Source organism: Adiantum capillus-veneris, chromosome 18 (assembly GCF_014529385.1).
Source record: "Adiantum capillus-veneris isolate H3 chromosome 18, ASM1452938v2, whole genome shotgun sequence".
Taxonomy (NCBI): Eukaryota; Viridiplantae; Streptophyta; class Polypodiopsida; order Polypodiales; family Pteridaceae; genus Adiantum; species Adiantum capillus-veneris.
In genome coordinates, this window is record NC_140948.1 from 142,258,605 (window position 1) to 142,330,693 (window position 72,089).

The following is a 72,089-nucleotide window of genomic DNA, read 5'->3' on the forward strand; positions in this document are numbered from 1 at the left end:
ACCATTGAGTGGTGACGCAGGTAGACCTTCAAACATGTCTGACGATCAGTGGCACGAGCTAGAGGAGATGGCACTATCTACGCTCTCTTTGCACCTTGCGGAATCTGTATATGCTCTTGTTATGTGTGAGACTACTTCGAGCGCACTTTGGCGCAGATTACATGATATGTATGATAGATCTGAGTCATCACGGACTCGTGTGAGACATGTACATTCACGAGCACGCCGACAGGTGACATGTTGGTATTGTGGTCATTTTGGACACGTTAGACGGCGTTGTTTTCGTCGTATGCGACATCGTAGGAGACATGGCAGTCTCAGAGATGTATGTAGTGATGCCATGGACTCAGTTGCTTTGACAGTTAAGGCACATGTAGTGTCGGAGTATACTAGTGACGGGGATGTCACTTTTACCTCGAGCTATGCACGAGATGCTAGACATGTGGATAGTGCACTCCCTTCGCAGTGGTTGCTAGACGCAGATGCTATGTTTCATGTCACGCCACATCGTGAATGGTTTTGTAGCTATTCTAGCGGGATGCTTGGCAGTGTACGTTTGACCGATGGATCGGTGTATGTGATAGCAGGTGCAGGAGATGTGAGACTGTCATTACCGAGTGGTGCATCTTACTTGTTACGACATGTGCGCTATGTACCAGATTTGACAGTGAGTTTGATCTCGATTGGTCAGCTTAGAGATTGTGGATGTCAGATTTCGCTACGAGAGCGAGATTTTGTGATGCATTTGGGTTCGCTAGTGATTGCGAGAGGTGCCAGGAGTGGTACAGGTTACCCATTGCATGTGGATCACGCGAGAGACGGTGTTGTCTCTGTGATCATGCAGCCAGGTAGAGAGCGAGAGAGCAGGAGAGTCTCTTTTGCTTGTGGGTTGCAGGATGCTTTGCATAGAGTGCAGAGCAGTGACCTTGTTATACAGGTTGCGTCTACGGATGCACAGGTAGAGCGGGACAGCTCTAGTGAGTCACAGCAGGATGAGTCATCATAGGTGATGACAGAGATGACTCGCATGGATGCTAAGATGTCGACTATTGTGGAGTCATTTCTTGATATGCTTATGCCAGAGCTTGATGCAGATTCAGGACAGATGGATACTCTTGGTACACATGTGATATGTGGTGGGCACGAGGAGTCACTCCAGAGCTCGGAGTCAGAGTGCCATGGTCTCTATGATAGGGGACAAGATTGCCATGAGTTGAATTCTGAGTTGGAGGTGGCAGAGGTTGCCAGGGTTGCATCAACGCTCGGTGTCCTCATGTACGAGATGCTGATCTCGAGGCCCGACATAGCAGCTGCAGTGGGAGCATTTTCAGTAGGGTTGATTAGTTGTTCGATGACTGATCTCGGCATAGAGCATAGGGGAGGTTTGCAGGTATTGGACCGATACTTGCAGGAGTGTATGAGCTCTTGTAGACTACTTGCAGAGCTTGGAGCTAGCTCTGTGTAGCTTCCGCAGCGGGATGTTTGTCTATCAGTAGAGCCGGATGCACTAGCTCATCGAGAGTCAGTGGGCATAGGTTGAGAGAATATCTCACCTTCTATTAGTTGTACACTAGTAGATCTTGCTTAAAGGCACATTGGCCTTTAAGTGGGAGGTTGTTGGGGTTAAGGCCTATGTGCCTTGACCGGTCGCCCAGGTCATGGGCGCCCACCCACTGTTACCCTATACTTATAGTGAGTATACTGTATAGGGGGAGCTGCCACTTCACAGTCTCCCCACCCACATCGTGTGTGTGTCTCCTTCTCTCTCTCACACTCTCCGTATGTGGTGCTCCCCGATCCCCTTCAAACTCAATAGCTTCCGAGGACGGAATCTACATCAGGAAGGGGGGCATGTTAACCCTCACGGCTCACGGACACCCCATCACCTACGACGGACGTGTATTATGTATTTGGTTGAGTCAGGTACCGGGCTTGTCGGACCAATAGGAAAAGGGTAAGAGTGATCGCCGATGAGAGGCGCACTCTAACTGGGACATTCAAGGGATTAGTTGGCTAAGCATGGGCGCCCAAGTGTGAATGGGGTGAACTCATATAAAAGCCAACTAAACCTAAAATTCACTCATTCTCTGATTTGTGCAATAGAAGAGTGCTCTTGCTCCATCTCCATCTCCATCTTCTTCTTCTTCACCTCCTCGTGTGTGTGTGTATGTGTGTGAGAGAGAGAGGGAGAGTGTCTGTGCGATCGAGCATTACGAAGGCACGACGGCGGCGAAGCGGTTGAGCGCGGCACGACTGCAGCTTTTTCTTCATCGCGGCGAGGAATCCTCCACGGCAGGAGCATAGAGCGGTGAGTGACACACCATTGCCCTCTTTTGAGCTTGCTAGATTAGTCTTCTTGTGTGCTTGGAGCCATTTGTGGCTCGCACACGGTGTATCGGCAAGTCCCTTGCTTCGACAGTGCGGCAAGGAGCGCACAGGCACAAAAGCCCAGATGCAACAATTTCATCACCAAAACTGAGATCATGAACTGTACATCTGTCATCCACAAATTTGACTACAAGTCCAAGTCTAGCAAGTGCGGATACAGACAAGAGATTCTTCTTGAACCCAGGTACAAAAAGTGCATCAACAAGTGTGAAGGAATTGCCATTAGCAGCAGTGAGCACAATCTTTCCAACTCCCTGAACTGGATAAGAGGCGTTGTTGGCACAAGTGATTGAATTCCCATGAGGGACAGACTCAAGAGAGGTAAACAATTTGCGATGTGAGGTAATGTGCTTTGTAGCACCACTGTCGAAATACCACACATGTGAATCTACAGTAACTGACAAGCATGAATCATGGACAGCAGGATTGTAAGTGCACTCTGCGCTAAAAGCCCATCCTGCATCAACATCAGCAACACAGTCTCCTTTCACAGAAGACTCAACAATGGTTGCATTTGTAGTGGAACCAGCATTTGCAGTGGAACCACCCTCTTTCTTCTTAGCCTCTTTGGCCTTCAACTTAGGACACGACTTGATCAAGTGATCATTGGCTTTACAATAATGGCAACGCATCTTCTTTTTGCCCTTATCACCAGAATTGCCAGACGAAGTGCTGCCAGCAAAAGCATTAGGAACAGAATTTTTGCCACTCGCAGCAGAACCATAAGAAGTGGCTGCATTACTGCTACCACCCTTTCTTTGAGAAGCAATAAAAGCCTGTTCAACTGCATGCTGCCTAGTCCTGTTTTTTCTAGAAAGTGACTCTTGCAACAGCAATGTGCATAATGCATCAAAATTGACAACTTTTGGATTTCCTTGGGTCATCAGTCTCCAAGTACTAGCAAAAGTCTGGTAGGGATCTGGTAAAGCATGAAGAACAATCTGCACAAGGGAACTATCTGAAATGACTTCTCCTGCAGAAATAAGTTGCTCATTGATATCCTTGACACTAGCAAGGAAAGTGTCCATATCATCTTCCTCATGCATAATCTTCGACTCCAGCTCTTTACGCAGCAAAGCAATTTTAGCCTCATTGCGGCTTGCATAAAGACCTGCTAAAATATCCCAAGCCTGTTTTGCAGATTTTGCACAACGGATGTGAGGAACAATGGTGTGCTTCACAGACAATGCAATCAATGCATGAGCCCCCTGCGCATCCTTAACATCCCAACGAGCTTGTTCTGCCGTAGGCAAAACAACTCTAACAGCTGCAATCCTTGCAGCAAGACCTGCAACATCCTCAACATCGCCTACATCCTCAGAACCAGGACGTACATCAATGCCCTGCATAATGTTCCAGACGCCCTTTGACACAAGAACATGTTGCCTCATATAAGCCCACATAGGGTAGTTGTCCCCATCCAACCTGTCCTCAGCAGTAAACATCTTGAACACATCTGTGTTGTTGTTGTCAGCCATGGTAAAGGTTGCACCTGATGTGAAAACTGCCCGAAAATAGGAGAAACGGAGCAAGAACAACACGTGCTATATAGCACAAACCGTAGAAGACTATATGGCACTTGTTATGCAAAAAACGGCACTGACAGAAATTCTGCGCAAAATGACGAAATTGCCTGTGCAGACCTGCCTGTAGTGGAAACGGAGGCCGAAATGAGCCCAAATCGAAAATCTGAGCAGACCAAGCTCTTTGAGCTTACCCGAAGTACTTGTCGACCTGCGAACGCCCGCCAAAGCTCACTGAAATCGGAGAAAGTGAGCAGGCGTGTACTGGAGCAGCTGGCGACTAAGCCCGGGAGGACGCAACCTGCTCTGATACCAATTGTTGGAATTAGGGTTGCAGAGAAATACACACAGCTTGGAGAAGACGAAGGAAGCTCAAGGCACACAATAGAGAGTGTATAACTTAGTGTGCAATGGAAAGATAGATAGCCCTAGAGTGATGGGCGTATATACAATGCACGGGGGAAAAAACCTCTTAAAGAGGGAAAAAATGCCCCGACAGTCCTAGTGTGTTCACACACATCACTACCACATGTATATGGTAACAAACCTTACAAGAAGTGGGACAAAATAGGACTTGAACAAAAAACTGGTATTTTTGGGGATGTCTTACCGCTTATGTGTGGCAGTGTCTATACCCGTACAACTTTTTGTCATGGCAATAATTGAAAACATCCTAAAAACAAGGCTTTTGACTGGAAAAGGTAATTGTGTTGAGAAAGGACAAAACATACAAATCTATGACACTGAATAGGGGAAAAACGGTTTGGAAATTTATGTTGATGGACCGAGTTCTCAAAGAAACTTAAAAATTTGGGATGTGATTTTGTACCCCAATTATGTGTCAATTCCGTCGTAACCTTGCATTTGGAAACCCACACAACTTGCTCAAAGACGATTTGTATCGAGTTATCCATGAATGTGCTTGCAATTTTGAAAGCCTTTGGAGACATGGCAGCTATGAATACTCGAGATCACCAAACCTTTAGTGTTGCTTTAAAGCTCTGGAAGCATTTTGAAATGCCTGTAGACAATGTTGCACAGTTGCCTAGTACCACTGAGAGCATTGGTAACAATGTTTTGATAGGCAAGCAAAAAACAATATGTTCAATTCTTGATAGACAACGTTTTTGAAATGCTCAACACAAATGCCTCGCTGCTCTGGTCGCCTAGGAGCTTTCGAGTAGCATTTTGATACGCTATGTGCAGAGAGCATTGCCTAGAATTTCCCACAAACACCTTCGCGTTTTGATATACTGTCCTTTGTCAACGACTAAGCACCCATGATGAAGCTCACCTAATCTTGCACCTTGGCAACAAAAAGTGACGTTTCAGTAGACTATGACTAGCACCACCTGGAACTTTTGCTTGCTTGGGAATGTGACTTTGACTGCGTTTTGCTATGCAGCTTTGCCTTGTTTCATGCAACATTACACTTCTCTACTGGCGCTTGGAGCCCTCACCTGTCTGCCTTGCTAGCGACGATCTCCACCACTCATGAGGTAGCGTTTTGAGAGGCTATTGCTAGCGCCTTGTTGAAGCTCTGCCCAACCTGGGCTCTAATACCACATGAAAGGGAGGAGCTAAGGAGGGTGCCAATGGGTAGGATCCATGGCGAGGTGGCGACATGCAGAGCAGGAAACGAGATAGGGTAACGAGAGAGAGAGAGAGAGAGAGAGAGAGAGAGAGAGAGAGAGAGAGAGAGAGAGAGAGAGAGAGCAACACGACACAACAACAAAAAAAGAACAGGTGATGATATTGTGTATTCACTAAAAAAAGCCTTACAATATATAAAAGGAAACTTACCATGCAAATTGGGAATTTAACTAGACGTTCCTCTGCATGCCTTAAGGATTGTTCCCACGGGTAGGCTAGGGCTCGAAACCTAACAATGAGGGCACATTGTCCCGGCACCAGCTGTTTCACCTCTCCCCCTCCTCGACTCCCTTCACATACTTGGCAACAAGGCTATGAAGGCTTTGTGATGCCATTGGTTGCGCACGAGGCATAATCGTTTACTAGGACTCAAGACTTCCTGGGAGATCACCCATCCCAATATTGTTCATCAAGAGAGCACTTAATTGCAAGAAAACTAACCATTGAGTTAAACCTCCTTTTCATAATAATCAATATCTAATTCTCCTAAATGATTTTCTCATATTAAACTGATCATTTAATGTGGGGAAGTGCCAAGGGAGAAACAACTAGAATATTGGTTAAGCTAGCAGACCGGCCACAGTAGGGATCCAAAGGAGGGAAAATAGGGATCCAAAGGGGGGGCCATCTGCAAAAGAGCCATGTGCAACAATGGGCTAAAAAGACCCTAAGGTTCAGCCCATTAAGACTTCCAAAATGCTAAGGTTCCAAAATTCAAAGGTTGTGTCCAAAGGGTTAAAGCTTAGGGGGAATTGGATGCTTTGTGTGCTCTCCAAAGTCAATGCACATCCCTACATGGGAGGGGGCGAGCCCTTCTTCTAGGGGATGAGAGATAAAGCCACACACACACACACACACACACACACACACACACACACAAGCCCCTTTACACAAAGGGAATTAGGGACACATGTCAGCTCCCTAGCCCAGATGCCCACAAGGTGTGCCCAATTCCTATTGGATGACCCTTGAAGTGGACCAATGAGAATGAAGCTAGAGTAAATCTAGTTTAATTAATTTAAAAACATTTAATAAAAGAAACCAATAAGAATTAAGTCTCCTAGAAGACTATTGGGCAGTCTCCCAAAGGGTCCAATGAGCATTCAGGAGCCCCATGGCTTGCCTGATTCCTATTGGCCAGGAGGCAAAGGGGTCCAATGAGAGTTTAGTTTAATTATTTAATTACCTCAAGCTCTCACAAAAGGGGAAAGGGGGACACATGTCAGAAGGCTATCACTTATGCTGCTTAATTGTAATTGGCTTGACTTGGGGAGGGCCAATGAGGCTGCAGAAGAGCAAATAGCAAGGGGGCTCGCCCAAGAGAGAGGGGGGGCTGATTTTTGCTTGGCATTATCACACACACACTCACACAATCTCATGTGTGAAGAAAGAGAAGACTATCTCTTCCCAAGCTTTAATGGAGAACTCGTCACCTACTCCAAGCTTGTGAGATAGAAGCCTACCTCAACACTCTCTTGGCATGTGGATGCAAATCCAACCAAGATCCAAGCTTCAATGCATGCTCATCTCCTCTACCAAGATAATTACTAAGCTAAGCTATGCTAATATGAGTGATTATGTGAGGAGATGTACATCTTTCTCGTAAGATACTCCTTCTTCCTCTCAATCTACTCTCATACCCTGCTAGCTCTCACCATCTTCGAAGGTGTGTGAGGTCTTGGGTCTGAGAACGGGGATAATTCAAGTTGTGTTTGTTAAGTGTTTTGCTTAGTGCATGAAGCTTCCATCTTCATTGCACTAGCTAGTCTTGAAGGAACACAAAGAATTGTATTGTACAATGTCTCTCTTGATGGGAGAAACCATAATACAAAGCCTTTTGGAGGGGGGACCGGCTCCATGCAAATCCGGTCCTCAACTGTTGTCAATAGCTTAATTTCTCTCTCTTTTGAAAGTATTGTTGATGCTATCTAACTAGGTGTTATGCTTTTTGTTGCTCTCTCCACCCAAGCACTCTTGTAATTCTCATTAGGAATCTATTCTAATGAAATGCCCACTATGTTCATGCTAATTTCCGCTACACATAAGTTATTAGGCCATTAAATGTTACATCCTTGTTGTCTATATCCTCAGAAGAATACGGGGTTAACCTTGAGTTTTATATCTATGCGAGCTAAACCATGAGTAAAATAAGCATATGAATGACCATCTAGGATTAGCTAACCCGCATATATGTGTGGATACATGCACTAGTAATTAGGGAGTAGAATCCATTGTTTTTGTGCAATTTTCTTCACCTCAATCACTCTATGTTGATATTATTCCTCTTTCAATACGTGCTAAGGTTGTCTAGGCAGTAGGAAGTGTTCTTAGATAAGTGGATGCATAAAACTATGTAATTTAAAAATGGTTTATAAACATATCTCCTTTACAACCATTTGGTTCCAATTGATTATAATATTACACCCTTTTATCTTCTCTGTCTACTGCATGAGAAATGGCCCCACCAAGGAAGAGAACGGGAAGCTCCAATGTCATGCTTGAACCTCCACAACCTCTGGCATCGGAGAAAGAGGGAGTTGGTGGAGGCCACCTCCATTGCTAGTTGCTGTTGCACATGTTTTGGTAAGTCAATTGTTAGTCAGCTTCAAGGTTAGCAAATACGAAAACCTTTGCAAAGCCTCTGTTGGTTAGATAGAGAAAGTCTGTGGGTAGCGGCAAACTCATAAGAAAACTGGATAATGCTGGTTGTTAAAATATCGAATTGTCCTTGTTAGACCTTGTTTGAGAAAAAAATATTTGGGTGATGTTCGAAGGGTTGTACGAAAGAACCCGTGGTTGGAATTAATGAAGGAACTATGTTTGTACATATGAAACAATGTGGTAATAATTAAAAAACACGAGAAATGGGTGAATGCGGTGTGTAAAGTGGGAGACTCGTATCCAAATGGAACTATGTCCACGGATGGGTGGACCTGATTAGTTGAGTACTTTTCAGAAGAAGTCTCATATCACATTTAGGACTCTATGAATGATAGCCATGCATCTTAAACGTGAAAAAAAAGGCATTGTTTATAGATCTTAGGTATGTCAATGGGGATTTTCTTTTTGCGAAAAATAGGACCTAGCTCCCATTATAACATTTGATTTATTGACCTAGCTTGTGATGTATGACCCTTACACCCACGACCGCGATGGATAGAGGACTTCCTGTCTTCTATTGCTCGTATCATTGCTTTGTTGAATTGGAGTAGGGTGTCGTCAATGGAACTTGAGAATAAAGGAAGGACAACTATCAAGTCGCTCCAATCACCTGGTTGGAGATCTTACATAGTAATATAATAAGTTTGGATTAACTAGACAAAAAGTTAACTCATTATTAAGGTCTTGTTCTCATCATTATTAGACACCCTCCCTCTCAGGGCGATCAACAATTTGATCCAAAGGCGTCGTATGGATTGAATGTCCGCCATCTGAAAACTCAAACTGAACTGCAAGAGAACCCATTTAAAAAGTGAAGGCCAAGTGAACACATCAAATTCTAAGTGAGCCTAGTGTGATCGCAAATTGAATTCATTGCACGATGTGATCATGTGAAATGTTTTGTGAAATCTAGATAATTTCTAAATAATCGACTTGTGAGCTAGAGGTAATCTCAACGTGTCAAAAACACCGTATGATTATTTTATCTCATCGTCTCATCGAGACACTCACAATAGTGGATGGTAGTGCCTTGGCCTATTATTACGTAGATTGCCCCCCCCGCTCCCTCCAACACTAAGCTACACATAAATTTAATGCGGGGCCAATTAATGGGATCGACGACGGGGAAGTTCACGCACGAAGATCGAAAAGATCGCAGTCGCAGATGTCTGCCCGAAAGTTAAACCTGGACTGCTCAAAAACTAAACCTGAACATCGTGGCCAATGCATCCCGAACTCACAATAATATAGCGTCAAAACGGTTTGGGATACACAATGTGCGCGCGAGTGAGGTGGTTAGCTCATTTGACCTTAAATGCGGCCCCCCTCAGGTCATGGGTTCAAATTGCGCCGGTGCGCCTCGTTTTTCACGTTAGCCAAGTTTAATGCCCCCATTTTTTTGGCGGTGCGCCTCGTTTTTTGCGTTGGCCAGGTTTAATGTGCCTCTAGATCCCGCCCCCAACCCCGATCGTCGATCCCATTACTTTGCCTAGGTGTTACTTAGTGGGGAGCCCCCCCCCCCCCCCCCCCCCCCAAAAAAAAAGAAAAAAAAAAGACAAGCGCGCGCCACAAAGTAGGAGGTGAAGAGGACTGCCTTTTGACAGGCCCAAAGGACGAAACTTCAGTGCGTCGTAGACGTTCTCCAGATCTTAAATTCTGCATATCTCGAACCGGAAGAAACTATGTCTGCCGTGCCTACGAAGGTTGTCCTACCCTACATGCTGGGCTCCTTCGCCCTCGCTTACGTTTTCTGGGATGTTACCCGGCACAAGAAGATCTTTGGAGGTAAGCGAGCGCGCCTGAGAGAGAGAGAGAGAGAGAGAGAGAGAGAGAGAGAGAGCTTATCCGACTATGCTTGCCTCAGAGAAACATCTGACGAGGTTTTCTCTCATGCATATTTTATACAGTGATAAAGTTTCTGTTTTGAAACTATGTCTGCCGTGCCCATGGAGGTTGTCGTCCCCCACCTGCTGGGCTCCTTTGCCCTCCCTTACGTTTTCTGGGATCTTACCCGGCACAAGAAGATCTTTGGAGGTGTGCGCTTGAGAGAGAGAGAGAGAGAGAGAGAGAGAGAGAGAGAGAGAACTTGGATACTGGAAAGCTTTAATCGGACACCTTTGATGTATACTTTTTTCTCCATTGGAGTTCTCTATCTGAGTCTATCAGATATGGACAAGGTGAAAACTCCTAGGCTTGCGACATCTAGCCTATATCTACTCGAGTTTTATAGATATCCGTGATTTAGTTAATACAAAAAGTTTAAAATTTTAGGTTTTCGCTCTAGCACACATGAGTGCATAGATATAAATGCACGTATATATGTTTCTTAATTTATTCTTACTTACGGTTAGGGCATAATTATGGGGTTAACTTCCCTGGGAAGAAATTTGAGCAAATCCTTAAGATGTCTATAGTTTGGCTTCTAAAGTATGCTCTAGTGTATTGAACTTGTTGGAGAGGTTGTTAGAGTGGCATAGTGTGGAAGCATAGACATAATTGTGCTCTAGGGACTTTCAAGTATGATAGAGGTTTAGAACAATGCAACTAGGGTGACATATTTAGACTGTTTGGACAATAATAGGACGCCTTTCAAGAAACGGACCAAATAATGCCCTTTAGGCTAGAATGACAAAGAAAGCCTAAGCACCATCATCTAATGATGACACAAGTTACAACACCCCTATCAATGATTGATTTATGTTAGAAGGTAATATAAAGTAGCTCTGGTGAGGAGATAGGCAAGCGTCTTTGTGTATTTATAATTATTTGCTGGTTTGATATCCAATTTGTCACGATTGTGACTATGTTAACAGTATTACCTCTACTCCTAGTTGCAGATACGTGAAGTGCCATGCCAAGGAGGACCCCTACGCTTGGATGGTCACACCCCTTCGTCCAAAAGACGTCTCTTCGCCAAAAGCCACACTCCTTCGACGATTGGTCACACCCCTTCGCTCTACGGGTGCGACTCTTCGCCCAATGGTTGCAGCTCTTCGCTGAAAGGATGTGTCTTTACGTCTAAAGTCATGTCTCTTCACCAAGAGACGTGTCTTTTCATTTGTGTCTCTTCGTCTCCTATATAAGGAGTCCTTGTATCACACATTCAATGAATCAATCAACATAGAGTCTTCTGAGTCTTGTTTCTGAGTACAATTCAAGTTTCTTAAGTCTTAATCATGAGTTTAAGTAATTAATGAAGGATTAGCAACTAGAATCCTTACAATAGTATTAGAGCAAATTTTTTCGGGACCCGACGGGTTTGAGCTTCTTACCCTCGTCGCTACCCTCTTTTCCCTCTCCCCCGGAGTTGTATGGCAACCGTCGATCGGCGGTACATACACACACGAATGCATGAGGTAACTTGATTTTCTTACTTCAATTCAATCAAATAAAAGAAAATACAGAAGTGTGCGCGCGCACGGACGTACCAGTGATGTCATTGAATCTTTATGAGGCTGTTCAAGGGGATGTGCCTCTTCAGGTTCAAGCTCGCACCCTTTCCCAAGGGGTATGACCCTTGGTGTTGACATGTTGGGATGATTCCTTCAAATACTTTGCTGTTGGCCGACATTCAATTGCTGGCACCCTTCGTGGCTACACAAACACTCGTACCCCTTGCTAGTGGAGAGACGCACGCCTTGAGGGTATCAAATCACCCACATCCCACGCAGGCAGCGTTTTCCTTCTCAAGCGGCAACACACGGAATTTCTTACGCTGGCTGTTTTTGTTACGTAAAACAAATCAGTAGCGTTTCATTTTTTTTAACGCTACTACCTCAAGTAAGTGGCTACTAAAAAACCCTCAAAGTGTGTGCCTAATTTGACCGGCCAACCTCAAATGATTAATAACCAAACCCTTGGACAAAGTATTACTTGCATAAAAACAAAACTCCCTAGCATGACGTTTCAATGCATCAAACTACCTTTCGCTACTCTCTCACAAAACACCAGCGTTGGCAGTTTTGGCCTCTTGCAACTTCGTTCCCATGGCGGGTACACACGTTGACTGTGGCCGACTAGCACCAGTGGACAGATTTCCCTTACATCTTGTACATAGACGGGATTCTCGAAGCTGTCTTGCTGGCGTACCCTCTCTCGGCACTCGAAACCTGTTCTAAACATATTTTCCGCTCTCGGAGTACCCGGCCCAGCACTTGCTCCTGCACGTGTTCGTTATTCCCTTTGAGATGTAACCGTGCCGAATTCTCAAGACGAAGGTGGTCAATCTGACGATGCCCTTGCTCTCATCAAAGAGCAGATGGCCACACTTTCCACAAGTCTCGCATTACTTTACTGAGCTAATAGAGAGAGACGACTCGCGACACGGAGTGGCGGAATTCCATCCCAGAGAGTATTGGTCCCAAACCTTGGTGCCCTTTGGTATTTCTTTCTATTGCATCAACAATGTATAAGCCGGTACTCCAGACTGTGCACCTTCTCTAGGAAGCATGCCAGAGAATGAGCCCTAACCTCATATTTAAAGGCCCTTGGCCTAAAAAGCAATTACAGTGAAAAGCTTTCAAACTCAAAAGTGTCTGTCCAAAAGCAAAGCCAAAAAGTTGCCAACGCAATTTACAGAATTCCGTACAGTCCTGCCACGTCAGCACCGCCTGCGTGAAAAGCGAAAATCCGTACACTTTTGCTACGTCATTGGCCAGTGTGATTTTCGGAAATCTGCCTCGTCATCAGCCTGCTTCGCAAGTTCTTATGTGTGTGTGCGCGAGTCCTGCTTTATTTCCTTTATGTCACTTGGGGCCCCATCGAACGGGGTCCCCATAAGTTGGGAGGACTTCTTTTGTTACTGGTTCTTCTTATGGTTTAGGCCCCTCGGCCGACATTTGCAAGTTGGATCCATTCTTTAGGCTTTGACACGTCAATAGTTTGTGACATGATCTTTATGGCTTATGCCTTGTAAGACATGAGCGGTGAAGACGGAAGCGCGTCCGATGCGCAATGAAGTAAGGGTGGGAGTGTCTAATAAGTCCAGGGTCAGGGCCGAAGATACCTCAAATAAATTCTAGAGGTCTCTGGTTTGCTTTGTCTGCTCTTTTGTGGGACCGGTATGCTTTCAAAAAAGCACACGCCTGATGCTCTGATACCACTGTCAGAAGACGGGCACCACCTGTCAATAGAAAAGAACAGACTGAACAGACTTTTAGCACTTGAATAACAATTGAATTGAGAGAGAGAGACGACATGCGACACTCAGTGGCAGAATTCCACCCCAGAGAGTATTGGCCCCAAACCTTGACGCCCCTTTCGGTATTTCTTTATATTGCATCAACACAGTACAAGCCGGTACTCGAGACTCTGCACCTTCTCCAAGAAGCATGCCAAAGAATGAGCCCTAACCTCATATTTAAAGGCCCTTGGCCTAAAAAGGAGTTATAGTGAAAAGCCTTCAAAACTCAAAAGCTTCCGGTCCAGAAGCAATGCCAAAAAGCTGCCAGCGCAAATCATGGAATTCCGTACAGCAGTCAACGCAAAACGTGGAAATCCGTACAGTTTGCCACGTCATCATGCCAATGCATATTCTGGATTTTTCGTAGAGTTGCCACGTCATTTGGGGCCCCGTCGGACGGGGTCCCCATAAGTTAGTAGGAATTCTTCTTCTTAGGGTTTAGGCCCCTTGGCCGACATCTGCAAGTTGGCTTCCTGCTTTGACACATTAGCAGTTTGTGACAATACTGATGGACTAGACGACACAAATCCAACGTTTGTACAAAGACGACAGTCGCATCACATCACATTCAAGTTATATCACATAAAATCCATACAGATATAGGACCATGATTTTGGGAAATGTGTTTAGTAATCGTATCTAGATCCACACCGGATCTCACTGATGTTGGATTAAGTAATTCTTATTGCGATCATGTCCATAGATTTCTCAAGACTCAAATGCTACAGTCATTTTGCCAATCATTCCGTTTTTCAATCTTGCACTCAAACACAATCACATGTGTGAGTAATAAAAAATCAGATTCATTTCCGGGAATTCCAATTCATCAATCACACATTGAGTTCATACTGAACGGAGTGTTTCAATCATTCAGTCTAGTCATCTTATCACTGTGTAGCCATCTCATCCCTCGGGAACTCTTGATGCGCTCGCCACTGTTTCCAGAGTTTCCAGTCTTATCATTTATCATAAGTCATTATCATCATTCATGATTCTTATCATTATCAGGTTCATTCTGGAGCTGTCATTGCTCCCGATTTCATTCAGATGCAAAGTTCTTCATCATCTCATTCTCGATTTCATATGTTATCTGTACACAAATATCAAGATCTTCCAAGCACATTAATTTCATACATAACTTAGAGTCATCTTCGAAAATTCCGATTTCAAAAATTGTTCATTCATAAAGTCATAAAGCAAAATATTGTCAGCACATCAGTATCTCTTTCAGTTTCCTTTTTTGTATCTGCTCTTGAGCCAAGGTAGAATCCGTATGTACGGACGGACGATATGGATCGTACCGTACGGAGTCGTGTTGTACGATTTTGTTTTGTTTTGTGTTTTTTTTGCCTTGGGGTGTTGGGGGGGGGGGGGGGGTTTCCTGAGGGTTATGTGTGGGAAAAAACCTCATTGTGTCGGCAAATTTTGGTTTGCCCTTCTTTAGCCTTGTCCCAACACCTAATTTTACACATTTCGACACAACTTTCATCTATAGAGCACTCACGAATGTCATTGCGGTGGTGAATACAAGAGGGGAAGCAAGATCATGAACTCGTATGAAAGCTTTGCCTTGGTTTGTAGAATAGTGAACTAACATCCTTGGAGTGATAGTCATGAACTTTTTATCAAGTACAGATCGTATTGTAGGTTTTTGGCTTTAAAAAAAAAAAAACATACGAATTTTACGTACCTAACAACTCTATCCATTCGGTACTACGTACAAGTCATACCGAATACGTACCGTACCTTACGTACCTTACCACCTTCTCTGGAGCCAGTATCTCCTCCCCCAATTAGATTTTAGTAGAGAGAGAGAGAGAGAGAGAGAGAGAGAGAGAGAGAGAGAGAGAGAGAGAGAGAGAGAGAGAGAGAGATCGATCTGTGCGACAGGGATGTCCTTTGGCTCCTTGCTTTTTCTTGTTCTTTGCGAAGGCTATGTCTTTATACTTGCGTGGTAGAACTCCTTCGCTGCACGGTCTTCACATGCCAGTGCAAGGGGAACCATATTTATTGGATCAGGAGTACGTAGATATACCTTGGTTTGCTCTCAGTATGCACCTCATTTGTTGGATAGATTGTAGGATGCTCTTACGGTTTTTTGCATTGCGAGCGGAGCTCTTATCAATTGGAATAAATCGTTTGGTTTTCTAATTGGTGTTGATGAAGCTCCACAATGGGGTGTGCAGGATGGGTTTACTTGGTTGGCTCCTGGATAATCATGTTGTTACTTGGGCTTTCATGTTGGCATTGATGTATCGCCAGAACAACAATTTGAGCCAGTTCTACAGTCAGTTAGGAGGGAGCTTTGTCATTGGTCAACTATGCATCTCTCTTGCGGGCAGAGCCTTGATTGTGAACTAGGTTCTCGAACCTGGCAACTATTTGGTACACCGCTTCTTGTTGGACTATGCATTCTGGGGTATTCATTCGGCTTCGGCGTTTGGTGTGCAACTATTTGTGGGGAGGTTTGGATGGCATGCACGACACGCTTCCCAGAGCTAGCTGGCGTACTGTTATATTGCCTCGAAAGAGGGAGGGTTTGGCATCATTGATCCAGAGATGCAAAGTGGTGCTCTGTTGTCCAAACTTATAGTTAGAGGCTTATTTCCTGGGGCCGAGCCTTGGAAACAATTTTTGTATCATGCTTTGTCTCGTGCAGTGCCACGTTTTGGATCATTTAGATGCAGAGGGGCCTTGGCTCATGACTATCCATTTCATCTTCACTGATGCTCCTTTGGATTATACTCAATTATCTCCTTTTATGAGACCACTTTTACGGATTTGGCTGATTGTACATTAGGGTATGATTCACCGAAGACCGAGATGTATTGAGGAGATTGAGAGACAGCCCTTGATTTGAAATGCATATGTTCGTGATCATGAGGGACGTCAGTTAGGGGCATAGTTACATGGGACGGTGGGTCGGGGTCGGGAACGGGGACGGGACGGCAAAAGTCTAGAAACGGGGACGGGGGTCGGAACGACAAAAAAAAAAGAGAGTTTTTTTGGCATTTTTTGACCTACACACATGCCACGGACATAGAGCATCACTTTGACCATAAATTTACACTAAATAGACCAAAGAACACGAGTCATATAGGCTGAAATGGGCTAATAAAACATCGATGATCGATGGATACAAAATGAGAAGTGCATGCCACAAGGGCTCAAGAGTCAAAAAGCCTAAAGGACTTAGGACAAGCCTGAGCCCTCAAGGATAACAAAAAGTACAAAGGGCTATGTAGTAGGTAGAGTCGTAGACTCAAGAGTCTAGACTCGAGAGTGGAGTGATCAATGATCATCAAACTCAAGAAGTGCTCGCTTGCTGAATCTCCATATCGTCGTCGTAGTCGAGGTCGTCAGCGACGTATGAGGGCTCGGGAGGCTCGCATTGAGGCTCGAAATCCTCCTCTAGCTCCTCCAAAAGAGTATCGGCCATAAATGGATTCTCTTGTGCCATCTCCCACTCAGTGAAAGGATTTGCCTTGTGTGTGACGCTCTTGGCAAGCATGTGCAAGTTAGCGCTCACAAACACCAAATCATTGGCCCTCTGAACCCCAAGGCGATTCCTCTTCTTAGAGGCAATGTGGCTGTACACACTCCATAGTTGCTCCAAGCAACTAGTGGTACATGCTTGGCTAACGACACGAACAGCCAAGCGCTGCAAATGTGGGCCATCTCCTCTATAGTCCTCCCACCACAAAACCTAGCCAATCTTGTTGCGATCAAGCTGTGCATCTACACATCCATAGGAGCCCTTTTTTTGCCTGTAGTTGAGTAGCTCGTCTCTAATCTTGCGCCTAATGTCACTGCTAGGCTCAAGGCGCTCCAAAGCAAGCCGCCATCCTTTGCTCACCTCCGTGTCGGTCTCTTGACGCCTTCCCTGAAACTCAGGGTCAAGCACATAAGTTGCCGCATGAAGTGGAGAGTAGTATTCATTCCACCTCGACTCACACAAGCCATGAATCTCCGCATACTGAACAGGGTCGGGCACAAGCTTCTCAAGTGCCTCTATCATCCGATCCATGGCTTCGTAGACTTTGCCAATGCATGGCTGCAAGCCATCCACCGCTCGAAGTAGGTGTAGAATAGGCTTGACCATGGCGTCAAGAGTCTTCACCTCCTCCCACCAAGCGGCGTCGTCGGCCCATTCTCGGCATTTCAATCCTACTGCTGATGTAGACTCCGGCATGGCTTGGAACTCATCACTCAGAAAGAGGCCCCTTAAGGCTCTGCCACATGTAGACAAGCGGCCTAGCATAAGCCAATTGAATGCAAATCTTGTCTCTAAATATTTGAGCAAGGACAAGTGGCTCCTCTTTGAGAATTCATGGCGCACTTTTTGATGGTTGAGCACAAAGGAGACAATTCGAGAGGCCTCATCAATGGTGGGTGAAATCCATGACAAGTTCCCTATGTCCTTGAGGAGGTTATTGAGGCAATGCGCCATGCAAAATGTGACATGGATGCTGGGATACATACCCTCAATGATAGCTCCGGCTGCCCTATTTGACGCCTCGCCATCTGCAACCATACAAAGGACATTCTCCGGGCCGGTGATCTCTATGGTGCTTGTCCACTCCGCAGCAAGCATCTTGGTGGCCTTGCCACTATCGGATGCATCATGTGACTCCACAAAGTACATCTCCCCCCGAGAGTAGGCCACCACCCCGTGGCTGGACCGCTTGCGGGTGTCGCTCCATCCATCTACAAGGAGAGAGACGCCATTGGTCTCCCACAAATCCTTTGTTGCTTGGGCCGCTTGCTCCACGGCAAGCTTCTCTTTGTCAAGGAGGGTGGTGCGAAGCCTCTTTGATGAAGGTGGCACATAAGAGGAGCCATATTTCCCTATTTTCGTAACCATGGTTCGAAAGTATGGAGACCTATCCACACAAAATAAAGCATGTTGTGTTAGTATGGAGAGTCGAGAGTCGAGAAGTTATAACCCATTATGAATACAAAATGGAAGATTGCAATGTGCATATGCCAAGGGAAACTCACCGCGAAGCATGGAAGGCAATGTGGTCGTGGAAGAAGTATCGGGCAACCGATCTATCCACCTTTTCCTTCAATTTAGGATTCCAATTTTCGTTGAGAGTGGTTTGGCGATGCGGAACGGAAGAGGACGGTGTAGATGCATGGCTCTTGAAGCTTTGAGAGATGTCGTCAAGGTTGGCTTCCCTTTGCTCTCGCGGTGTCGCCGTGGCGGAGGGATCAACGGCAACAAAACGGCCCCTCTTGGCCGCTTCCGCAACCTCATACACCGTGAGCTTCTCAAGAAGATCCAACCTCTTCTCGGGAGCTACATGAGGGCAAAACTTTACCTCGTGACCGGGTTCATGAAGAAGATGGGCTCGCACTTTGTTTGAACCACCCGTTCTCTTGTATGGGCATAGCTTGCACGTCCATGGTCTTGCACCGCCACCTTTGCCACGCGAGCTAAAGTCGACTTCATCCCACCACGACCACGTTTGCACGGCGGGCCTCCTTCGAGAAGAACCGGCTTGAGAAGTGGAGTTGGCTTGAGATGACATGATGGTGGAGAGACTCGAGAGAGTAGAGCTTAGAAGTTAGAGGAGTTAGAGGAGAGCTTGTGTGGAGAGAGAGAGTAGAGGAGAGCTTCAAAGTGGGTAGAAGAGGGAGAGGAGAGCTTCAAAGTTCAAACTTCAAAGTGGGTAGGAGAGGGAGAGACTTGAGAGTGGAGACTAGAGTGTAGAGTAGTCAATGGTCATGCTTCAAGCTTGAGCCTTGAGGCTTGAGCAATGACTCAATGAGGCTATGAGGCTTGAGCAATGAGCATTGAGTAGAGAGGAAAGCATTGAGTAGCTTGAGCTTGAGGGAAATTGCAAATTGGAATGAGACTATGAGTATTAAGAGGCCCAAGGGAGCCTTTTATAGCCTCCCAAGGGCCAAGGCCTCCCAAAATGTGGCAGTTGGGGCTGCACAGATCCGTTAAAAACGGTAAAAAATGGTCACTTTTTTCGGCCTGACTGCAATCGTTCCCGGCCGACCCCGTCTGACCCCGGCCGTTCCCGGTCCGTCCCGCCCGTTCGGCCCAAAATCCGTCCGTCCCACAGCGTCTCCTTCCGTTCCTTGTCCGGTTATAACCGTCCCCCGGCCCTAGGGCCCGTCGCCCCCGTCCCCTGTAACTATGGTTAGGGGAGCAGACTCAGATCGATTGGGCCGGATGGGATGATGGACCAACAGCTTCTGTATGGATCTGGCTAGAGGCAGGTTTGCTTGATGCGGATTTCATTAGCATTGAGTTCGGTATACGCAGGGGAGTTGCCACCTGAATGCTAGAGTTTGAGGATGCTCTTCCTTCGGATTGGCAGCAGGCTATCTTGGGTGACTCGGATTTGCCCATTCATGAGGGTCCGTGGGCTTTTTTTGATGATGACAGGCATCCACGCTTGGTGTGCAGAGGCACTCTTATGTTCTCGCTTGCAGATCACGGACATAGTAGAGGGCACATGCGCTTGACATTTCAGGGTTCTTTTCCTTTGGATGAGCAGCCTGATTTGCATTATGAGCCAGTTCGAGTGGTATTATTTCATTTCATTTCATTTCTCTCTCTCTCTCTCTCTCTCTCTCTCTCTCTCTCTCTCTCTCTCTCTCTCCAAAAAGAACAGTTGCTATATACTGAGTACAGAGAGACTTCTAGAGATGCTCAAGAGAGCTTGTCTTCTAGAAGTACAAACTGTGGACGATCAGTGGCAGGGTTGTATGTACATCAGGTGCAAACTGAGAAGAATGATGAATAAACCACTATGGAGGGGCATCGTGATCGTGTCTCTATCCATACTGAAAAGAACTGTAGTGCGCGTCCACAGTCGAAAAAATGATGTCGTCTCCTCTCTGTTGCCCTAGAGAGAGGCCTGTTGAAGAATCCCATTGGCTGCGCCAGGTATGCAAAAGCTTAGACCAAACTACAGCGAAAGTAGTGGTCACATGGAAAGTATGACCACCTAGAACGTGAGCATAGCAAGCCTTGCATATAATCCACAATACTATGCTGCATATCGTATGTCAAACTAATGTACTAAAGCAGACACCATGTCCAGTGTGCCCCTCTGTATCCCAAGGCTGTTAGCGAAAATACTGGATTTGTGGAAGATCCCTCATACATGGTATGTGAGCTCGGATGTCCCAAAAGCCAGGTGATGGCCCCACGTCGCAAAACCCTCATGAATCCCAAGTCTACAAAAAAGGCAGCAAACAGCATGCCATACATAATGTGCATGTGGGCAGACCCAGAAACAATGGTGGAGCGTCTCCTCCACATGTGTCAAACAACACTGACCAGCAGGATCATGTCCTGCCCGAGCAACCCAAGTCCCAACCGGGAGACTTGTAGCATCCAGAGGAAATATGAAATACGACGGTTGACATGAAGGCTCCAAATGCATGACCAATATTGATACATGAATGCATGAGAGAGCTTTTGCTCCAATCAATGTTGTAGCTGGCGCTTCAAAAGGCCAAAATGACCTATGAGACCAGAGCGTTACAATGTGGTGAACTTGATACAAAGTCAGAGTAACAAAATGAAATGACAAAATGATAAAATATAAATACTATGAAATCCTAAGCTGGTAGGTGTCAACTAAGTAGCTAGCCGGGATAGCTAAATCACAAGTCACAAGAGATCCAGCATTGGTCGCTGGCGGATCTCATTAATCTCTTCCATGGTAGTAGTCTGACCGGGCGTCGTGCATGTTGAGCCAAAGTGATCCGAATTCTTTGATGTAGCCTTCGTCGATGCTGTGTATTCCTCCGCAATCGTGGGCGTCTGGATCTCCTTAACTCAGTCGCTCGGTCGACCAATGTGCCTCTGGTGTGAGGTGACAAGGTCTGCTGTGGTAGTAGCTCCTCCGTGTGACCCCAGTGTCTGCTATAAAGAAGTCTGTGATGTGTGTTTGAGATTGGCTGGCCTCTCCTATCATAAGGCTCTCTCTGTGTCTGCGTAGCTTGAGCAGAAACAAACCCAGGCATCTCTGATCCTCGTACCTTATGACTTTGGAGAGTGGTCTAAAGCCCTCTCTGAACAAGCAGTGGAAGCGGCCTCGTATCTCGTAGTAGACGAGGCAGTGGCATGTGTAGTGTAACTCTGTCTCAGGCTCCCTGTCACCCAGGGGGCATGTCCTGGCCTCTGCTGGTACTCTGCTGTATCTCTCAGTCTCGATCCGCAGCTCGTGTGAAGATGTGCGTATCTGGCCAATAGCACATCGTATCCCATAATACAAGTGGGTGTCCATGTATCTGGGCCTCGTCACAAAACCGTCCGCCGTAAGCTGGAGAAGATGCTCTCTGTAGAAATCCATCTTCGTGCCCAGCTCCTATGCTGGCTATATCCATGTTCTCTTGGTGTCTAGCTGAGTCAGGTCTTGGCGGATGAGCCTGGTGATCTCGGACTGTGTAAGAGTCAGGGAGGGTGCATCCAGTGAATGTTGGAAGGGGGGCAATCTGTCTATATTGAACCCATGCGCCTGGAACCATGATGTCATCTCCCCATACCAACACGCTGTATCTCCTTGCATGGCTAACTGTCAAGAGGACTCACGTGCAAGCGGGCATATCTGTCTCTGGGAAGTTCCCACATGCGGTGTATGGAGACAGATCTTGTGAGCGCCTCAACCACTAGTGGGGGGGGGTAGCTAGCTCTGCTCCGATAATGGCACGTGGTACTGAAGCCTTGGCTCTAATGAGCCGCGAGATCATAGAGACTAGGGGCTTCTCCATGTCCCCCCATCCATCAGTGCGACCTGTCCTTCCAAGATGATCCAATGAAGGCCCCCAGATCTCAACTCCATAGAGCCGTGTAGAAGCCACCGAAGTGTCAAAGAGCCAGAGCTTCGTCCGAGGCTCCTGAAACTTAACCTATGAACACATCCTCTCCAATCTTCCCAATGCCGAATGGGCTTTGGTAGTCTCTGCTGCTCTCCTCAATGAAAATGCTGGTCCACTAGAAACCACTCCAAGGTAAGTGTAAGCATCTGTATACTCCACCGTCTCTTGGCCGTATGTGAATGCTGACGCTGACCTTGTGGGGTGGTATTAAATACCATGACCTTGGTTTTACCAAGGTTGACAGACAAACCACTTTCATGGGCAAAACTATGCAAAGCATCCAAGTGACGTTGCATCCCCTCCGGAGAGTCGGAGATCAACACAATATCATCAACATATAACAATAGCGGAATCCATGTCCCTGCCAGTGGTGCACCTCTATCCCCATCTCTCTCAATGTAGTCAGAAACCTCATCCACATACATACCAAATAGAGTAGGAGAGAGCGGGCAGCCCTGCTTCACCCCAATAGTGGAGTGAACCGGTGTAGATAGACCCTCTGAGGTGCGTACATGCCCTACTACTGATCTGTACAATGCCATGATCCCCCAAATGAGCTCAATGGGTATTCCCAATGTAGCTCTGGGTACTGTGTCAAATGCTTTGCGGAAGTCCACAAAGCTACAATAGATCCATCTCCCACGGGATCTACCATCCTCGATGATGGCCTTGAGTGTCAAGATATGGTCAAGAGTAGAAAAACCTCTCTTGAACCCTTCCTGCCCAGTTGGATGCACTCCCTCTCTCTCTGCCCATCTATTCAGCTGTTGCTCAAGAATGGATGCGTACAACCATGCCAATGTGTGTGTGTGTGTGTCTGATGATGATCGTGCGATAATTCCCAGGCTCCATAGGGTCTCCTGATTTGAATGTCACGTGACACATCCAACCCTATGTGTCCGTGGACAAGCTACAGCACGACAAGGGTTCAGTCAGTCCAGTCGCAGTCTAGATTTAGAAGTGATCTGGCACTTTTGTGAGTCTATTCGTAGACCGTGCATGCCCAATCACTTATTGTAGATGCATATCCTTTGGTTGCACATAGCATGATCATAAGCATTCCCATCAGAATCCTTCAGGGAAAAATTTCAGTGTATTTAGCCTATTTTCCCTATTTTTGACATTTTTCACTTATTATTTTTAAGTGACTTTTGTTGGAAAGTAGGTAGGGCAAATTGAGTAAGTTTGTATATAAGCAAACCTAAACTAGCACTAAATGGCAGAAGAGGCAACAGGAGCCAAGCTCAGCAGGCAACTTCTTCAACAAGACCTTGGTGGGCTTCCCTCCAAGCAAGACCGATCACTAGCGTTTTCTCCATTAAGATCCATCGCCATAGATCTGCATCAACTTAGCGTTCTGCATCAGCATCATCCTCAGAAGCAAGCCCTGCCCTAGCGTTTTGCTTCAGCAGCCATCGCCAGCAAAAGCTCATCAAGCTAGCGTTTTTGCAAAGCTACTCCCCTAGCGTTTTTGCATACCCCAGCCTTTGCAGATTTGCATCCTTTATGACCTCAGCCTGCAGCGTTTTTCAGCCATAAAGTACCTGCAAGTTCAGCCCCTAAAAGAGTTCCAGATTCAGCCCGGAAAGACCAGCAGATTCAGCCCTTAAGAACCTCAGTTTTCAGCCCTAAACCTGCAGATTTTCAGCGACAAAGACCCACTGTCATGTGACACATCCAACCCTATGTGTCCGTGGGCAAGCTACAGCATGATCACGGTTCAGTTTAGTCAAGTCAGTCTAGATTAGAAGTGATCTGGCACTTTTGTGAGTCTATTCGTAGACCGTGCATGACCAGTCACTTAGTGTAGATGCATATCCTCTAGTTGCACACATCATGATCATCAGTATTCCCATCAGAATCCTTCAGGGGAATTTTCCAGTGCATTTAGATATTTTTCACTTATTATTTTTAAGTGACTTTTGTTGGAAAGTAGGTAGGGCAATTTTGCTAAGTTTGTATATAAGCAAACCTAGACTAGCACCAAATGGCAGAAGAGGCAACAGGAGCCAAGCTCAGCAGGCAACTTCTCAGCAAGACCAAGCCTTGATGGATTCCCTCCAAGCAGCAGATTCTCCCCATCCTAGCGTTTCTTCATCAGCCCTTGCTTGGCGTTTTTGCACCAGCACACCATCGCTAGAAGACCACAGCAAATAGCGTTTTTGCATCAGATTTCCCCGCAGCATCCCAGAACTTCTAGCGTTTTTGTCATCAACATCTCTAGCGTTTTTGGTCCCAGATCGAGCGTTTGCAGATCCCAGCATATGCAGTGTTGTCCATAGCGATTTTCAGCATCAGAAGACCTACAAGATCAGCCCAAAGAAGTAGCAGCCCGGAAAGACCATCAGTTTTCAGCCTTTAGGAACCTCTGTTTTCAGCCCTAAACCTGCAGATTTTCAGCGTCAAAGACCCACCGAAAACAGCCCCCAAATCAGCGTTTTTGGACTAGCCGCAAATTTCAGCCCATAGCGTTTTTGGACAGCAGATAAAAGATTGCAGATTTCAGCCCTTAGGTCGGTCTCGTCATCTCCGTCGTCATCACCGACATAGCCTAGACTTGCATCAGTCACATGCATTCAGTTTGTACCAGATTGTGCAATCATAAGTAGACCACTCTCGCCGACGAGAGTGGGGCCTTCGAAGGAGGGTTTTATGTTTCTGGTGTCGTATCTCTCTTCCCTCTCTATCTCTCAGTCTCATACACTTGCACGCACAGTGTCCATTCACTTTGTTTGTGATCATAGCATTCTCTCATTAAGAACGGAAGGCTCTCCCTTCCATAAGAACAAAAGGAACCTTGAGCACAGTTCGGAGCACTCATCTTGAGCAAAGTGCAAACAATCATTCCGCTACACCTTACACCCACAGAAACAACCCCCAAAATCAACGTTTTTGGACTATTCGCAGATTACAGCCCATAGCGTTTTTGGACAATAGATAAAAGATTGCAGATTTCAGCCCTTAGGTCGGTGTCGTCATCCCTGTCGTTGTTGTCGACATAGCCTAGACTTGCATCAGTCTCATGCATACCGTTTATACCAGTTTGTGCAATCATAAGTAGACCACTCTCGTCGACGAGTGGGGCCTTTGGAGGAGGGTTTTACAACAGTCTCTAGTGTCGTATCTCTCTTCTCTCTCTATCTCTCAGTCTCATACAGTTACACGCAGAGTGTCCATTCACTTTGTTTCTGATCATAGCATTCTCTCATTAAGAACGGAAGGCTCTACCTTCCATAAGAACAAAAGGAACCTTGAGCACAGCTTGGAGCACTCATCTTGAGCAAAGCGCAATTATTCATTCGGCTGCACCTAGCATTGGTATCAGAGCTTTGACAATGTTTTGTATCACTCAAGGAACGAACCACAAGAATCACAAGATTTTTTTTTTGCTTGTTGCGGTTGCACGAACCCAAGTTCGCTTGGGCATGTCGATTCCTAATCGTGTTTTTGAAGAGTGACAAGAATCCCAAGAAAGAAGGGCTTGCCCAGCCTCCCCTTGTGTCTCTTTTCACTCATTGAGAGCGGACCGTGCACTTAGCGGCCGGCCAATCGGCGTGAGGTGGGAAAAAGCAACCTTGGTGTGAGCGCAAGGCCGTGAAGGGGTGCGCTCGCAGAAAGGAGTAGAACTCGGGTGAAGAGAAGATCCTTCTCAAACACTGTTTGCAAGCGAAAGAAAACCTCAAGAATCTCAAGAACCTCAAGACCCTCAAGCACCCAAGAATCCAAGACCCTCAAGAACCCAAGTTCCTCGTGAGCTTAAGAACCAAAGATCATAGTGCATGGTCGTTACTCGAAGCGGAATGGATACTTCGCATACAGGTGATGAGCATGAGAGAGGCGACGAAGAATTTTTCCCACCAAGAGACTTTTCCTACTCTCCCCTTCGCCATCTACGCCACAAAGTGTACCAAACCCTATGGAGGCAATGGTCAAGCAGATGATGGACATGATGGCCAAATAAGAAGAGACTTGCATTGCCTTGAAACGCGAACGCGACGAACAAAAAGAAATAAAAAAACAAAGAAAGGAGGAAGCAGCAGCAAGAGGCGCGGTCTGGGAGGCTGAGCGTGAGGCTCAAAGAGAACTACGTACTCAAGAATTGGTTCGACAAGTACTTGCCTCGAAGTCCGAACCAACGAAAGATCATGGGAGTTTCTCAAGTGGCAGAAGCCACGATGCGGATTCCAACAACCCAGTCATATAGAAGTTGACTTTCAGTAAGTAAAATGGTAAGATGGATGCTATGGTTATTCATTCTTGGTTGCATCAATTTAATGCTTATTTTGCGACAATTAAGAAGACAGGGAATAGCAAGGTTTTGACGGCAGCTATGTACCTTGCCGGTGATGCCATCAATTGGTACCACGCTCGGCAAGAGGCACAGTTAGCCGCGTACCTAGAGGAAGCCGACGAACTTATGTCCCTTTCCTTCAATTGAGCTGATTTCCAAGACAAGCTCAAGGCGCGGTTTATGCCACCTCAGTACCTTGCACGATTGAAGGATGATTGGCGCGCTCTCAAGCAAAATGGTATGCCGGTTATGTCTTTTTCTAATCGTGTTTTGTAGCTAGGTACCCAATTACGCAAGTCAGATGATGAACGCAAAGAGGCATTCCTTTATTGAGGGACAAGTATATCAAGTACGATGTCGAGGTGCTCTATCCAATCGATCTGAACAAGGGAAAGTCTAAGGAGAACAAGACCTCCACAAGTACCTCGTAGACTTCTCAGAACCCTTAGAACGGTAAGAATGGTAATAACGGTAACTCTTCTAACCAATCTTACAACAATCTCTCAGAAAAGAATTCTTCCAATGAATCTAAGGGTAAGGCTAACACAATTGCTAAACCTAAGCTTACTCCAGATGAAAAGGTAGCACAAGGAATTGTAGGAGGATACATCACGTCGGAAGAGCAAAGCACTTAGTGTAAGGAAGGTCGTTGTTTTCATTGTCACATTAAGGGTCACATAAAAGAACATGTCCTAAGCTTGAATCGAATGAATCTAAAGAATCCACAGACCCCACTTCCTCTGTCAATGCAATTACTGATAACACGAGCGTGCCCCAAGTTTCTCTTGACCTTCCCATTGATGATTCTCTCATTAAATGTTATAGTCAGGTGTCGGGGCAACGTTTTGTCATATTGTTTGACCCAGGTAGTATGCATGATGTGATCAGTCCCTCTCTTGTCGAGAGAGCCCGCCTAGAAGTTAGTCAGAAATCTCCTCTCGAGGTCTCTGGCTTTGTTCCCGGTATGGACTCTCTCATCACGCAGGAGTGTCTTGGTGTGTTGTTTACAATTCAACAAGCTGCCTTCAGTAGAAGATTTTTTGTCTTTCCTCTCTTACGATGTGATATGATTTTGGGCATTCGATGGTTTCGTGATATTAACCCTCTCATTGATTGGGAGGCTAACACTTTCACTCTCTATGCCAAAAGTGATTCTCCCATTGTCATTCGTGGAGAGGACATTGTTCATCCTCGCTCTCTCATTGCTAATATGCAGGACAAGATTGAAAGGATTCAGGAGAAGGAGACTCTCTCAATCTCTTCTTCTCCAAAGCATGACACATAGGATTTGCATGATTATGAGAAGCATGATGATGATTTGGATGATAATGATGAGCATGATGATTTGTTGGACAATGACAAGCATGATGATTTGCATGATCAAGATTTGATTTCTCACAAGCATGATGATTTACATGAAGAAGATGTGGTTGTTCACAAGAAGGATGAGTTAGTGAATGCTTTTTCTAGCGAAGCTAATCTCGATGCAGATTCGATCAATCACGAAGGATCGATCTTGGCTCTCGAGCCTAGGTCCAAAGAAACCTCAAAGGAAGTATTATGTGTTCGCATGATTGATACGCACGCATTGTTAGAGTGTTTCATTCGTGATCGTTTCCTGTATTTTAGTCAGCGTCTTTATGTGATCCCTTTTATTAGGCATGACATATTGTACGTTGAGCACGTTTTACTCATGGATGAGCACGAATGTATGCGGTTTTTTCATGGAAAGCCGAAAAGTATGTATGGAAGGAAGTCACATTCAATGTCTCTTCCTTGGCATGCCACAGTACCCGAAAGAGCACATGAAAGTATTAGGACCAAGCATGCGCATTTCCGTTGTGAATTGCCACAGTTGATTGATCTAGATCAAAAGATAAAGATTCGATCTCATTGTTTGCATATGTTTGGTGAACGGTTTGTCACTCCGGCTCTATGTTTATCTACATTGCATACACAATCTTTACAGCAAACAAGATTTTTTCCAATCACTTTACATGGAATAGGTATGTTCATGGTTTTGTGTTGGAAATGGTTTCAGGAATTTTCAGCCATGGAGATTCTTGAAGAAGGAAGTAGTAAGACTCTAGACGAAGTTGAAGCATCGAAAGAGCCACAAAAGACTTTGTGTCGCTTTCGGCGCGGCCCAAAGAAGCAAGCGTTACATGCCTTTATGAAGTTCAAGCACTGCACGACCCACACATCAGAGTGGGCTGGCGAAGAGTCCCTTCTAGGATTCTGGATGCTATTGACGATCTCCCTCGACGCCATACAGTTCGGTACCAGTACCTGACTTTGAAAAGGAGGGGATGTCACGTGACACATCTAACCCTATGTGTCCGTGGACAAGCTACAACACGACAAGGGTTCAGTCAGTCCAGTCACAGTCTAGATTTAGAAGTGATGTGACACTTTTGTGAGTCTACTCCTAGACCGTGCATGCGCAGTCACTTAGTGTAGATGCATATCTCTGGTTGCACACAGCTTGATCATAAGCATTCCCATTAGAATCCATCAAAATCCTTCAGGGGAATTTTTCAGTGTATTTAGCCTATTTTCCCTATTTTTGACATTTTTCACTTATTATTTTTAAGTGACTTTTGTTGGAAAATAGGTAGGGCAAATTGAGTAAGTTTGTATATAAGCAAACCTAGACTAGCACTAAATGGCAGAAGAGGCAACAGGAGCCAAGCTCAGCAGACAACTTCTCCAACAAGACCTTGGTGGACTTCCCTCCAAGCAAGACCCATCACTAGCGTTTTCTCCATCAAGAACCATTGCCATAGATCTGCATCAACTTAGCGTTCTGCATCAGCATCATCCTCAGAAGCAAGCCCTGTCCTAGCGTTTTGCTTCAACAGCCATCGCGAGCAAAAGCTCATCAAGCTAGCATTTTTGCAAAGCTACTCCCCTAGCGTTTTTGCATACCCCAGCGTCTGTAGATTTGCAGCCTTTATGACCTCAGCCTACAGTGTTTTTCAGCCATGAAGTACCTGCAAGTTACGCCCCTAAAAGAGTAGCAGATTCAGCTCGGAAAGACCAACAGATTCAGCCCTCAAGAACCTCAGTTTTCAGCTCTAAACTTGCAGATTTTTTGAAACCGGCCTGTTTAATCCAAAAAGGGCGGTAGACCTTAGACTTAAACTTTATTTGCTTTCACCCATTTAATTTGTTGCCCACTCTACCTGTACTTTCAAGACACAACAGAGGGGAAAGGGATACAGGCTGCTAGATTGTACCTGTATGAGAAGACCGACACTAGATTGGCCCCTAAATAGGCGCCCTTTTCGGTATTTCTTTATTCTTTATAAGAGAGAATAAACGCTGTGGTTCCCTACAAGCTGCCCCACACAACCTTGGCTGAATTTCAACTGTTCTGGGCGGATTTCTGCAGTATAACTGTACTAGGACCCTTCACAATCAGTATTCCCACGCATTGGATGACTTTCTCGACGCATACGGACACTTTGCAAAACCTGGCGAGAATCTGCAGCACGCTGAATTCTCTGTTTTCTGCCCCGAAAATGCGCAAGATCACCTGTGCAGCGGTCCCCTCGCGTCCCCGAACCTCCTCGGGGTATTAGGGTCCGTTTAGGGCCAAAACCCTAAACCTGCAAAAACACACAGCAGGCTGTAATTCACTGTTTCGGGCTCCGTTTTGCGTGCTGGTCGCATCCGTAGCAAGTCCTCGAGCTCCCGCACCTGTGGCTACTTGCCCTTTGAATCGGACGAGATTTCGCACGTGAAACCTCTCCGAATCACCTGTACCTGCGGGGGATTAGCCGCTAGCTAATCCAGTACCTGTGCAAGAGGCTCTTGCCTCTGCAATCGCGCATGAACCCACACAACTGTACATTGGTTAATTGAAAAGCCCACTAGAGGGGCATAGCATACTGCCATAGGGGAGAGAAAGGGCAGTGCGTAGCATGCTGGGCATCACTTGTCACGTGACACATCCCAACCCTATGTGTCAGTGGACAAGCTACACCACAGCAGGGTTCAGTCAGTTCAGTCAAGACTAGATTAGTAGTGATCTGGCACTTTTGTGAGTCTATTCGTAGACCGTGCATGCCCAGTCACTTAGCATAGATGCATATCCTCCGGTTGCACACAACATGATCATCGGAATTCCCTCAGAATCCATTAGCATCAGTTAGGGGAATTTTCCAGTGCATTTAACCTATTTTCTTATTTATTGGTTATTTTCACTTATTATTTTTAAGTGACTTTCCAACAAAAGTAGGTAGGGCAATTTTGCTAAGTTAATATATAAGCAAACCCAAGTTAGCACTTTCTGGCAGAAGAGGCAGCAGGAGCACCTTGCTCAACAGGCAACTTCTCAGCAAGACCAACCCCCGCGACTACTCTGGCGTTTTCTCCACAGAAGACCTAGCGTTTTTGCATCAGATCAGCCTTGGCGATTTGTGCACAGCAGATCAGCCCCGGCGTCATCACGACACAGCAAATCAGCCTAGCGTTTTTGCATTTGCAGAACTCCGGCGACAGAAGGACCATTTTCAGCCCTTGGCGTTTTTGGATTTCAGTAGCAAATTAAGACCGGCATTATTCACCTAAAGTGTAGCAGATTCAGCCCGTAAAGACCATCAATTTTCAGCCCTAAGAAACCTCATTTTTCAGCCAAGAAAACACAGCCAAAACAGTCATTTTCAGCCACCGAAACAGTCCCGAAATTCAGCGATTAGAAGATCTCAGATTTCAGCCATCGTCGTCGTCGTCGTCGTCATCGTCATCTTCATCGGCATAGACCAAGCATAGTCCATTGCATACGCATTGTACACCTTTGTGCAATCAAAGAATAGACCACTCTCGCCGACGAGAGGGGCCTTCGGAGGAGGGTTTTACAAACTCTCGGGTGTTGTATCTCTTCTCTCTCTTTCTCTCAGTCTCATTCACTTGCACGCACAATCCACTCACTTTGTTCGTGATCATAGCACTCTCCACCAGACGGAAAGCTCTCTCTTTCCATAAGAACTAAAAGGAACCTTGAGCAGTAAAGATCACTAATCTTGAGAAAATACAACATTCATTCCGCTGCACCTAACATTGGTATTAGAGCTTTGGAGGTGTTCTGCATTACTCAAGAAAAGAACCACAAGAACCACAAGAATTTTTTTTTGGCTTGTTGCGATCGCACGAACCCAAGTTTACTTGGGCGTGGCGATTCCTAATCGTGTTTTGTTGAAGAGTGATAGGAATCCCACGAAAGAAGGGCTTGTCCAGCCTCCCCTTGTGTCTCTTTTCACTCATTGAGAGCGGACCGTGCACTTAGCGGCCGGCCAATCGACGTGAGGTGGGAAAAAGCAACCTTGGTGTGAGCGCAAGGCCGCCAAGGGGTGCGCCCGCAGAAAAGAGTAGAACTCGGATGAAGAGAAGATCCTTCTCGAACGCGATTTGCAAGCGAAAGAACACCTCAAGAACCTCAAGATGCTCAAGAACCCTAGATTCTCACGAATCAAGGACCTCAAGAACCTCAAGAACCCAAGTTCCTCGTGAACTTAAGAACCCAAGACCGGCAAGAACCCACGTTCCTCGTGGACTTAAGAACCCAAGACCCCAAGAATCCACAAGAACCCATGATTGCAGAATGGTCATCACGCGAAGCGGAATGGATACTTCGCTTGGAGGTGATGAGCATGAGAGAGGCGAAGAAGAATTTTCCCCACCAGGAGGTTTTTCCGACCCTTCCGCATCTACGACAAAGATTGCACTAACTCCTATGGAAGAGTTGGACCAAGAAAGAGACGCAGAAAGAAAAGCCTACGAAGAAGATATGGTAGCCATCGAGCGTAAGTACCAAGAAAGAAGGGCAGCCATAGAAGTAGAATTTTATCGCGAGAACAAAGCACAAATGCAAGAGTTATTGCGACTCTTTTCTCAAGCTTAGGCACAGATGCAACCGAATCGGGAAAAGGAGACTCTCTCAGTCTCTTTTTCTCCAAAGCATGACACACAGGATTTGCATGATTGTGTGAAGTATGATGATGTTTTGAATGACAATGATAAGCATGATGATTTGGATGCAAATGATTTGCATGATGATTTGGATGATAAAGACAAGTATGATGATTTGCATGATCAAGATGTGATTTCTCACAAGCATGATGAATTGCATAAAGATGATGTGATTGTTCACAAGGATGATGTGTTAGTGGATGCTTTTCCTAGCGAAGCTAACCTCGTTGTAGATTCGATCAATCACCAAGAATCGATCTTGGCTTTCGAGTCGAGGTCCACAGATCCCCCACAAGAAGATTAGATAGATCCCGAAGAAGCGATCTTGGCTCTCGAACCTTGGTCCAAAGAACCCTCACAAGAAGTATTATGTGTTCGCATGATTGATACGCACGCATTGTTCGAGTGTTTCATTCGTGAAGGTTTCCTGTATTTTAGTCAGCATTGTTATGTGATCCCTTTTCCTAGGCATGACATATTGTGTTGAGCACGTTTCTATCATGGATGAGCACGAATGTATGCGGATTGTTCATGAAAAGCTGAAAAGTTTGTATGTAAGGAAGTCACGTTCCATGTCTCTTCCTTGGCATGACACAGTTTCCGAAAGAGCACATGATTGTATGAGCACCAAGCATGGGCGTTTCCATTGTGATTTGCCATAGTTGATTGATTTCGATCATACAGAAAAGATTCGACCTCATTGTTTGCATGTGTTTGATGAACGGGTTGTCACTCCGTTTATTTGTTCATCTACATTGCATAAACAGTCTTTAGAGAAGACAAGATTTTTTTCCTTCACTTTACATGGAATAGGTATGTTCATGGTTTTGTGTTGGAGATGGTTTCAGGAATTTTCAGCCATGGAGATTCTTGAAGAAGAAGGAAGCACGATTCTAGACGAAGTTGAAGCATCAAAGGAGCCACAGAAGACTTTGAGTCTCTTTTGGCGCGGCCCAAAGAAGCAAGCGTTGCAGACCTTTATGAAGTTCAAGTACCGCACGACCCACACATCAGAGTGGGCCGGCGAAGAGTCCCTTCCAGGATTTCGGATGTTGTTGGCGATCTCCCTTGACGCCATACAGTTCGGTACCAGTACCTCACTTTGAAAAGGAGGGGATGTCACGTGACACATCCCAACCCTATGTGTCAGTGGACAAGCTACACCACAGCAGGGTTCAATCAGTTCAGTCAAGACTAGATTAGTAGTGATCTGACACTTTTGTTTCAGTCAGTTCAGTCAAGACTAGATTAGTAGTGATCTGGCACTTTTGTGAGTCTATTCGTAGACCGTCCATGCTCAGTCACTTAGCATAGATGCATATCCTCCGGTTGCACACAACATGATCATCGGAATTCCCATCAGAATCCATTAGCATCAGTTAGGGAAATTTTCCAGTGCATTTAACCTATTTTCCTATTTATTGGTTATTTTCACTTATTATTTTTAAGTGACTTTCCAACAAAAGTAGGTAGGGCAATTTTGCTAAGTTAATATATAAGCAAACCCAAGTTAGCACTTTCTGGCAAAAGAGGCAGCAGGAGCACCTTGCTCAACAGGCAACTTCTCAGCAAGACCGACCCCCGCGACTACTGTGGTGTTTTCTCCATAGAAGACCTAGCGTTTTTGCATCAGATCAGCCTTGGCGATTTGTGCACAGCAGATCAGCCCCGGCGTCATCACGACACAGCAGATCAGCCTAGCGTTTTTGCATTTGCAGAACCCCGGCGATAGAAGGACCATTTTCAGCCCTTGGCGTTTTTGGATTTCAGCAGCAAATTAAGACCGGCATTATTCACCTAAAGTGTAGCAGATTCAGCCCGTAAAGACCATCAATTTTTAGCCCTAGGAAACCTCATTTTTCAGCCAAGAAAACGCAGCCAAAACAGTCATTTTCAGCCACCGAAACAGTCCCAAAATTCATCGATTAGAAGATCTCAGATTTCAGCCATCGTCGTCGTCGTCGTCGTCGCCACCGTCATCGTCATCGTCATCAGCATAGACCAAGTTGCATAGTCCATTGCATACGCATTGTACACCTTTGTGCAATCAAAGAATAGACCACTCTCGCCGACGAGAGTGGGGCCTTCGGAGGAGGGTTTTACAAACTCTCGGGTGTCGTATCTCTTCTGTCTCCTTCTCTCAGTCTCATTCACTTGCACGCACAATCCACTCACTTTGTTCGTGATCATAGCACTCTCCACCAGACGGAAAGCTCTCTCTTTCCATAAGAACTAAAAGGAACCTTGAGCAGTAAAGATCACTAATCTTGAGAAAATACAACATTCATTCCGCTGCACCTAACATCACTCTTGGCACCGCACTGTACATAAGAGGGAAAGGAGGCACTCCATAGCTCTCAACCTGTGGACAGAAGCTTGAAAATGAGCCTCCCTTCTCTAAAATCAGCGCCACTTCTTCTTGCATGAGGAAAGTGCACAGAAATGTGCCACTTGGCACATTTACAGGCCATTTCCTGTTTCGGTGTTGCTGCCTAAAAATCTCCCGACCGGTTGCCCAGTTGCCTTCACGGCAGAGTAATAAAATGTTCCCCTTGTCATTCCGGAGGTAATGACACGAACACATTTTCAGGTCCCAAAATAGCAGTTCCCTAAATTTTAGGAGATGCTGCCATTGTATCTTTCTAGGTCATCCGACCCTCTTTGTACACTGCAGCCACACCAAGAACTGAAATGTAGCCTCTGTAGCAAAGGATTCCACTTTGGCTAACCATAGTCCTTGTCCAACCTTAGTGCTCTCTTGCCCTTAGGCCTGGACTCCCTCTGAACAGTTCCACACTAGCTATGCAATGCAGGGGAGTTAGATTTCCCGAGGGGTGTTTCCAAAAAGTGAAAATAAATAAATAATAAGAAAGAAATCAGCAAAAAGGATAGATAGTAGTCACACGTTGGTGACATACCCTCCTCTTGAAATCTCAAACGTCCTCGTTTGCATCTATGTCGTACATGCTCACAGTCAACACTGGTGTAATCAACACCTGTCGATACTTGTACGACACATACATGCTCATTGTCAACCCTGGTGTATTCAATACCTTGTCGACACATGTATTGCGTGCGTGTGAATCGTGTCCCAATGACATAGTGGTAGCTTCGCACTCTGCCATTGCTTTGAGTCATTAACTTTCCAATGACAAAATGGTAGCTACGCATTTTACCACTGTCTTTTAGTACATGTTGGATCTAGTAACACTTTCGAGCATACCCAAACCGACAGTTTAAGAATGCAGTTACACATGTACCCTTTAATAGAAGCAATTACTGTATCCTTGAGAAACTGACAAGAAATACTCACTTGTATAGCACTAACCATACTTTTGGACATTCCGTAAGAGCAATTGTCAAACTGACAATCTGTACTAACATTCATGTAATATGTACTTGATTTGAGCTCACTTTAAATACCATGTACATCATTTCTTTCAGAAGCCATTGTCACACTGACAATCCATGTAGCTTTGAAACTCAAGGAGTCAAGGTAGGTTGCAAATCGAAGTCTTCAAGGTAAAGTGATAACACAGTTGGTGACTCTGCAAGTTCACCTTCTTCCATCCACTTAGCATCCATTGGTGGATAGTTTCTGAACTTCACCAAGTAACGCCTAGCAACCTTGCCTTTCACTTTTCTTTCTTTATGTGCCAAAATCTGTTCCCGGGACCAAGATCTCGTCAAGTTCCTCGACTTCCGGCTGATCTTCAGCTGGCATATCCTCTGGCACATCACTCACATAGGGTCTGAGAAGACTCACATGAAACGCATTGTGAATCTTCCAACTCTCAGGCAATTTCAGCCTATATGCAACATCATTGATTATGTCGCATACTTGAAAAGGCCCATAGTAACGCATGTTGAGCTTTGGAAACAGTCTTTCCTTGCCCTTCATCTTCTTTAACCTTGCCTTTTCAAAACGTAGAAGCACCCAATCACCAAGTGAAAACACCACTTCACGACGGTGACGATCAGCTGCTTTCTTTTGCTTTGCCTGAGTCTTTTCTAAGGCCACTTTGACCTTCTTGTACATTTCATCCATGTACTGAACATACTTGTCTGCTTCAAATATCTTGTCCTTTGTATGGAGTATGGGGGGAACTTTCTTGCCACCTTCAACTATCTCAAAAGCTGCCTTGCCAGTTGATGAATGCACTGTATTATTGCATGCATACTCCACCAATGGAAAATACTGCTCCCATTTTGCTTTATGCTCTGACACGTAGCATTTCAGCAGATCTAGGACAGTAGAATTTGCCTCTTCTGACTGCCCATCTGTTTGAGGATGAAATGACGAAGAGAATTTGAGCGTTGAGCCCATATTCTCAAACAAGCCTTTCCAGAACAAACTTGTCATGCGTGGATCACGATTGCTAACAATCGACTGTGGCATGCCATGATACTTGAAAATATTGCTCATAAACAAGCGTGCCATCTGATCTGGCTTTATCTTCTTCCTGACATGAATAAAATGAGCCTGCTTGCTGAATCTGCAAATGATGGTCCAAATACTATCGTTTCCTGTCTGTGTTCTCGGAAGATCAAAGATAAAATCCATAGCAATACTTTCCCATGGTTTATCTAGAATAGGTAGTGGTTGCAATAACCCTGGTGCCTTTTGCCTGTCAAACTTGACCTTCTTGCATATTAGGCATTCTCGCACAAAGGTATCCACATCTCTTCTCAATGTAGGTCAGTAGAAGAATGTCTCAACTGCTTTAACTGTAGCATCGATACCACGATGCCCTGCGTACGGTGGGACATGACTCTCTTCCATAACTTTGTGTCGCAATGGCTTTGTGACACACAATCTGTCATGCATCATCATGAACTCGTCTTTGAGAAGATAGTGTTCATGACGTTGTCCATCCATTAGCTGCTCGAAAACCCTTGCAAAATCTTCATCATTTGCATACTGTTCCCTCATATCATCAAGTTCATGATGATAAGGAATTGACACAGCTGAAATTTGTGGCTTCCTTGACAAGGCATCAGCCACAACGTTCTTCTTGCCTTTCACATGCACAATCTGAAAATGGAACATGGACAAGATATTTGCTCATCGCATATGCTTCTCAGATAACTTTGCCTGTGTCAAGAAGTATCGCAAGGTCTGATGATCCGTTTGGACAACGAAATGTGTACCTAGCAGGTAGTGTTTCCAACTTAAGAGCTCATGAATCACGGCATGCAGTTCTTTTTCATAGACTTGCATAGTCTTTTCTGACCCTTGCAAGATTCTACTCTCATAGGCTACTACCGTGCCATCTTGCATTAGCACTGCACCAATGCTACTACTGCAGGCGTCGCACTGGACCACAAATGACTTCCTAAGATCTGGCAACTCAATGACTGGATCTGAAGTCATCTTTTCCTTCAAGGGTATAAAAGCTGAAATCTCTTTTTGTGTCCATCTGAAGGTGACTGCCTTCTTTTGAAGAGCATGTAAAGGTGAAGCAATCTCAGCAAAATTTCGGATAAACCTTCTGTAATAGGAGCATAGTCCCAAGAAGCTTCGGACATCGTGCACCGTCTTCAAATCTGGCCATGACTTGATCGCTTCAACTTTTGCAGGATCCATTCTGACACCATCCTTTGAGACAATGTATCCCAGAAAGTGAATCTCTTCCAGAAAAAATTCACTTTTCTTTGCATTGATGAGCAACCTATGGCTGCGTAGCTCTTTGAACACAATGGCCAAGTGATGCCTATGCTCCTCTTCATTCTTTGAGTAGACTATCATGTCATCAAAGAATGTATCAACAAACTGCTGGTGTGGACGGAAAATTCTGTCCATCATCCTATTGAACGTAGCAGGAGCATTTGTGAGACCAAAGGGCATCACTAGAAATTCGTAAAGGCCAAACGTTGTTCTAAAAGCAGTCTTGTGCACATCCTCTTATCTAATGCGGATCTGATGGTACCCACTCTTTAGATCTATCCTGCTAAAGATAGCTGCTCCTTCTAATTTGTCCAGAATATCATCAATTCCAGGTATAGGGAACCTATTCTTGATGGTATTCTTGTTCAGTGCACGGTAGTCGATGCACATACGCCATGAGCCATCCTTTTTCTGCACCAACAACACTGGAGAACAGAATGGAGATGAACTAGGCTGAATCAGCCCCTTTTCTAACAGCTCTTGTACTTGGCTCATTATCTCTTTCTGCTGAGCCGCACTAACCATGTATGGAGGCTTATTTGGCGGGCTACTGCCTGGCACCAAATCTATCGCATGGTCCTCGGGTCTCTCTGGCAATAATTGAGACGGTAATGAATCGGAAAAACAGTCACTATATTGTTGTAAAAACATTGACCTTTCTTTATCTAACACAAATAAATTTGATTCATCACAATCTGACACTTCACGCGCAAAAAACCAAGTACGCAGAAAGATGCTTTTTCATTACAGAAGTAATAGCAGAAGCTGATACAGTAGGAATAGACTCCCCTTTAAGCTTCACATCCAGAATGTGAGTCTTTCCTCTGTTCTGTACAATGATCTTTTTGTTGTAGGCATCCATGATTCCCTGTAAACGAAACAATCAAGGGATACCTAGCAACACATCACATCCGTCCAGTGGCATGATGTAAAATTCTTCAGCATCTACATAGGACTGGATATGTAGGCGCAACTTTCCAATGATGGGTGTCACAGCCTCTGTATGGCCAGGACATGCCAAACCTGCCTCTGCTGTATACCCCATCTCTTCAGGTCTGATTTCCAACTTTGAAGCCAATTCTGGGGAAATGAAGTTGGCTTTGGCACCTGGATCAGAGAAGATAAGCACTGTTTGATCCCTGACCTTTCCCCATGCTTTGCAAAGCTCACTTGCATCTGAATTTGGCTTGTCGCCCACCATATCTGGCACTAGACCAGCCATGGGCCTCTTTCCTTTCCTGTCCTCCTTGTCTTCAGAATCAACTGGCCTTTTCTTTTGAGGAAGATTGTAAGCAATGTGGCCAGGCTGCTCATAGATAAAGCATTTGTTCTCTAACCTCAGGACCTTCTTTTGCTCTTCCAACTTGCGAGGAAAACGTCTTTTCCATTTCTTTGCTGGTCCCTTTTCTGATTCAGCCGCAGCTTTGCCTTTCCCTGCGTTGGTTGGCTCCTGAGTCCCTTTAGGAACCTCTTTGGGAACGTACTTCTTCGCTGAATTTTTCTTGGCTGATCCTTCCTTGACGCAAGTATTAAATTCACAATCTTCTCCCTTCAGCAAACCATTGCCAGTGTTTGCTACCTCGATGAGCTGCGTCAAAGTAGTGACTTTGGTCTTCGTGCAATACTTTCTCAATCCTTTGGGTAGGCCACAACAATATTTTTCAATCTGTTCTGTCAATGGCACAAACCTATAGGAAGTTACTCGAAGTAGAGCTTTTCCAAAACTTCCGATTGTAGTCATCCAGATTCTTGCAAGTGGCAGCATTAAGCTGGTGCCATTCTGTCATGACATCTGCTTCAAAGTCATCAGATAACCATGCTGTTGCAATAATCTGCTTGAAGTAAATCCATGTGGACGGAGCTTGCCCTTGAAGCAATAAAGTTGTCCACCATTGTCCCGCATTCCCTGTCAAGAAAGTGGCTGCCTTGCAGACCTTTGAAGCCTCTGTAAAGTTTCCCCTTGCATAGGCTTTGTCAAACTGCTGGAGGAATGAGAGAGCCTTCTTGCTGTCATCAAACCCTGTAAAGGTCGTGAATGTCACACCTTTGCCACCTTCTTTGTACAGAGTTGGCCTCTCCAACGGCGTTAAGTTGTCATATGGAAGTGATTGAAACATGGGAACACTGTTAGGGTTCATCTGTGTTCCTTGACCGCTATTAAGTTGACGTGGAAATGCCATATTTGGCTGTTGATTTGTAATTCCAGCCATACCAAAATTTGCCAATGGCATCCCAAATTGGCCCCGAGTGCTTTGAAACCCTGATAGCATGCCCGTGACACCATACATGGGGTTAGGCATCATTGTTTGAGCACTCCCGAACACTGTTCCTGGCGTGTAAAACTGATTTCCAGGTGCATGACCAACCATGCTCTGGAATACCGATCCACCTCCAAAATAGCCAGGGTGTACTGAAGGTGGTGGGAAGACTTGTTGCATAGCCTGTAGGTTGCTTCCCTGCCCATTAGAACCAGCTATAGGCTGTTGAAAGGTGGCTGGCTAAACTGGTACAGCCCGAAAGACTGGCATTTCAGCCACCTGTTCTTGCACCTTAGGCGCAGGTTGTGGAGGCTGCAATGTTCTCCGTCAAGTGTATAGGTGTTTCCATTGACTCTGCAGTATGAATCACCTGTGCTTGAGCCTTAACAAGCTTTTGAATATGATCCAGTGACCCAACTTGGTGAGACGGAAGAGGAGGTTGCAGAAAGGCTAAAAACCTCGGGTTCTGCATTACTTGTGTGAACATAGCCACAACAGTAGCCAACTGGGTCCTGAATATATCATCATCCGTCTGTGGTGGTCTTGAAGACTCACCCACTTCATGTGTCTGTTGACCCTGCGAAGAGGAAACCTCTTCAGTCACATCATCTGGTCTGTCAGCCATAATTGCAATTTCCTGTGTCTGGTCTATGATCTCCTGTGTCTTCAAGCCCAAACTGACCAAGGCTCATTTCTATGGGAAAAAGTGATTTAATCCCGGCGATGGAACCATGAAACCGACCTGTTTAATCCAAAAAGGGCGGTAGACCTTAGACTTAAACTTTATTTGCTTTCACCCATTTAATTTGTCGCCCACTTTACCTGTACTTTCAAGACACAACAGAGGGGAAAGGGATACAAGCTGCTAGATTGTACCTATATGAGAAGACCGACACCAGATTGGCCCCTAAATAGGCGCCCCTTTCGGTATTTCTTTATTCTTTAAAAGAGGGAATAAACACCGTGGTTCCCTACAAGCTGCCCCGCACAACCTTGGCTGAATTTCAACTGTTCTGGCCCGATTTCGGCAGCATAACTGTACTAGGACCCTTCACAGTTAGTATTCCCACGCATTGGATGACTTTCTCGACGCATACGGACACTCTGCAAAGCCTGGCGAGAATCTGCAGCACGCTGAATTCTCTGTTTTCTGCCCCAAAAATATGCCAGATCACCTGTGCAGCGGTACCCCTCGCGTCCCCGAACCTCCTGGGGGTATTAGGGTCCGTTTAGGGCCAAAACCCTAAACCTGCAAAAACACACAGCAGGCTGTAATTCACTGTTTCGGGCTCCATTTTGCGTGCCGGTCGCATCCGTAGCAAGTCCTCGAGCTCCCACACCTGTAGGGCTACTTGCCCTTTGAATCGGAAGAGATTCCGCATGTGAAACCTCTCCGAATCACTTGTACCTGCGGAGGATTAGCCGCTAGCTAATCTAGTACCTGTGCAAGAGGCTCTTGCCTCTGCAATCGCGCATGAACCCACACAACTGTACATTGGTCAATTGAAAAGCCCACTAGAGGGGAATAACATACTGCCATAGGGGGGAGAGAGGGCAGTGCGTAGCGTGCAGGGCATCACTCCTGGCACTGTACTGTACATAAGAGGGAAAGGAAGCACTCCATAGCTCTCAACATGTGAACAAAAGGTTGAAAATGAGCCTCGCTTCTCTAAAATCAGCACCACTTCTTCCTGCATGAGGAAAGTGCACAGAAATGTGCCACTTGGCACATTTACAGGCCATTTCCCGTTTCGGGGTTGCCGCCTAAAAATCTCCCGACCGGTTGCCCAGTTTCCTTCACGGCAGAGTAATAAAATGTTCCCCTTGTCATTCCGGAGGTAATGACGCGAACACATTTTCAGGTCCCAAAATAGCAGTTCCCTAAATTTTAGGAGATGCTGCCATTGTATCTTTTCTAGGTCATCCGACCCTCTTTGTACACTGCAGCCACACCAAGAACTGAAATGTAGCCTCTGTAGCAAAGGATTCCACTTTGGCTAGTCAATGACCCTACTTTGGCTAACCATAGTCCTTGTCCAACCTTAGTGCTCTCTTGCCCTCAGGCCTGGACTCCCTCTGAACAGTTCCACACTAGCTATGCAGTGCAGGGTAGTTAGATTTCTCGAGGGGTGTTTCCAAAAAGTGAAAATAAATAAATAATAAGAAAGAAATCAACAAAAAGGATAGATAGTAGTCACACGCTGGTGATATTTTCAGCGATAAAGACCCACAGAAAGAGCCCCCAAAATCAGCGTTTTTGGACTAGTCGCAGATTTCAGTCCATAGCGTTTTTGGACAGTAGATAAAAGATTGCAAATTTTAGCCCTTAGGTCGGTGTCGTCATCCCCGTCGTCGTCGTCGACATAGCCTAGACTTGCAGCAATCTCATGCATACCGTTTGTACCAGTTTGTGCAATCATAAGTAGACCACTCTCGCCGACGAGAATGGGGCCTTCGGAGGAGGGTTTTAAAGCAGTCTCTGGTGTCGTATCTCTCTTCTCTCTATATCTCTCAGTCTCATACACTTGCACGCACAATGTCCATTCAGTTTGTTTGTGATCATAGCATTCTCTCATTAAGAACGGAAGGCTCTACCTTCCATAAGAACAAAAGGAACCTTGAGCACAGTTCGGAGCACTCATGTTGAGCAAAGCGCAAACATTCATTCTGTTGCACCTAACATTGAAGATAGGTACATTCGTAGATAGGCTCCAAGTATCAAGCAAGCCCTCACACATGGTGTGGTTAAACATGACTGCTAGAAGCTCTGCTAATAGATTTCTGGCATGCATGAAATGCTCAGCCATCAAGCCATCATGATCATATGCTCTCCCAGTCCTCATCCTGTCAATGGCCTTCTTCATTATCTCAACGATGAAAAAAGCACATGTGCGTCGGCATGGATCGGGGGTGTCCGGAAGGGGTGGCTGTCCAGAAACTGTGTACAAAGATGATGCACACTGACCCCAAGTCTCTGTAGAGGTAATGGAAAGAGGGGGTGGGGGGTGGGGGGGGGGGGGGGGGGGGGGGGGGGGGGGGAGGGGGGGAAATAGTTGGTATAGATCCTGCTCTAGTCGAGTCAAAAATGCCCTCTTCTTTCGCTGCACTAGGCGTTAGAAGTCAATCTGTGACTGTCTGTGAGTGGTGTCCCCCAAAAGCACTTCCCTTTGAAGCCTAGCTCTATTTTGGCGGCATTCCTCATCATACTAGCTGTTCTGAGGCATGCTCCGAGAACGGCGTCTATGCTCAGGCTGGTGTGGGTATGCCTCTGCTGTTGCATCATGTAATGTTTGTGTCAGTATAGTAGTAAGCTCCTCTAGAGGTCGCCCTGGCTCCTCAGTTCATACGTCTGTAGATCCCGTCTATGTATACAGAATCCGTCTCCCGCGTGAAGGTGTAGCGAGTAGAGGCTGCTACGCGAAGATTGTGTGCTACATTGAACTGGAAAGAGATGGTCAGCGACACAATAGCATGATCCACTGCCACCCCAACAGGTCTGGACCCAACTATGAGATCTTGGATACTAGAGATGAGGCTTGGTTCTGCCATGACATAATCCACTGTGCTGGCTCCATGTCTGTATGGAAAGTATGTGAAACCTCCCGCAACGGGAAATCTCTGTAGGCCATTCAAGATGGCCAATCCATGTGTAGTCCCCATGTCTATCAAGTGCCGTTCATACTCGGTATGTTTCTCATCCTGTGATAGTCTGGATAGGCCCGTCTCTGCAACATCCAGCTCTCTCAGCATCTCCTCTGAAGTATCATAAAATACTTTCTGATGATGGGCAATCCTAGCATTGAAGTCCCTGTCACCATCTCTAGAGAATTCCCATATGTCATCATCCAAAATAGAGAAAGGGGACTGTCCTCTGGCTGGTGCATATACTGACGTACTCTGGGGAAAGTAGCAAATAACAATGTAAAGATATCTGTCAGTCTCTGCTCTGAGTCTCACCCACATGTACCTAGCTTGCTCATCCCTGCGAGCTATGTGTATCAATGGTTGCAACTCCTCCATGAATAACACTGCTACTGCTCTTGAGCCCCGCCCTCTGTGCGCTGATCGTGTCTCCTATGTTTCCCATCTGTATCTACTAATGTGAGGCATAGATTGCCGAGGGGCCTGATGTGTCTCAGAGTAGAAGATGATGTCTCTCCCACTAAAATTGTCCTCAAAAGCACCCACAAGACACATAGATCCATTACAATTCTAGGTTGCAACTTTGAGTGTGGTCCCATAGGTCTCACACCGCGTGGCTCCAGTATCACCACTCTTCCATCTCGGTAAAAAGCAATCTTACCTTTTTCCCTTGCCGCTTTTATCTCTGGCATTACCTCTTGCATATGGGCGACCTGTGAGAGAGTAAGGTCATCCCCAAGAAAGATGCCGTCTTCTTAAGAGTTGGTCAAAAGTCCTTCGCTTCCATGGTGGGAAAACGAAGGATAAGTGTCCTTTCTTTCGAGGTTTCCCCCTTGCTCCCACTTTTCTTGTTGCCCACTCTCCAAGCTCTTGAGTGCATCGGCTCATGAACTCCCATCAAAGCCATGAGTTCTTTTACCTCTTCGTCTACATTATCTTTGTCGTTAAGGCCGCAAATTCTCACGTGTAGAGACCGTACACGTCTTCTTTGCTCCTCTTCTAGTGTCAGGTTGATAATAGTGGGTGTGGATGTTGTTTCCTTACTTTTCCCTTTCTTGGCAACCTCAATCCATTTCTCAGTCTCATTTGCTTTTTGTTGAGTTTTTTGTGATAACGTCCACCCAAGAGGTCGTTCTTCCCCCTCTTTGATGGATCGCACTTGCTCTTTGATTGTGTTAAGTTCTTCTATTACAGAGGGTTGCAATTCTCCCTCTTCAAGTGTGTTTCGTGATCGTGCCTCAGCAAGCTCCTTCTTGAGTGATGCAATCTCTTCGTCTTGGGCCGTCACACGATCTCCCATTGCAGCGATCTGGCTTTCTTGGGTCAAAACACGAACTTGGGCAGTTTTATTATCCCTAATAGGTGGCGGTTGATCTTGAGTGATGCAATCTCTTCGTCTTGGGCCGTCACACGATCTCCCATTGCAGCGATCTGGCTTTCTTGGGTCAAAACACGAACTTGGGCAGTTTTATTATCCCTAATAGGTGGCGGTTGATCTTGTTAATGGTCTCGACCATTTCTTCTTTGCACTTTTGGACCACATCTTCTAGGGGCTCGGGCTTGTCATTCTACTTCCTCATGTTTGGTCGCTGCTGACAAACGAGACGAAATTTGCGGCGGAAGGAGACCTACACGCACCCGAGCTCCCACATTAAGCATACATGTTCCTACATTAAGCATACATGGCGTACATATCTGCAATTTTTGCAAATTATTGTCAAGCCCCGCTTTATTCAATTTCTGCAATTTCTACCAGTTCTGTAATTTTCTGAAATTCTGCACTTTCTGAGTTCTGCTGTTTCTGAAATCTGCTATTTGCTGAAAATCTGCAATATTTGAAAATCTGCACTGGAAAAATTATTCTGCGTATTTCTGTGAATTTTTGACTGCCTGCTGTACCTGGGGGGGGGGAGCGGGTGGGCCTGTAGAGGCAGCGCGAGGGTGGGGGGGCGGGATTGCAGGGCAGCGCGAGAGAGCTAGGGAGAGAGAGCGCGAATGGGGGGAGTGGCACGAGGGGGAGGCGTGACTGCAGGGCAGCGTGAGGGATTGCAGGGGCAGCGCGATGGTGAGGGCGGTACTGTAGGGCAGCACGAGGGTGGAGGGTGGGGGTTTGGCAGAGAGAGAGAGAGAGAGAGAGAGAGAGAGAGAGAGAGAGAGAGAGAGAGAGAAATGAAATGTTATATTAACGTCTTCAAAAGGCCAGAATGACCTATGAGACCAAACTGATACAAAAGTGGTGAATCTGTTACAATGTCTGGGTACCTTAGTACTAAAGTACTAAGCGTGAAAAGTGTGAAAGTATGAAAATAAATTTGAAAAACTAAATACAAAGTATTAAATAAACTTCTTAGGAGCATTCTGGGTGTCTGGCTAGAATGCTTCTAATCCTTTGTTGTAGTCTCCTCTGGTGAAGTGTGCTTCTGCATCTTGGTCGTGGTCGTCTCGATTTCCTAAGCTCACTTCACGCATCTCCTGATGATAGGTTTTGGAATGAAACAGCGTATTTGGTGGTGGTGCTTGAAATGGATAATGCATATTAACTGTGGGTATTATGTAAGTTTAAGGCATATGTTAATATTTTTAGCTTTTGTGCACATACTGACCTCCTCTGTTACCAGGTACTGTTCCGCGTACCCTCACAAAAGAATGGGAAGAAGCGACAGCAAGGAAGTTTGATGAAGGCTGGCCCCGGGTTGCTGGTCCACCAGTGGTCATGAATCCCCTGACTCGACAGAACTACAGACTCGTTGAGGCAGAGGAGGAGTGAGGCAGAGGGGGGTAGAGAAAAAACATCTTCTTCTTTTTAAGTGCCACGAGCAGAAGTTTCTAGTAACGACATATCTGATTGGTGTACACTCTGGTCGACAGAATAAATGCTTTTTATGTGATCTCTCTTTTGTTATGCATGTGCCATGTCTCTGCATCAGTGTTATTTGCATCAGTGTTATTTAGCTGCCCATTTCAGATTACCTTTCAGAGCCTAGCATATTTAACTCATTATAAAAATTGTGGGCCATTTTCATTACCTCAGTACAATGGAGTAGTAAGCTTTTTTGTGATCGACTCCTTTGAAGACATGCCAGCGTCTATCAAACAGATTGTGTTCCATGCAGAGGTTGTGGCATATAGTAGTGAGTTTTAGATCTCGAGTGCAAGCTGTTGTTGAGCATGTGACTGACTAGTAGAATGTCTCAGTGTTTTGGCATTTTCCTTATTAATTTAGATGCCAAATCTTGTCGATCAGGGTGTAACGATAAATTATTGGTGCCCTGCATTGCTCTTCATTTTGTCCCTTCTGAAAGAGTCGTTTCGTTTATCAGCATCTGGGATTTATTCTTGCTCTCGTATAGCAGCTGTCCAAGGTGTCTCATTTGTGCAGCTCAACTGTTTGATAAGTTTTCCGGTCATTCGGTTAGCGAAGTAAATTGCAGGAAATGTCCTAAGTTAATGTGTGTGACTCAGCTGTTTGATACTTTTTTCGATCATTCAGTCAGCGAATTAAATTTGCAGGAAATGTCTGAAGTTGCTCAATGTCAATATCCAGTTACATTTTTCATGCAAGTTGATGTCCTGTAACATTCGCTTCATCTGGCTCTTGAAATGTGGCTATCTCTTGAGTGGTAGTGCTGATGCCTGGATGTTCGACCATAAATAGGTGATGGAAGTGGGTCCGGCTAAAAGTGGTGAAACACTGGCCTTAAATTCCTGCGGCTCTGCACGGAACTTCACATGACCAACAGTTGTATATTGTTTTCTACCTTGGGCAGAGGTTTAGTCTATGGGAGTGGTTTTTCAAAGTGACTGGCATCATCAATGAGCCGTTGTCTCAATAAAATGGCATTTTCTGTATCTAGCGAGATACCTTGTTTAGGGTGGAGCATTATGTTTTGGGTTCCCTACATTGCTCAAGGTCCTGATCTCTGTTGATCGATGCACAGAGACGTCTGAACTTTTTCTATTGTATTTACAAAGATCAATATGTGCTCAGAGATGACACTTGCATTCTTGCAACATAGAATTTCCCTAAACAATCTCATAAAGCTAGTGCTTGGCATATGGTCTCATATCTATCTCACGTACATCTGGGCTTAGTGGCTTATATTTTTAACATCTACCAATCTTTGGGCTGTCAATAATCGATTGTTCAAAATATTAGTGCATGCAAAAAATCGGCATCAATCATCGAGTGTGAAGGGCAACATCGTCAAACTAAAGACTTGGAACAGACAGCATTGATTACTATCAGACAGAAAGCAAGCATTTATTAGTTGCTTTCAAAGAAGGCCATATTGACTATTGTCATGAGCTCGAGTGTGAAGGGCAACATCATCAAACTAAAGACTTGGAACAGACAGCATTGATTACTATCAGACAGAAAGCAAGCATTTATTAGTTGCTTTCAAAGAAGGCCATATTGACTATTGTCATGAGCTCACCTCAACACACGTCCCTTCCAAGAAGGCAGTTGAAGTTTTGTTCCTCGAAAATTCAAGGCAATAGATTATTCCCATTGGTAGCAAGGCAAATTTGTGCGAGCCAGTCATTAATGGAATCGACACCCAGTTTGGGAGATTGGAAATTTTTCCCCAACAAAAAGGAAGTTTGCATAAAAAGGATAGGAAGAAAATCATATGTGGTGCATCCATTGTATCTACTTGCCCCTTAAGTGATAATACAAGTGGATTTAGTGCATCCTTGACATCTAGTTAGATTGATAATGCATTTTGCATTATAGTGCTTATTTATGCATGTCTTCAGGTGCTAACATGCGACATTTAACATGTGTGCAGATGCTAAGAAGTGGGAACTAGCACCTTAGTAAGATACGCATATATGCTAATTAGAACTTTCAATTATCACTATCAGCTTACTCTACAGCTGTTAATAAGCACTCTCTAGCATGACCACATATGCTATTTATCATGCATAATGTGTGAATATGTATTGATTCACAATGTGTATGTGCTACTTAGCAAATTGAGGTTGTCACTCTTGATGTTAGTTATCAGTTTGTGGCATGATTGTTGGTAATAGGCAACTCGTTGAAATTTCCTATGGTATTCCTATATATGCATGTTACTAGCCATAATATGCCAAAAACTATAAATAAGAATTCCTTGTGTCACTTCTCATATTGTCTTTGCTCTTTTTGTGTTTGAACTTCGCTCTCTTTAGTTCTACTAAGTTTTCGTGGTTCTAATGTCTTATGAAATAGTATTCTTCGTGGTTCTAATCTCCTTGGAAATAAAAGTCTTCCATCATTGTTGTGTTTGAATTTGTTGAGACATTTTGATATGATGTGCTTATTGTCCTTCTATGAGTATCTCATTCTTCTATCTTTCAAGAATGGAAATTTTATAAGTTCAAAAAATAACCTCCTTAAAACTATTTTCTATAATCTCCAATGTTGAGTATGCGGAAAGTAAGCTCTAGGTTCGGTTGGTAGCTAGTAGTTATATTGGAGTAAAAGCGGCTCTTTGCAAAGCAAATGTTTGCTATCAAAAGTTTGCATGTATGTAGAGTTCTTCATAAGAGTAGAAAAGTACCATGCTCAATCACTTCTCTATCATATTAAACAAGTAATCCAAAAAAAATCCTTTCGAGAGCGCATCATCCAATATATTTTTCAAAATGGCTTTTGAGCTTATGCTGGTAAAGAGTTGGATGTAGAAAAGAATACTCTCAAAGAGTTCTAGTAAGTGATATTATTGTATTATAGGTGTCATAAGTTTATAACAACATAAAATTAAATGGACTAGAATTTCTATCGACTTTGTAATAGGCTTGTCCCGGACAATGCATGGTCATGATGCCATTTGGGTCGTCGTTATAATCGGCTAAAAAAGATGGCACGTTTTCCTTTCCTACCATTGTAAAGAGCCATGGGTTAGCTCAGCTCTTTGTGGAGCACTTATATAAGCTCTACGGTTTGCTTAAGGAAATTGTCAATGATTGTGATCCCTGATTCACTGGTAATTTGCTGCTGAGTGGTCTTCCAAAAATTGGAGACTTGTTTGTGTATGTCGTCCTTAGATCTTCCTAAAACCGATAAAGATACCGAACACTATGATTAAACAATGGAGGACATGCTTTGCGCATATGTCTACTATCATCAATTTGATTGGGAATGTTATTGTTAACCCTCACGGCACACGGACACCCCATCACCTACGATGGACGCGTATTATGTATTTGGTAGAGTCAGGCACCGGGCTTGTCGGTCCAATAGGGAAAGGGTAGAGTGATCGTCGATGAGAGGCGCACTTTAACTTGGACATTCAAGGGATTAGTTGGCTAAACATGGGCGCCCAAGTGTGAATGGGGTGAGCTCCTATAAAAGCCAACTAAACCTAATTTTTACTCATTCTCTCATTTGTGCAATAGAAGAGTGCTCTTGCTCCATCTCCATCTTCTTCTTCTTCACCTCCTCGTGTGTGTGTGTGTGTGTGTGTGAGAGAGAGAGAGAGAGAGAGAGAGAGAGGGAGAGTGTGTGTGCGATCGAGCATTACGAAGGCACGACGACGGCGAAGCGGTTGAGCGCTGCACGACTGCAGCTTCTTCTTCATCGCGGCGAGGAATCCACCACGAAGGCGAGCGTAGAGCGGTGAGTGACACACCCTTTGTTTTCTTGAGCTTGCTAGTTTAGGCTTGTTGCGTGCTTGGAGCCGTTTGTGGCTCGCACACGGTGTATTGGCAAGTCCCTTGCTTCGACAGTGCGGCAAGGAGCGCACATTTTCGCTCCTTGCCGCACTGTTATCTTCCACAGATTGAATTTGGTTATAACGATACTAAGCACTTGGCTATTGAATCTAGCCCATTCATAGTTACGTACTTTATAAGCGAAACCACCAATCAACATTGGACTAAAAAGCGTTAAGATGAATCCGTAGCCAATTTTATTGCACGATTAAAGACCGCTGCCCAAGATCGAGCTACAATTTATGCTAACCAACATAAAAAATCTCGTGACTCTAGGAGGGGATGTGGGTGTATTTAAAGGTAGCGAAGGATTCTAAAACGATCCATACTGGTCCATGCTCACAATTATCTTCACGATATTGTGGGACATTTTTAAATTATCAAGAAGATTATTGATGTCTCCTACAAATTGGATCTGCTATTCGATATTACTATCCATCTTGTGTTCCACATTAGCCACTTAAAGGACTAATTGGGACAAGATGAAGATGTCAGGGACACCTTGACTTTCATAGGATCCTTTGACACTAGAGAACACTTGCAATGACACATACATATACAAGGCAACTATGGAGAAGAGGGATTATTGAGTTAAATAAAACATCTGAGAGTGAGAAAGAGAGAGGTTATTGAGGCAAAAAGAGACGACATCTGAGAGAGAGAGAGAGAGAGAGAGAGAGAGAGAGGGAGAGATATGGGAAAGGATCTTCATGCTAATACAAAGCTGCATATACAAGTTTTCAAGGGTGAGCCATCGACATGGATGCGGCATGCCCTCTATGGATAGGCCCCTGATATACGCACTGTTACCACTACTATAATGTGCGCCTACACATGACACCTCTCTTAACTCAGTCTCAACATGGGCATAAACCCTAGCCTTCTTTGAGTGAAAAACATTGTTGCACCTCCTCTTGTAACCAAGAAATAGTCTAGAGAGAGAGAGAGAGAGAGAGAGAGAGAGAGAGAGAGAGAGAGAGAGAGAGAGAGAGAGAGAGAGAGAGAGAGAGAGAGAGATAGATAGATAGATAGATAGTTCTATTATCGTCCTGGGAGGTCAAATATGACCTATGGGACCAAATGAACATGTCACGTGGTGTGAGTGGAGTTCATAAGTGACTCTCGATGCTCAAAAATGGCTGAAATGAGCGTCGCAATAGAGAGTCCACATCGTGGTTGGGAGAGGAAGGTATGTAAGGAGAGCTCATGGCTGAATATATGGGGAAAAGAGGACCTAATGTGGTCAAAAGCTGAGCACTCAAGTAGTGTGTGGTACTCACTCTCTCGCACTTGACGAGGGCATAAGGTGCAAAGTCGATGACACTCCTCGCCAGTGCCCCAGCGTCCTGTCTCGCAGCGTAGAGAATGGGAGCTAAGACGAATGGAGGCAATGGTGCGGATCGCACTCAACGGGATGGGCTCAAGGATGTAGGAATGGGTTCGGTTACCTCGTTCCGAGAAGAAGAGAGATTTGTAGTTTGGGGCAACGTGTGTGGTGTAATGGCTGAAGCGAGAACCTCCGGATTTCTCCCAAGCCATGATACATTGGCGTTGTAAGAAGGCCTCATTAACTTGGGAGTCGATCGACGCATCCTTGACCAAGTGACATGCATCCCATCTTCCAAACCATTTCTTGATATCAAGCATCCACCCCGAACTTAGTATTTTGCTCTTGCATGTCTTTTGAACCTTTTGACTTGCTTCATATGCGATTCTAGGAAGTCGATGCAAAGGGCTACGTTGTGTCTTACGCATGTACTCCACAACCCTTTCCATGCCCAAGACCTCAATGGGAAGCGATCCGGACTCAAGAAGTAAGAGCATGTAGGGTGTTTGTGTCTTGACTTGGAGAAAGTTGGTGAGAAAACGCTTTTGGACATTCTCAAACTCTTTCCAAGTAGACTTCCCGATGCTTCCACCCCACACCTCCACTCCATAAAGAAGCACCGGTGTCACCAATGTGTCAAAGAGGTACTTTTTGAGAGCCCAACAGAGAGAGAGAGAGAGAGAGAGAGTCTCCCACTGGATCCATCCAACACACATGACATGACACAGCCATACTCACAAATAGACAAGCATATAGAGAGTGAATCAAGCTCATTTCCCATTCGTAAAAGCCAATATGGACTCACCCTTGAGCCTAGGAGCATGCAAGCAACTGAGTAGCCTCTACAACAAGGGTTGGTGTCCCATACGACCAAGCCCACATAGATACAAGTATGCGAGTAGGGCTGCCAAGGGCCTAGAGCCCAAGTGTGGTGATCACATAAGATGTCTTCACTTAAGAAGCGGCCATGTTCACACTTAGCCGGACATAGCTCATGCGTTCATCCTGATATATGGGGATGTGAAAATTCCCCCCTTATATTTAGTTGTTATCCTTAACAGTATCCTCAATTACATTAGGAAAAATATGAACCCTCTAGGGGCCCTTTGGGATTAAGGTTAATTAGAGGTCAGCCAATAGGAAGAAGTTGGTGGACACACTCTATACCCAAAAAAAGTAGGGGGACAAGGTAGTCTTACACCTAGGTGTGAATGGTGAATGTTCATTGCAAGGGTTCACCTCCAACATAAAGATAGAGTGGTAAGAAAACTACCCTTGTAGCTTACATTTGGAACTGAACATCATCTCCATCTTTAAGTTTATCATGCTGGAGACAACCACCCTCTTTATGGATTTCAATGTCTAGGGCTTCACACCTCATAACATTGGGTTGTGCTATTTTGTTGATGGCTTTGGTGCTGTGTCTCATTGATTGAGACTCACAATGCAAGTAAGTTTATGTTATCTATGGAGACTTATCAAAGATTCTCCTTCTAATTTCTTCTTTGTATAGTTGTCATTAGACTATTAGAATGACATCATTTTTTTGTACTTTATAACTTTGTGCTCACAAAATCTGCTGTTTACTTACAAAGTCAACTTGTTTTGAGAGAAGATGGACAATCAACCATGTGCAGAGATGGAAAACACTATATTCTTGGTCCTCGAGGAATATTTCGCTACTATGTTAAAAGATTCTGATAAGAATAGTAGGATTTATGTAGAATCTTGAACCAATCGGTACTCTCTAGGAGCTCTTAGAAAAGCCCTCCATAAAGTACTACCACCTTCTTTAGTGTCATAGACACACAAATACTCAAGTGTATATGAATCTTTAGATGAGGAAGATAAATACCTGTAAGAGAAGCCCGATAACAACAACATTGTCTCCCTTTGCATGTGTCATATTGAGTGAGAATATTTAATTTAGATTAGTAGAGTTTCATACAAATTTGAGAAACATTATTGATTTGCCTCTACCATGAAGAAATTCAAGCAATATTTTGATTTCAGTTTAATCATTAATGGTTATTCTTAGTAATGTGGATCATAACCTTTATCAAGATGTCCTCATTTGGGGATGTTGAATATATCCTGCTTCATTATCAACGTTTCACAAGTTGAGAAAGCTAAATTCTTGCTTTCCAACATGCTATTGTTTCCATACTAGTATGCCTATGCCAAGCTTGACTTATAGAAATGACAACTTGAGATGGAGGTGTCGATGTATAACGGAGATTGATAGGTAAATTAACTTATTATTGATTCATGTTTCAACATCCATATATTGTAAAGCCTTTGAGTTTTCACCTTTTTTGAGTAGCTATCACCTTGTGAATTTAATTGTTAAATTGTGGACTTGACCTCTACTACATAGCTCATTTGGATAGAGAAAGTGCAAACATTAATTATAGATGCATACATTGTTAACATAGAAGATATGTACCACTCGTGCCTATGTAAAATGCTAATCAAGAAACCTTTGGTTGGATACTATAACAAAAGAGGTCACATGTGGTTTCAAATACCAAAGAAATGCCTTTACCAAAACATTCCCAAGAATAGGGGGTGGACACAAGGAAGTAAAAACTTCCTCCTTGTTTGGTCGATTTGTAGTGCTTAATGTTAAGTGCACAGGATTTGTGAGGCCTTGGATCCTCCTTTGAACACATAGCAAAATGGGTTGGGGGGGCGGGGGGTTGCTTTGAGTATATCAAACACTACACCTCTATCTCATGGCCATGCATTAAAAAGAGGCTTTGTTTGCCATTTTAAGTCCCCAGGGACCCTCAACAAGAGGGGTCACAAGGGCATGTGAAATGGCCAAACAGGGATCGTTGTTTGAGGGTCTGTGGGGACTTAAAATGAAAAATATAAGCACATTTTAGATGTTTGGCAATGATTCAATTAGTAAGTTTTTTTGTAAGAAAAGTGTTGAACTTTTAAGCTGTTTTCAATAGCTTGTAGCTCCCAATTGGCTTTGAATCTGCCCGGGCTTGTCTCACACGAATTTGTTTATCTCATCCCGCTCTTCAACTATCATGTGATGCAAAAAAGTCATATCTTGGATTCTCCAAAAATAAACGTGCAAGTTGGAAATTTCTAAAAAAATGATATAAAACAGACATTTCTTATATTTTTCTTTATCTACGGGCTCCAATGAGCATCAAAACCATGGAATTTGAAAATACTCAAAGAATTAATGTTTTTCCTTTTGCTAAGGGCTATATTTCCTACATACAAAACTTTTCCAAAATCTCACCCTAACACCTTTAAAAGTGGCTTCCAAGGAGTGCCATCGGTCAAAATTTGAAACTGAAGAAAAATAATAAAAATGAACTACTTTAAAACAACCAAAAATTCATTCAAACAAAAGTTATTGCTAAAAATTCAAAAATAGGTCCCACAACAATAGAAATTAAAGGGTCCAAGGAGAGATATGGTCAAGTGCATGGTAGAAATCTCACCGATGGTTATTCCTTAAAGATCTCTTTTACTTTATCATGTCTTCTCATGTATAATTTTACCAAACAAAAACAAATTCACACTTTAAACGACTACAAATCTTATTTAACTTATTAAACAATCTCAGAATATGGTAGATCAAGAGTGCTCTTACACATCAACAAACAAAAAAGTTCAAATTTCTTCTCATTGAATTTGATAAACATACATTCATGAACAACTTGCAAGGGGTAGTGCGTTCATAGTTCTTGCATCCATTCCATGACATAGTATGCTAATAGGGTGACCTATCACATGAAAATATCTTTGGTGGGGGTGCCCTCATGTTAGGAAAGGGTGTGTTGTTGATGAAACGTGTCGTATTGTCCTAAGGGATCTCTCCATGTTAGCATAATGGTTCTTGGTGTAGTGGGAGCCACATTTCTTGAGGAGAGCTTTGTGCCATTGTAAGACATTCATGCTATGCCGGTTCCTTGAGCCATTGTTGCAAACACCACCACTCAACTAGCATAGTAAGAGGTCACCTTGTACCATGACGTGTTAGAGACCCGTTCTTCAAAACAAAAACATGTATGAATTCAACATTTGTAAGCTGTATAATAAAGACACTTTTTAAGTATATGTTGTATAAATTTGCAAGTATTTCCATCCAACTAAAAATAAATAATCGTAAAATATATATTAGATTAGATTACCCACCTCTAATAAGCATAGATTTTAAGCACTTGCCTACAAAATGTAACAAAGAAGGTCGTTTTAGAGAAAAAGTGGTGACATTTAACCTCTCTAACCTTCGACCTTTCACTATTTGACACTCATCAATTTCAGCGCAAAAGAAACCTTTGTGCCAAGCATTGCAAAACAAGTAGAGACAAGACCTTAGACTTCAAAGTCTATGATAAAAAGAACACAGCCAAAAGTAAGAAGTTTATTGTTCCCTTGCACCAAGAGGTGTTTCCTTCAAATATGTGATGGTGTTGGCAAGCTTCATAATGTGGGGATTCTTTTCTTGCATTTGTTGTTGAAGAGTTTCAACCTCCCTCTTCGAAGAGGTAATACTTTGTTGTAATGCCATTGTTTTGAGTCGAAGAGATTGACATTCGTGCATCCACAAATGCAAAAAAGCAGTTGCACCCATAAACAACCGCTTGCAATAGCCTAACAAGCATGCTTCTCTTCTCCCAAGATATTGAAGAAACGTCAAAAGGCTATTAAAGGATGGATGGAGGCGGTTTATAGGATCGTAAGTGTACAAATGACCATCCACCCAAATGTCAATATTCATCTCACCGACAGTGCGACATTCTTGTGAGATGACCTCTATTCACCCTCACGCGCGGCCTTCGATGCAAACTCCGTGTGCAAGCGAATATGTACGATTTTGGTGTGCTGAGTACATGGTGGTGGAGGCACATGATTTGTGATGTCTGTGAGCACCATGGTAGCTGATGTGTGAGGAAGCAAAGAATGAAAGAGAGAGAGGGGGAGGGATATGGGAGGAGAGAAGGAGGCAAGGTGGGTGAGCGAGTGAGAGGGGAGGAGGAGGAGGAGGAGAGAAGCGGGCAGGGAGGGAGAGGAGAGAGAGAGGAGGGAGCATGAGGAGAGAATTTTTTTCTAGGAAAATATTTTTGAAAAAGTGGAATTTAAGTGCTTGTGGGTCAAAAAAAGGTCAAAAAATTATTTTTTTGATATGCATATATGTTTTGGGAGGAAGTGGGGAGCGGGGCCAAGTTAAAAATAAGTAAAAATGATTATTTTGAAAAAAAATCAATTTGTGGCCCTTAGTGACACACAATTTTGCTCATGTGGCCACTCCTTTACTCCCTTCACTTTCAAAAAGCTAGAGAGAGAAAGTGACCTCCTAGGTCCACATCCTCCATGTGCCTAAAAAAAAAGGCTAGAAAAGCCTATTCAAAACTAACCTCTTGAATGCCTTTGTCCCCTTAACCCTACACAATATTAGTTGTAATACCTAAAAATTAGGTTTCCTTAGAAGGCCCATGCAAAGTCCATATTTTTCCTAATGATAAAACGGAAGAAAAGACCCCAATGATCTTACTAATTTCCAAGCAGCACTCGACACCGGTCAATGCTTCCACTCGATCAAATACTTGGGTTAAGAACCCTTTTGAGATGGCCCGACCCTTTGATCAAAAACCAATTTGGGTTCAAGTGGAATGTAATGAATAATGTTCTCTAAACTCAAGATTTCCGCCAAAGGAATGCCAGTCCATGTCCTCATTGTTTCTTTCGCTTCCTATTCTAACAATAACCCTGTGTGAAGGAGTCAAAGCCCTCCTCCTACTCATCTCTCACATGGTGCTTGGTCTCCTCTATAGTCAAATCAGCCACCATCTTCACTTGAGTGGGATCACCTATTTGTAGGAAAAGCAAACAAATGTGCATTACAAAGAATTCGTTCCTAGCGGAAAATATTTAAAGCAACAACCATTGAAGATTACCTGCTTTGATGTCCCCAAAGCACGGTAGGCTCATAGAAGGTTCATGTTAGCTCTACAATAAACCAACCTCTCTACTTGTGAAGTGATCATGTGGTTACTATTTTGGTGTGGATCGATGTCAATAAGCACTCAAGTTGCACTCACATGCACCCGTACACGAGCAATCCTTCAACTTTGCACCTCTATCCAAAAGGTGTTATCTAGAACATGCCTGTGTATGTATCTAGTAGTCTCCTAGTGAGAATTATGCATGTCTCTCTATTTGGGATCCAACCATATGCAAATTGAATCCCTTAGCTTTATAGTCTATGGAGCATCGATTACATGTAGGCAAACTAGATTTTGGAGGAGGCCAGTGGTATGGAATGGAAGTCCCTAAGGTGTGGAGCTAGGCCGAAGTAGCTTCAAGATATTAGCTGGATATACACGTCTTGATGTCTAGCGAAGCAACACTTCCCCCATGTGTTTATTTGCTGTCATCAACAAATTCCTCTTTCAAAAAAGACCAAAGCAGCTTGTAAGAAATCTCACGGACTCCCAAGTCATGGCTTGAGTCAATCAACTATTATGAGTATCAAGTTTGTCGACATTACTTCACTTGCGAGTCAAAGACCAGCTTGGGTTTACGAGGAATATCATGACTAATATCATCCAAATTTGAGATCTTCTCAAACAAGATTTTTTGTTCATATGTGCTAGGCACTTTTTGATGCTACTAATGTGGAACAGTAAGATGAGAGGGAAGATCCATGCTTTAAGATAAGCTTCTATATTTTTGAGGATTTGGATTCTAGAATGGATGTGACAAACCAAAGATTGAAGCATCCACCAAGAAGCTATGTACAAAACTAGTGTGAACTAGGCCCTCAGGTGAAGGTGGCTATGAAAGTTCCATGGCAATAAGGGGGCCCTAAGGCCCCCTTTATAGTGTTTTTGTACCAGCTAGGATTTGTGTCATGTGCACATACATGGCTATGTGTCCCATGTGGACATGCTTCATTGACTTCCACAACCAATCTCAATCATTGCAATGTCTTAGAGCTTAGGGCATTCAGTACTGGCAATTTTGTAAGCATATTTGTAGGACCTGCATGTCTGGTCAAGTCCATTAGAAGAGATTTTCTAGTTTTGGGATCCTCTTGCAAAAATGGTTTGTACACGCATTTTGATAGATGTTATTATTACACCTCGTTGGGAATCTGCCAACAAGAGCGTGTAGATTTAAGATAGTGGAACAGTTCGATTGAGTTCTTTCGACAAAGAATGGATCCCAAAGTGGGGAGATGTGCACCCAAAAAACTTGCAATTTCTATAGCTAATAAAAAGTGACTAATCTTTTAATTTATGAAATCATGTCAAAGTCACTTGCCTTGCATATAGGTAAAAAGACCAACACATCCCCTCCTAATTTTGGGGCCACCCAGCACTAACCCGTCTCTCATGTTTTCTGTGTCTTGGTGCCCTACCCTTTTACGAGCATTTTTGGTTGTAGGTCTCCGTCCCATTATGGAAGCATTTTCAGCCAGCCCCACGGTCTCATATTCGATAATATAAGCAACCTACGCTCACACTTCGTTGGCGCCCTAGTGCCATGGAGTTGAGAAGCATTTACTACCCATCTGTCTCGCCGCATCGACCACTTCATTATCAACTTTGTGATTGTTGCGTTTCTTCTCAAATATGTGTTTTTGTAGCCAACATTTGGCCATTGAATCCTCTCACATCACCCCCAAATCCACCCCTTGCTGGTCATGCACAACCCACGTTGAGCCGGATTCTGTTGGTGCATCAAATAAGCTCTAGAGGTGTTTCATTTCGAAGAGTTGTCATGGCTGCATGACCATTCAAGTTGAGTTGAGTTTTGCATTGAGGTATTGCATCTATATACATTCAACTTATGCAAATTAAATTAAATATTGCAACGATAACATTTTTAGGGGCCCTTAAAAGGGTTGGTTGGGAGGCATTGGTGCGTCTCTTCTTCTCTCTCCATCTCTCTACATCTCCACCTCTCTCTCTCTCTCTCTCTCTCTCTCTCTCTTTGACTGTCTCTTACATGTCTAAGGCTGGGTTCAGACTGAACCGGCGAAAGAAAGAAGTCTTCGCAAATCTGATGCCGCCTAGTGTGAATAGTGTGGAGGAAGAACAATGAAAAAGCGAAGGGGGCTGAGAGAGGCCATCAACTCTTTTTGGGGGGGGGGGAGGGGATGGAGGGCCTGATGGAAGAGTGCCTCAATTTCAACCAATCAACTTTCGCCATGGATCATTGACGCTTCCGCCGCCTAGTCTGAACCCACCCTAAAAGGAACCATCAATGACACAAAGTTGCATTGCTCACTATTGCATAGATATATAGTTTAAATAATTAAAAATAACAATAAATATAACATTAACAATATATATATATATATATTTATATATACACACACATCGATATATATTTTGTGTGTGATATATGTATGTATGTATACACACAAATTTTTTGTAGGAAGGGTAGGTCTATTGGACTTTAATATTATTTTGTGAATGCTCATATAAAAGGCTTACAAATGACCACAATATACATCTCGGTTATCAAAACCCCTAATAAAGGAAAAAGTTAAACTCACAAGTTTGAGTGGAACATGAGCTTCCACACCTTTGGATGATATGTGTCGTACAATATAAAACATTGGGTTGTATACCTTACCTAAGATGCACGTCTTTTGTTTCAGGGTTTGAAATGGATAAAGCGTATTAAGTGTGCATATTATCAATAGTAGTAAAACGGCGTCGTCTTCGGCGATGGCATGGTCTCTCTTATCTTCAAACCCCTTGCTCTTGATAAATTTTATAAAAGCAGATCAATAAATTCTCTCTCTCTCTCTCTCTCTCTCTTCCCTCCCCGGTCCCCCTCTTGCCATAGGCTTAGAGCATTGTCTTGAGACATGCGTCAACCTCTAGATTTCGTGCTTTGCCTCCATTGGTTTGCAGGAGACATACACAGAAGCTCCCACATTGCCTGCGAAAGAGAGAGAGACAGAGAGGGAAACAATAAACGTCTCATCATTGATGTCCTATGAGCATTGTGACTACTTTAAACCAAAGATCTCTCCACCCTTCTTTTAGAGGAGGAGAACCCTAGCAGAAGGGGTGGGGATGCCAAAGAAACACACTGGGCTTTGATGAGATCTTCTCTTTGAAGAAATGCACGGGCGTAGAAAACCCAATTATGACATGCTTGTAAGGCTCCTTTGGAACCTATCTTGTAAGTGCATCTCTGCATTTTGTGTAAGTGTGAGCATGCGCCCGTGTGTATTGCGTTGATGATCTCTTGCAAGTACCATCAAAGTCTAAGTTTCTTCTCCCGGAGAGAAGAATGCTGAAAGAGATGTGCATCCCTGAGCAATGATTATGTGTGTGTGTAGAAGCCTCTTTCTGTGCTACATTTTTTGTGTGTTTCTTTTATGTAGGCCAAAAGAGAGAGAGAGAGAGAGAGAGAGAGAGAGTGAGAGAGAGAGAGAGAGAGAGAGAGAGGCACTCCCCATTGTCTACCCACTCGAGGTCATGCACCGCATCTCGTCTCTTTCGCACAAATATAAAACTTCCCATTGTCTACCCACTCGAGGTCATGCACCGCATCTCGTCTTTTTCGCACAAATATAAAACTTTCTCTCTCTCTCTCTCTCTCTCTCTCTCTCTCTCTCTCTCTCTCTCCCCTCATATCGATCTTTGAGGTCTCTTGGGATTGTTCCTCTTTGAAAAATTTCCTCTTTGAATCTAGGGAAAATTGCCAAATACCCCTCTAATTTGTGGAAATTCTGAAAATACCCCTCAAAATTCGCTTAATCTAATTTGGTTGGATTGTTCGAGATTTTCTAATCTTTATTTCTTTCTGACAATTGAGATCCGCTTTTGAGTGCTCATGTAATTTGTCACAAAAGGAAATTAGGTCTAAAGTCATTCATCTCCAGAGCCTACATAATCAACTCAAATGCTAGTTTTAGCATCTTGTATTGATAGACAATCAGTCTTCTTATGTAAAGCTACAAAGTTTTTATCTTTGGAGAAATTTATTCTCACAACCATAGGGGTATTTTTGGAATTTTGGAAAAATTGAAGGGCATTTTCCGAATTTTTGAAATTTGAGGGATATTTTGGGAATTTCCACAAATCAGAGGGGTAATTTTACCTTGAATCTACTTTAAAGTGAATTTTCCCAAACACTGTGGGAGAGAGAGAGAGAGAGAGAGAGAGAGAGAATGGCCAAATTTCAATTTCCCTCCTGTAGCGCCCTGGCTCGTGTTGATGGTGCAGACTCCAGAGCATGACGCAAGCTGGGAATCAGCCCCGCCTCGGCCAACTATCATTGCTCACTCCCGAGTCTTGCTGCCCTCACAGCACTGGCGTGTCTGTGTAGTGCTCCCAGGGACAACCTGGTCACCTCTGTGGTTCCTTCGCTCTCCATCGGCGCATCCCTCGCCCTCAAACTTAAGGGTTTGAAACTCTGAAGTTGAATGAATCTTGACCCCAAGCTTTGGGGTGCAGGTGTGGGCAGCCTCGACCTGCAAGTGGACTCCAGGGGAATCCTTGGCAAGTAGGTTTTTTAATGCTCCCTTTGGGCATCGACCTTTGAAATGGATGTGCACCCAGATCCACAAAGAAAAGGAGGCGCAATGAGCATGGCGCTGAAGGGCGGGGTTTGCAGTACCACCAGTAGTAGCCGGATTGCACTGCAGCGCACCAGCAATTGTTTATACTCGTGGAACAGGTGGTAATATACTCTAGTGATCGCAGACTCGCAGGCTCAAGACCAGGTCCTCCAAGATATAGGTGAGCAGGGACACAATAGAATTTACTATAGGAAGAGAAGATTTCAACAAAGGAAAATATTTTTACTAACCTAAATTCAGCAATAAAAAGAGACTGTGTGTGTGTGTGTGTGTGTGTGTGAGTGTGAGAGAGAGAGAGAGAGAGAGAGAGAGAGAGACGTTGACTCACCGGACCATGACTCACTGCACAAAGAAGAGAGGGAGATCTAGAAACTTCGAACAGAGATATCGATAATGCAAACATACAGCATTAGCAAAGCTCTAGCATTACTGCGCTCCAGCAACGGCGACAACAACCCCCTAGACTTGTAGGGTCTCCAAAGCATAAATTAGAGAGGCACACTCGGCGCAAGGGCTGGACTAGCAACAGTACTTGAGAAGCTTTGTCACTATGGCTACCTGCATGAATACCTCAGCCCGTGCCTCTTCACCACGTTCATCCTGGCCGGCTTCGCTCTCAGGCTTCCTGTGTCCTTTCACCCCTTCCCATCCATCCTCAGCCCACCTGCAATACTGCACCACCGCAAACTGGCCGAGTTGCCACCTCTCTCGACCCTCCTTTGTCACTTCAAAGCCTGCGGCCTTGTACAACTTCAAAGAAGAGGCCTCATCTCTCCCTCTCAAGGCGATATACACGTTGACAACATGATCTCTGTAGAATACCTTTGTGATGGAGGTCGCCCTGCTCATTGGAGTGCTCTCTCTCTCTCTCTCTCTCTCTCTCTCTCTCGTCGGGTCGTCTGTGGTGTGGTGCAGCTTGCAAGCGTTACATCTCTCTCTCTCTCTCTCTCTCTCTCTCTTCAAAGCAGTGCTCATGCGAAATAAATATAAATGGTCTTGAAAGCCTTTCACCTCATTGGCCGTTAATAAGGCCTCTCCCTCCCTCTCTCTCCTCTGTCGGCCTTTCTCAGTACACACGCAGAGTCTCTCAAGCGTAGCCTACATCAGTGGCCACTGTCATGGCCGAATCACAGAGTATTCTCTCTCTCTCTCTCTCTCTCTCTCCCTCTCTCTCTCTCTCTCTCTATCATGGCGGATCAGCGGACATGCCATAAGCTTTTTCCTATTGCTGACACGTGGGCGAGAGGAGGCGTCCGAATCCCTTCCCCCATTATACTTAGTATAGATGTCCACCACGATAATCAATAAGGGAAAATTGAGGGAATCTTGCCAAATTCTCTCTTTGCTTTCTTGAATATAGTAGGGGCTCTCTCCCTCTTGTTCTAGAACTTGTCTCGCTGTGTGTGTGTGTGTGTGTGTGTGTGTCATACCTCAATCGTCGACTCTCTGTGCTTCTCACTCTCACTCACTCACCGTGTGTGTGTGTGTGTGTGTGTGAGTGACGTAGATACATGACCAGGACATATACACATGCCACTTTCATGTGTGGCTTACTGTCCGAGAATGGATACTTGCTAATATTTAACACTACATGGATGGTAGGTATAGTTTAAAAAGGTTTTAAGTAGGACATTGATAAAAATTGATAGGTTTGTTTAAACTTGTGATACATATTCAAAGCTAGCAAATATGTTGTTTTGTTTATATGAATGCAGGTGAGAACTCTATCTTTACTTAGGATTGTTTTGGCTTTGCTGCCGTCTGTCCGTCACTGCCGAACCTAGCCTCTTTCACTTTAGAACAAGTTGTTCTTGACTATTTTATATACAAAACACTAGAATGATACCTCATTCTCACAATGATGTACAAAAATGAATCAAGGACTGAGTTGTTTTTGTGCTAATCATTGTCCTTTGTCTAAAGCCAGTTGTTTTTTGAACTGTTAGACTCTTTTGTGTATAAGTATAAGTCTAGAAACAACAACACACACGTCCTAAACACAAGGTTCTCCCAAAAAGATGGGAAACCAAGACACTGAATTTTGAGATTTTGTCTATAGGCTTTGATGGACCCAATATCTATAATTCCTTGTTAGCTTGACAGGTGTTGGGTGGTCTTTCCTTGTCTATAGATTGAATTCCTACTCACAACTATTGTAATCTTTTGACTTTGCTTGTTTTAGGTTGCAGGTTAATTCAATATTACTTACCCTTGTGTATATATTTCGATTCTTATGATTTCAGAAACATTTTACCTATGGACAGTTTGTTTGAGGGCTATCCATAAAAACTGGTTAAAGCATGAAAAAATTCTACAACTGAATATGAACGACATCCATACTATTCTCTACTCGCTAACAAAGCCTTAAAACTCCAATTGGAGTATAATCCTCTCTGTTAACATTATCATTTATAGCTCCGATGAGACTCATGGATTTTCGGATATGATACAACTCTTTGGCTTCAAACTTGACTATTCTATTCTTATCAACTTGATAAGGTAGTAGGCCCATACTCAATGGGTCTATTGCGGACTCATTGAGTATGGTGCTTGGGCTAGGACGATCGCGCACGCACGCACTAGCGTGCGTGCACACACACACATAGTGGTGATAATACAAACTTATTGATTATCTGACCCATACCCTCACACAAAAAATACACCACATGCCTCAATATAATCCCCCTAAGCCGACTCTACCCATCCTCTGGCTCGACAATTTAACCATAGATTCAGGGTCTTCTTTCCCTTATGGGAACCTTCCCCGAGTACTATACGCAATAAACATGGCATTCATACCCCTTAATAATGACTCGGCTTTTCATGCCCTCTCTCTCCCCCTTCCCTCCTTCCCTCTTTTCCCCTTGTCTCCACGACAGTATACACTGTTCACGGCTACCTCGCCCCATATCTTGCATTCTCTCTCCCTCTTAACCTTCGCAACATGAACTTGGGCAACCGTATTATCTTTTTGGAGGATTGCGCCTATTGAGTACAGAGGCGTTACAATAGTCTATCTATAGAATTATTTACCACCCGACTGCTGTAACATGGGCTCCAGTAATGGGGGGATTCCTACCTCAAGCTTTTTCTAGCCATAACCATTGATGTCACATCTTGTCAGTTGGTGGCATCTAATAATGTGGATACAGATTATTCTATGTAACCATCTATTGTTCGAACATTACTAAGGTTTTTTAATTGTTGGGGCTTGTGAGACAAGCTCGTTGATTTAATAAGGTAAGGTTTTTTTTCGTTTATAAAAAAGAAGAAAATAGTGCTCACATGTTCATATGGAATTTGGTTGGGATGGTATGCCGCAGCTCTAGTAACCTTACGGCTGCTATCACATATGGTATGGTATAAGGGTCTTTGTACCAAATTGAACTGGTTGGAGGATTGTGGTATTTTTGCCTGTTTGGACAAGTCCTTCCTATTAAAGCCTGTGGGTTTTGAGTGGTTTTTTAAACCAAACATACTTGTATCCATGCATACAATAGCTAGTTGATGCCTAACTTGGGCCATCCCTGCTCCTAGGAAATCTACACTCTGCAACAATGTGTTATTGGTTTTAAATGAGGCAAATGGTCTGGAAGGATTGAACTGCACAAGGTTTTTTGGTTTTGAGAAATAACGAGGTTGTTTGACTCAGACAATGGTCGGTTACAAGAACATAAAAAACACAAATAATTCTTTGTGGGAAAAAATGGGTATTTATGACACTTGGAGCAGAAGGGGTGTTGGCCTTCTGATCAAAATTTTAGATATCTAAATAAGCTAGTTTTTTTTAAAAAAAGGGGGAAGTAATAACTTAACTATAACCTATATTTCCTTAAAAAATAGTGAGCATTTTTTAAAAACTCACACCTTGAGACAATTTTGAAAAGACAAAAAGGTTAGGCAATGGAAAGTTTTAAAAAAGTTGTAAGAATGACATGGATAATAGTTGGTAAAGTGCATTGACACTTGTAAAACGCATTCAAGGCTAACATATCTATTGTTTTGTTTGAATGGATGCATGTGAGGACTCGTTTCTTGGGATTTTTTTTTGGCTTAGCTGTTGTCTACCCTAGACATATCGGATGGAACTGATAGCAAATTGCACATTGTATACTTGTATATTAGAATGAGGTGTCATTCTTACATCAATGTACAAAAATTATTTTAAGACTGGGTTGTTTTTGTGTTGTCCTTGGTCATTTCTCTAAAGCCAGCTGTCTTTTGAACTGTTATGATCTTTTGTGTTCACACACATGTCACTTTCATGTGTGGCTTACTACTATTTTGAGAATGGATACTTACTGATATTTGATACTACATGGATGGTAGGTATAAGGAAAAACAAGTTTTAAGTAGGACATGGATAACAACTGATAGGTTCGTTGACACCTTAATACATATTCAAGGATAACAAATCTATTGTCTTTTTTATAAGGATGTAGGTGATGACTCTATCTTTACTTAGGATCTTTTTGGCTTTGTTGCTATCCATCATTGTCAAACCTGGTCTCTTTCACTTCAAATAAGTTGTTCTTGACTATTTTATATACATAATATTAGAATGATACCTCACTCTCACTATGATGTACAAAAATGAATCAAAGACTGAGTTGTTTTTGTGCTTGTCCTTTGTCTAAACCCAATTATCTTTTGAATTGTTATGTTCTTTTGTGTATAAGTCTAATCCAACCCCCCCCCCCAACACACACATGCACGCGCATACACACACACACATTATTGGAATAACAAGTCTTATTATTGGCATTCTTTTAGACCCGAACGACATCGTCGAAAGATCCTATTGGCTCTTAAAGCATGGACTGGATATTAGATACATACTATGTACTGGAATGATAATAGTACTACTGGCAAACCAAAGATCTCTATTGCGATCTTTTTGGAAAATTCCTCACCATGTACAAGGAAATTTCTTTAAGTATAGGTCAATTTTGAACCAGACTTGTAATCATCACAACGTCGTTCCTGATTGTGCTTGTGATAAATTTATCCTGTTTTGTAAAGATTTTGATACCTATGGCATGCATGTCTGCACCTGTGATCTTGATCTAATTAAAAATACCACAATCCGGAATGTCCTTGCTAAAGGACTTAATCACATACCCATTTTTCTTAAAAACCCATATTTCGCTTTTTTCTACTGGATTCATCACCTCGGTCCAATAAAATACATCTAGAAAACTCAAGCATCATTTTATAATCATTGAAAAGGTCTTATAAGTTTAAATAAATTTCTGCGAAAAAAGAAAATATCGTGGACTGAATGACATCAATGCTGATGAAAAACTCACACACCGTCGTAGCTTATATTTAACGTGTGCGTCCTCATCGCTAACGTCTATGAGATGGTGTTGTCAATTGATCCTGCAGCTTTCGATGCTAGTAGTGAGCTAAGGTTGCTACACCTCCTAATCCTCGACAAATTGGCCTAGCTCTATCGTCTAAGTTGACAACTTTCCACAATTTGCATGTTCCTAACAAGCTGCTCTCGATCAATATTCAAAGCTTGTGCTCCATGATTATCTTCAGAATCCTAGTGAGTTTGATGGCAAGAATATTTCAAAAGCCAAATGTCCTTCATAGCGACCGAAGCAAGCTTTGATAACTTCTCTGAATAGGGGTAGGGTCCAAAGCCCAATAGAGGGTAAAACCATCAACTCAAATAGAATACAGTTTGCTAGGATCAAGAGCAATCCACTACTCAATGAGCACTGCTTTATAGAAGGATACCTTTTGGGTCAAGCTTTGCAATGTATCTAGCAAGCACATGTGCCCGTAGGTTACCATTTTTTCGCCTTATCTCTACACACAATCGGCTCCTTGTCTATAGTCTCCAACAATGTCATTAAATATCTAATAAACCCAAATGATTTTATCATATTAAACTGATCATTTAATGTGGGATAATAAACGGGAACAAGGGTTAGAATATAGACATGTGCTTACGGATCTATCTCAACACAAGGCCAATGGTAAAGGGGCCCAAATGAGAGATGGTCTGTCAAAGAGCAAGGTTAACTAATGGAGCTTAAAAGACCTTAGGGTTAGCTTCATTAAAGACCTTCAATGGTTAGTGTTAAAAGTCCTTTGATCTTAAGCAAGCTAGGGTTGAGCTTAAGCTGGGAACCCGACCTAAAATTGTCTTTGATCTTAAGCAAGCTAGGGCTGTGCTTGAGGTGGAAACCCACCTAAACTTGCCTTTGACCTTAGGCAAGCTAGGGCTGAGCTTGAGGTGGGAATTCCACCTAAGGTGCTTGTCATGCTTGATGACTAAGGTACTTGAGGTACTTGTCATACTTAATGAGGAAGTTGCTTGGGAATCTTCCTATGCATGGGGGGTAAGATGCTTGAGTAAAAAAAAACCCTACGCACTTAATGAGGAAGTTGCTTGAGAAGCTTCCTATGCATGGGGGGTAAGATGCTTGAGTCAAAAAGAGACCCTACACACTTAATCATGAAGTTGCTTGAGAAGCTTCCTATGCATAAAAGTCCCAAAGTTAGGGGAATCTTTGACCTAACCTTCCACTCACCCAAGGGGCACCCCTTTTCTAAAAGGGCACATGGGACACATGTCAGACTCTCACTAAGCTTAATCAAATGAGGTGCTTGAATGCTATTGGTTGGGCTAAAGAGGGGTCTAATGAGCTTCTACTTCCATCCAACAACTATCTAGATATTTTCAAGCTCTCTCTCTCTCTCTCTCTCTCTCTCTCTCTCTCTCTCTAAGGGGTAAGGAGGACACTTGTCAAAAGACTACCCATGTACTTGACTGCATGCTGCATGTGATTGGCTAGGGGGAGAGGGGTCCAATGAGATTGAAGCATGTGAAAAAGCTACCACTGGCCCAAAGCAAGGAGGGGGGTGCTAGGGGGATATACTCCACATGCACACTCATTTGGAAGGGCATTTCTCACTTGGTGAAAGTTGAGGAACACCACCTCCTTCTCCAAGCTTGTGAGAAGTGAGAGCGTACATTAACACTCTTGGCTATGGAATGCAAATCCAACCAAGAGCCATGCTTCAATGCTTAAGCTTTCCATTATCTCCATCTCCATTACTATGCTATTATGTATGCTAGCAAGAAGAGTAATGATAAGTGAGGAACTATTTCTTTCTCCTATGGAATGTTTCTTCTTCCTCTTCCCTACCCTCATTCCCAGCTAGCTCTCTCCACCTTCGAAGGTGTTTGAGGCCTTGGGACTGAGGCTTGGGATAGTTAATGCTTTCTACAAGTTTATGTTATGCTTGTGATGCATGAAGCTTTCCATATTCATTGCATCACGTAGGTCACAAGGAACACAAAGACTGTATTGTACCAAGTCTCTCTTGATGGGAGAAACTATAATACGAATGCCTATTGGAGGGGGGACCTGATCCATATTAATCCGGTCCTCAACTATTCTCATGTTCTCTAAACTCTCTCTCTTGAAAATGTATTGTTCATGCCAAGTTAATTAAGTACCATGTTTATGTTGCTACCATCAATTAAGTTCACCCACTATGCTCACAAAGTAATCTCTCAAAAATGCTTCACCTAATTTCCTATTGCCGCTACTCTTAAAGTTCACAGGCCATTTCCATTACATTGGTATTAGAGCATTTGGTTTCTCTTTTCTTGCTTAAGAAGAGAGGTCCTTAAGTAGCCTATTAATGGTTGTTTTTGTTAATTATATTAGGGTAAGTGGGTCTGGGATCTATTATCGGTTCCGTTGAGCCCACTGGGATATGGTGCACACCTCGGGAGATTTGGTCTTAATAATGGAGTCTTTTTAGACTTGCTTACGGATTTACCATTATTGAGCCATAAGAAGTCCGAAAGGAGCTATCCCTTGGCAATTTCGCTATGTTAGACTCACTCCACTACTCTCTATAATTAACCAATTCGAGCTGTGGGTGTAGATACTTAAGTGCCTATTTTCAAAGGCTAAGAGGAGTATCAACTAAGGTTTTGAATTGCCAAAGCATACACTAAGTAAACATATAAGTTTAATTAACATGGCTGACAATAACCAAGAGAGTAGAATGAACATTGATAACTTTGATTTTGCACATGAAGGTGCCAATGATGATGTCCCCATGTTTGTTAATTATCTTGTCACTAGGCTGCAACAAGCTATGGACAACCCCACTTTGCAAGCCGAAGTTACTCAACAACTTCGTGCTTATGGGATTTCCTTTCCTCTCCAAGAGGAGAGAGAGCTTACGAGGCCTCTTGAAGAGGCCCCCAAAAGAAGACTCTATCCCATACGAGAGGAGGAATCCAAAGATCAAGAAAGCAATGAATCCCTAAATTCCTCTGAAGATGTGGCTCCACGAAGAAGGCAGACTAAAAGATCGCCAACTTCTCTCAAGAGGAAATAGCTAACCCATAGTCCTTCTCCTTGTCACTCCAAAAGGGAAGAGAGGAAACCAAGGAAGAAAAGGGCAAGAAAGAGGTCACCCTCTTCTCCTTCTTCTTCACCTTCCTCCTCTATCGATGAAAGCTATGGCTATTCTCCTAGAGAATGTAAGAGGGGAGGACATCGCAAATCTTACCCTGCATGGCGAAGGTCACAAAAGCTCAAGAAGTTCAAAGAGGGAGGAAAGTGTGTCTCTTTTCTCACGTATGATGGCACCTTTGGTGCTACCGACAAAGTATTGGCGTTCATCGAACAAGTTGATGCAGTGGGCTAGCCTTCCTGGCAATGGTGAAGCCCCAAAGACATGGAAAATTCTATGAGTTTCCATCATGAAGCAATTCCTTGCAAGCGATGCAAAGGACAAAGTGCTCACCGAATGACAGAGTTTAAGGCTTCTCTCTCATGAGTCTATCTACAAATATGTGGACAAGTTTTGGGATTTACATCTCAAGGCTACTGTCTTTCAAAAGATAGACTTTGCTGAGCAAAAACAACAATTCTGTGCGGGATTACTTGAAGAGATGGCCGAGTATGTCAACTCTCAATGGCTTGACTCTATCAGCGAAGTAATCCACCATACCATGGTTGCTTCATGCATCAATTTACAACAAGGGGTTAGATGGAATGTCAAACCCATGGGAAATAAAGACAAAAGTGATGCAGAGGGAAAAATTAATACCCAAAATTTTTCCCACAGCCATTCCAACAACAACAACAACAATCGTTCCAAGGAGAAAGGAGTTTACAAAGGTAAAAATAAACTCTCTCTTGAAGAGCTTGAACTTTTCGCAAGGATCACAAATGTTTAAGTGTGGGGAGCAAGGACATGGCTATCGTTCGAGTTCTACCAAACATCGAGCGAACTTACACCAAGCAAGCTCAAAACCGAGCACAGTCATTAGGTGATTTGAGAGAGAGAGAGAGAGAGAGAGAGAGAGAGAGAGAGAGATTTCTTTGAAACCAAAATGTGAATGTCAA

General features: G+C 43.9%; 1 protein-coding gene and 1 long non-coding RNA gene across 5 annotated transcripts; both read left to right on the plus strand.

Annotated features, from left to right (window-relative positions):
* The first annotated feature begins 9,776 nt into the window (after positions 1-9,776).
* On the plus strand, positions 9,777-46,979 carry LOC147436548 (uncharacterized). Of its 4 annotated transcripts, XM_086489425.1 has the most exons (4): positions 9,862-10,010; positions 10,133-10,259; positions 46,572-46,631; positions 46,708-46,979. In XM_086489425.1, exons 2-4 carry the CDS (start codon positions 10,157-10,159, stop codon positions 46,854-46,856), a joined length of 312 nt encoding a protein of 103 aa, XP_086345551.1. In that variant the 5' UTR covers positions 9,862-10,010; positions 10,133-10,156; the 3' UTR covers positions 46,857-46,979. The 4 variants fall into 4 exon arrangements, with proteins under 4 accessions (XP_086345550.1, XP_086345552.1, XP_086345551.1 ...); XM_086489424.1 differs by lacking the exon at positions 10,133-10,259 and having other exon boundaries at positions 9,777-10,010; XM_086489427.1 differs by lacking the exon at positions 46,572-46,631 and having other exon boundaries at positions 9,865-10,010.
* LOC147436549 (uncharacterized) lies at positions 10,266-11,363 on the plus strand. Its single transcript, XR_015185200.1, has 2 exons — positions 10,266-10,402; positions 11,063-11,363. It is a non-coding gene; the product is annotated as an uncharacterized LOC147436549 (long non-coding RNA).
* Positions 46,980-72,089: the final 25,110 nt, after the last annotated feature.

Coding starts and splice junctions, on each gene's coding strand:
- LOC147436548 (XM_086489424.1), top strand. CDS start 9,908: ATGTCTGCCGTGCCTACGAAGGTTGTCCTACCCTACATGCTGGGCTCC. Junction 10,011..46,571: donor GCACAAGAAGATCTTTGGAG/GTAAGCGAGCGC, acceptor TCCTGATGATAG/GTTTTGGAATGAAACAGCGT. Junction 46,632..46,707: donor ATGGATAATGCATATTAACT/GTGGGTATTATG, acceptor CTCTGTTACCAG/GTACTGTTCCGCGTACCCTC.